A 60,948-nucleotide genomic window follows, 5' to 3' on the forward strand; every position below is an offset into this window, starting at 1 on the left:
AAGCCCAACACGTGGGTTCCCACAGAGAGGGGAAGCATCAGAAGAGACACCAAAAGTTTCTTATTCTGACTCAGTGCCAGAGAATGAATCCCCTCAAGAAGAGAGACATGGAGGTGGAGCCAGAGCTCCTAGACTCCCCAAAATAGTCACTGTCTCTTGGAGAGGGGCTTTGTTTTCACCATGAGATAATATGCAACAGTGCCCCCCACATGAATATACAGCTGTAATTGCAGCTAGCAGGAGCAATCTGCTCTGAGAGTTCTGATGTCCCCTGACCCCCAGGAAAGATTTACAGCCCCTGTTACAGGAGAGGGAATGTGCTGTATAAAAACTGAGCATGAAATACTCATCACAGATAAATCTGCAGTTACACTTTGTAACCAGCAGGTAAATGCAGATGGGAGAAAAACATTTTCTCGAATTCCTTATGAGAAACATTTAAAGATTTGACGCAGAGAGTGACGGAGGAGCAGTGACCAGAACAGAGGAGGGAGGGAAGCAGTAGTGAAGGGCGGGTGGGCTATTAACTTGTAAGAAGTTGCTCCTTGCTGTCTCCTACCTTGTGCAGCTGTATACATATTTCACAGCAGCAGATCTCTGCAGGGCTGCATGCTACCTTGGTTATGGAGCCTGATCTGCACATTGAGCTATGCCCCCCACTCCCACTACCCACCCCCAGCTGGGACTCCTGCCCCTGCTTCAGCTATGCTTCCCCTGCCAGACCCCAGTTCACCTCCCTCCAAGCTGCCTCCCTCAGACCCATGCAATAGTCACGTGTACCACACTAATCATTTCCTGGATTTCAGAGGTGGAACATTCAAAGTGGAGAAGCTTCACCAGGAGACAGTGAGAGCATTCCAGCCCAGAATAGTTCATCACCTGGCTTACTGCCCTCACCTGTAGGGCAGGGATGAATTATCAGAGTTCAGGTCCCTGCTCCTGAGTGGGAATTTAACCCAGGGTCTCCCATATCCCAGGCAAGTGCCCTAATCACTGGGCTAAAGATTATAAGGGGGAGCACACACACAGTTCCTGCATAACCCCAAATGGACTTCTCGGATTTCCTGATGTGTTCCAAACAGTTTCAGGGCTGAATCAAATATTTTTTGGTTTGTTCCCTAAAATAAAACATTGATTACTGGCCTAGCTGTAGCTAGGAGTGGTGAAATGATAGCAATGGAAGAGTGGTGAGGATGGGTGTGGAGGTGGATAGGGTGGGTGGGTGTCACATTCACAGCATCCCAATGCCAGAGGGCAAAGGACTCACTGGTATCAGGTAATGAATTTCAGCTGGCCTGATCAGTTCAATGAACCCCAATTCATTGATTTCATAATCTGATAAGTGGTATGTAAAATATTGGAAAACTAATAACTCACTGATTATTAATATTCTTGCACTGTACATGCACTAAGTGGTTATAAGGAGATATGACTGAAATAATGACTAATGTATTTACACTAGGCATGTTGCAGTAAGTTGGTAAACAGGTCTGCCCTAGACAAAGGCATGTGTTTGCTTCTCTGACCAGCCAGTCCTCAGGTAGAGATAAGGAAGGTCTATTTACAGGTTAGGTAAACCAAGCTATCAAGACAACAAATCGGAGAGGAGACAGCGTGATTGTATACACCCAGCAGGAGAGAGAAGCTTGGTCTGGGTTTTACTTTTCAAAAAATACATTTCAAAGGTTTACTGGACTATAAAGACAGAGGAGCTGAACCTCAAGAGATAAGCAATTAAATCAACTGATCGTATACAATATTACTGTATCAAGAAAGTGTATTCAGTGAGATCTTTTATGAAAGCCTATATTATTATTATCATTATTATAATAATTTATTGTCTGTATTAACACTATTTAAGCAATTATGGATCCTCACTGATATTATGGTTTAAAGTGTTTGTCCAAACAAACGGAGAAACAGCTCCCTTCCAGACAGGAGGGGAGGCAGCTATCTATCTGTCCCCACTTAAATTAAGCAAGGTGTAACCAAAACAATGGAAGCTCCATTTACATGGAAATCAGCAGGGGGGTTGAAAATGCACAGGAAGGGAAGAACAGTATGAGGTCCTCCTGTCTCTGGAAACAAGGTCATTGAACCTTGGAAGATATAAGCAAGGATGGAAGCCATCTTTGCCACCCATCACTAGAGAGACACAAGAGGCCAGAGCTCTTGCAATCTGAGAAAGATGCGTCCTTCAACCAAGGGAGCAGGGTTGAAGTCTCTGGGCTTAGGTGGCAAGTTATATGGGTCCATGGTGCCCATGCACCCTCAATATTTAGGAACGTGGGCCCAGCCCTACCAATGTTTGGGCTTACTTTGGGGGGCCCCACACTTCAGGGGGAATGTGGGGTCCAGGGCGGCCTGGGGGGTTAGCGAGAAGCCCGGTTCCTGCAGCAGCGAGCGACCTGGTCCCAGACCACCCCACTCTGCTCCACCCCACTGGCTCCCAGCATTGCTATGGGGAAGGGGCAGAAGCCGGAAAAAGGCAGGGTGGGAGCATGAGGGAAGGGATGGAATGGAATGTGTTATGTCCTTGGGGCAGCCGGTGTAGGAAGCAATCACTTGAGGCCAGAGAGCAGACAGCTAACCAAAACCTCCATTTCATTTACAGAGACAGAGAGCTCACCCAGCCGGTTGAAACCGGCTGAGCTAACCCATAATAATCTAACTCAGTTGCCATAGCAACAAAAACCATGACAACCAAATACACAACATATTCCTCCCCCACCAATAAGAACATCCCCTAAATAAAACACACACTAGACTAGAGAAGGAGGGTAGACTGCCTCCATTCCCGGCTAAACCCTGGGGATTATTTTGCCCCATAACCGTGGGTTCGCCCTAGCTAAAGATCCAGCCGATGAGGAGGCCTTCTGTCTCTAGGTGGATTACGGCGAACTTCTGGTGTTATTGCACCCGAAAGCACTAGGGGCTCAGGGTCCGCAGCACGAACAGGTGAGGAGGTGGTATCAGCTCGTGCTGGGCAAAGGGGTATCTCAGCCGCTGGCAGTAATGGAGGAGAACAGTCAGAAACAGGTGACTCGTGATTCGGTCCCTCACCAGAAGAGGTGAAGTCAGACCCCTCAACTGCAGATGGGTCCTGAGGACTGGCATGACCTGGCAACAGCTGATCTACATGTCGCCGCCAGGTAAGATTCTCTGCAGTCCGGACTGTGTAGGAAACAGGTCCTGTTTGAGTGATGACTGTGGCCGGAACCCATTTAGCTCTGGAAGTATAATTCCGAGCCAAAACTGGCTGTCCCGGGCTAAAGGTTCGGTCTTTTGCTCTGGGTGCCCGTCTGAGGACTTGATATTGCTGCTGATGTTGCACAATTTGTCGGGGTTCAGAAGGTTTCAGCAGATCAAAGCAAGTGCGCAGCTGTCGTCCCATCATTAGAAAGGCCGGAGATGCGTGGGTCGTAGCATGAGGTGTGTTTCTGTAGGAAAGTAAAAAGGTATCCAGATGCTTTTGAATGGAGTGTTGTCCCCTTGCTGATTTCAAAGCATTTTTCATTGTCTGCACAAATCTCTCAGCTAATCCGTTGGTGGACGGATGATATGGTGCTGACGTGATGTGGTGTATCCCATTTGCCTTCATAAAATTTTGAAACTCCTGAGAAACGAACTGCGGTCCGTTGTCGCTCACAAGTTGTTCTGGCAGACCAAAACGACTAAAGAGTCCTCGTAGTTTTTGGATAGTACTCTCTGCAGAAGTGGACTGCATTATAGAGACTTCTGGCCATTTAGAATGGGCATCTATTGCCACCAAGAACATGCTTCCTTCAAGGGGGCCAGCAAAGTCAACGTGAATACGTTGCCACGGGTTTTCAGGCCAGTCCCATGGGTGTAGGGGTGCCCACTGGGGTGCATTCCTCACACCCTGACATGACATACAAGCTTTTGCCTTCTCTTCAATAGCGCTGTCCAGTCCAGGCCACCAAAAATAGCTTCGTGCAATTTCCTTCATGCGCACTATTCCACAGTGACCGGAATGTAGCTGTTCTAACATCTGTGATCTCAGTGGTGGAGGAATAATGACACGTCTCCCCCACAACAAACAACCAGATTGGACCGATAACTCCGTCCGCTTGGACATGTAGGGAACAAGGTCGGATGAGACCAGAGAGGTTTGTCGAGATTTTCCATGCATCACCAGGTCCATAACGTGAGACAATACTGGGTCAACGCGAGTTGCCTTCTTTATCTGAGTAGCAGTGATGGGTGTATTCTCTACCTGTTCAAAGTGAAGATTTCCTTTTGGGCACTATCTTGGTGTTTGACCGGCAAAGGCAACCTTGAGAGGCCATCTGCATTGCCGTGCAGAGTGGATTTCCGATATTTGATTTCATATGTGTGTGCTGAAAGTAACAATGCCCAACGTTGCATACGACTAGCAGCTAATGGGGGAATGCCTGTGTAGGGTCCAAAAATTGATGTCAGAGGTCGATGGTCTGTGAGAAGAGTAAATTTTCGCCCAAACAGGTACTGATGAAACTTCCGAATTCCAAAAACAATTCCTAATGCCTCACGTTCGATTTGGGCGTAGTTAGTTTCTGCTTTGCTTAGAGTGCGTGAAGCAAAAGCAATAGGTCTCTCTTCTCCTGAAGGCATAATATGTGACACGACTGCTCCCACTCCATAAGGGGAAGCATCGCAGGCCAATTGCAGGGGTAAGGATGGATCAAAGTGCGTTAGAACTTCAGAATTTAGCAATGCATCCTTAGCTTTGTTAAACGCAACATCACAGGCTTCAGTCCACTTCCAGGCCTTGTTCTGCCCAAGGAGCTCATGAAGTGGTTTTAGCAGTGTGGCTAACTGTGAGATGAACTTCCCATAATAGTTCAGAAGTCCTAGAAACGAGCGCAGCTGGCTTACATTTCGAGGTGGGGGAGCCTCCACAATAGCTTTAACTTTTGCAGGGGCCTTATGAAGACCTGCAGAATCAATGATGTGTTCCAAATATTCAACAGAGGGCTTGAAGAATTCACACTTGTCTTTGCGAACTCGTAGGCCATACTCTTCCAGTCTTTGTAGGGTAGCCTCTAAATTCTTTAAGTGATCCTCTTCATTTCTTCCAGTGACCGGGATATCATCCAGATAGCACTGAACTCCTGACAAGCCACACAAGATCTGGTCTATAGCCCTCTGGAACAGGGCGGGAGCAGATGTTATTCCGAAGGGTAGGCGACAGTATCGATAAAGCCCCTTATGAGTCACAATAGTCAACAGCTCTTGGGAATTTTCATTGACGTGCATCTGTAAATATGCTTGACTCAGATCAATCTTACTGAACTTTTGTCCCCCAGCCAGGCCTGCGAAGAGGTCATCGATGCGGGGAAGCGGGTATTGCTCTGCACACAACACTGGGTTGACAGTGACTTTAAAATCACCGCAAATCCGGAGAGAGCCATCTTTCTTCACGATTGGAACGATAGGAGTGGCCCATGAGCTATGGGTAACTGGTATTAGGACTCCATTGATGACCAGGTGCTCCAGGTCTGCTTCAACTTTTGGCCTGATGGCATATGGCACAGTTCGGGCTTTCAGATATTTTGGTGGACTGTCAGGTTTAATGTTCAATGTCACAGTGATTCCCTTCATACTTCCCAAATCATCTCCAAAAACAGCAGCATGTTTCCTTAGTATAGGGGTTAGACTGGTTTCTTCTTTAGTCATCCGGTGCACTTCTGCCCAGTTCAGCTGAATCTTCCCAAGCCAAGACCTACCCATTAAGGCTGGGTAGTTACCTCTCACCACAAACAGTGGCAATTTAGCCGCCTGTCCATTGAGCTCCACCTTAACATCAATAGTGCCCAACATGGGCACAGCTTCTCCCGTATACGTCTTCAGAACAGTTTTTGTTGCCTTAAGCGGAAGATGCTGTAGCTTTTCCTTATACACAGTCTCAGGAACCAGCGAGACAGCTGCACCGGTGTCTAGTTCCATGCGTATAGGTTTGCCCTCCAATAAGGGGGTTACCCAGTAGTCATGTGAGCCCGCTGCCAAAGACAAAACATGCAGTGGCACTTCCTCTTGTGATGAGGTGTCTCCTTGATCATCCTGGGTCTGCTCTAGAGTATGCAAGGTTCCTCTTTTTGTCGGCCAGACCACAGGCCTCTTTTTCTTTTGTTTACAGGCATACTCAATGTGTCCCTTTTTGCCACAGTGTCGACACACCAGGTCCTTACACCAGCATTCTGATGCCTGGTGTCCTGGCTTACCACAGCGGTAACATTCTTGACTCTGCACAGTTTTGCGGGTCGGTTCTTGTGACACTTTTTGCACCCTAGGGGGTGCACCGATGTATTGTGCCTCCCTTGTAGCCAGTTCCATGGAGACAGCAATATCAACAGCCTTCTGTAATGTAAGCTGAGCCTCTGTCAGTAGGCACTTCCGTATAGCTTCACTGTACAGGCCACACACTAACCTGTCACGCAGGGCATCATTTAACATTTCTTTAAATTCACAGTGTTCTGCTAGCTTTTTTAGAATGGCTACAAATTGTACAACTGTTTCATCTTCCTTTTGGTCTCTTTTGTGGAACCTATATCTTTCGGCAATTACCAGTGGTTTTGGGGAGAAATGAGACCCCAGGATTTCCACAATGTCACTGTAAGATTTAGTCTCAGGCTTAACAGGGTGTAGTAAGCTGCGTAGCAGAGAGTAGGTTTTAGCCCCTACAACAGTTAAGAATATTGGCACCTTCTTCGCTTCTGTAATGTCATTTGCAATACCAAAAAGCTCAAAACGCTCAGTATACACATGCCACTGCTCTGTATTCTCATCAAAAGGCTCCAGGGGCCTGGTCAGAGTAGCCATGATTTTAGTTTCACTTTCACAGTCAGTGCAAACAAGCAGCTTTTTTTGTTTGTTTGTTCTTTACCTTAACTTCTACTTCCTTCTGTTACTGGAGCAGCACCGGAATCCCATCCTCGTCGCCAGTGTTATTTCCTTGGGGCAGCCGGTGTAGGAAGCAATCACTTGAGGCCAGAGAGCAGACAGCTAACCAAAACCTGCATTTTATTTTCAGAGACAGAGAGCTCACCCAGCCGGTTGAAACCGGCTGAGCTAACCCATAATAATCTAACTCAGTTGCCATAGCAACAAAAACCATGACAACCAAATACACAACAGAATGGGGACAGGGAGGGGGAGGAGCAGGGGTGGGCTGGGGCTGGGTCACTTGCTGCTGCTGGTGCCAGGTCCCCTACCAGGCCCCTCAGGCCACCCTGGACCCAAAGCCGCCCTGTCCATAGGATGGATTGGGGCAACCGCCCCAGGCCCCACTCTTTGGGGAGCACTGCGCTTCATGAGGATGCAGGGTCCAGGGCAGCCTGGGGGCTTAGCGGGGGCCTGGTGCCAGCAGCACCAAGCAACCTGGCCCCAAACCACCCCACTCCACTCCTTCCCTGCCCCCATTCAATCCCTTCCCCCAGACTCCCGCCCCACTTCTTTCTGGTTTCTGCCCCCTCCCCTGAGTGAAGCCAGAAGCCAGTGGGGCAGGATGGACTGGGGCCAGGTCACTCAATGCTACTGGCACCAGGCCCCCGGCTAGCCCCCAGGCCACCCTGAACTCTGCGTCCCCCTGAATCTCAGGGCCCCCCAAAATGTGGGGCCTAGGGCAGTTGCCCCGGTCTGTCCTATGGACATTTGGCACCACCAAAAATTATACAAACCTGGTGATCGTGTCTCTGGGAACTGACAAAGCCTGTACCTTGCTAGATTAAGTTTTAGACTTTTAAATGTGTGTTTTCACTTTTATTTGTTTGCAACCCTTGCTAACTTTATTCTTTTTACTTGGCATCACTTAAGTTATGTCGTAGTGTTAATAAATTTGTTTTATTTTTGGTATAGACAGCCTCAGTGCTGTGTTTCACTTGAAGTGACTACTAATTACAGTTTAAGTGTTAAGCTGTTGGCTCTTTACAGGAGCAACGAACCTTTATATATCTCTGAATGTTCCAGGGGAGGGTTGTACATTTCAGGGCAGACAGCTTTGTGGAAATTTGAGCCTGGGAGCATGTTGGAGTCACTTTGCTGGTTGTAACCAATCCTGGTGGAAGCCAAAGTGGGGCAGTGGGGTTGTACACAGGCTGCTGGGGTCAGAGCTGCTGAACCAGGACTGTCAAGTACACAAACACTCAGGGTGTGGCCTGTATGCTTGTGGACTGGCTGTGAGAGTCCCAGGTTGGGACCTACAGCAGTAAAGCATTTTAAGGCACCCAGCGTTGCAGAGAAAGTTTGACATAACCTCTCACTGGCTTGGATTGCACTCCCAGAACACAGTGGGGATGAAGGGAGGGCCAGTGTTGGGCCAAATGTCATCAGAAGTGACAACTATTATTGTGTCTAGTTTGTTCTAGACTAACTTTAATCACAGTGACTCAGTCAATTCCTGTTGTGTCTATCCCACTCTCTACTCCTTCCACTGCTGGGGAATTATTTCTTCTCTCTTCCTGTTGCTTTTTCTGTTTAAACTCTCAGCCATTATTTCAGTATTTTCAGATAATATGAATAAGCACCTCCCCTCCTGAATCTCATCCCTGTGGAGGCACCTGCCCTTGCTGTCCCTTGCCCTTTATTCTCCTTTATTCTCCAGTCTCATGTCTAAACCTCCAGGCCTCATCACTGAATAGTTTCCTTTCTTTGAACTTTCTCCAGATTTTCAATATCCTTCCTATAATAAAAGAACAGAAATACAACATTCCAGCTGAGGATGTACTAAGACCATGTAAACGTTCATCAGTCCCATCCAGTCCCACCTGCAGACACAGTCACACACTCTGCTTTGTGTCTACCTGTTCACACCTGAGAATTATGTAGTTGGCTACACCCATGCTCCAGCAATGTCATACTTTGCCCTCTTATTCAAACTCTCTCTCATCACTGGAACACAGGAACTGGCATATGGGGTAAAAGGCTGCTGCTTATTTAACAATGTTGTTGCTCTGGGGTGGAGAGATAACAGCGTAACCAACAGTCTCTGATGAATGTATTGACTCTCTAGGTCGCATTGAGGTCCGGCTGGTTGGAGGGGACACTGCCTGCTCGGGACGTCTTGAAGTCAAACATGGAAGTACATGGGAGACAGTCTGTGATTCACACTTGGATTTCAACACTTCCTCTGTTATCTGCAATGAATTAGGGTGTGGACAGGCTGTAGCCACCTTGGGAGCAGCTTACTTTGGAGAAGGACATGATCTGATCTGGAAGGAAGAGTTCCAGTGTGTGGGGAATGAGTCTCTCCTTCAGAAATGTCCCAGGATGTCCCATCCTAATGACACATGCTCCCACGCTAATGATGTCGGCATATTGTGCTCAGGTAAGAATTCAAACTGATGAACCACTAACATGGGTCCTATGGCTGGGCCCTTCAGTCTCTTTTCTGTCACATCCATGTATTCCACCTGTGAACCCACATCCCAGAAGACTTTACATGTTTCCATGTTACCCCAAAGGATTCCTGTCAGTTAGAAAGGGTGGCTCCACTCTCCCTCCATCCACGGGGAACCAAGAGGGGATCCAAGAATGGATGGAAACCCCATTATCTCTCTCACATTCCTAACTCCATTTTTAGTGTCTCCAATAATGGGGACAGTTCTATTAAATTTTTCTCCCGCTACAAGGATAGGGTCCCAACAGAGCTCTGATCCCCCTTATCCTCCACTAATAATAATGACTGTCACTCATATTCGAGTATGACTGTGACTTGAAGTCTGTTCCCATAAGTAGGGATCAGGAAACATGCCACGGCAAGTTGGTGTCTAGTAGGTTCCCTCCTACTGTTGGGCAAAGTGGTGCAATGATATTTTGTTGTGCATTCTGCTTCCCTTGTAGCAGAGTGCCAAGCTCGCCTGTCATGGGTCGTACTCTCCCAGGTCATTGAGTCCAGCAGATTTTGTCAGACCATTTGAATCCCATTATGCTGCGTAAGTGGCATTGTTGCAGACAGTTAAGTGTTTGGATTTGGCAACAATAAAGGGTCAGGTCTCTAACGAGTATAGAAGACAAGGGAGCACAACAGCTCTGTAAACTTGGCATTTTGTGGACACATGGACCCCCTCACCTTGTCCAAAGTCTTTTTTATAGACTTTTTTATGAAAGTGGAGGCAGCTGACTTTAAGGTGCTGAAAGTTGTTTATCAATGCTGGTGTCATCGGTAACTGTACTACTTAGGTAGCAGAAGGACTTGATGTTGTTTAATTGGCAGACATTCAATTTTATTTCAGGTTGTGATGGAGGTAATGGCTGCATGTTCTCCACTGCTGAGCACACTCTTCCCTACTCAGATACATCTGTAAAGGGAAAGTGTAGGGTCTAGTGGTCAGAGAACAGAACTAGAAATCTCAAGACCTGGGTTTTCTTTCCAGATCTGCTGCTGTATTTATTAATGCTCCATGCTTGAATTTGCCCATCTGTGAAATAGAGATAACAATTAATTACTTACCTCAGCGAGTGGCTGTGCGGCTTAACTTCATTAGTGTAAAGTGCTTTCAAGACTTAAATGCATAATGCTATGTAGGGCCAGGTGTTGTTATATTAAAACTTAATAGGAAGAATTGGCGTGGTTGTGGCCAGTTTTACATTATTTCCCTGAAATGGGGGTTGACTTTGTGCCACTCATTAATAGGGATCTGATTACTAGAGATTAACTGAAAGCCTGTGCTATTGCATGGGTGTAATTTGTAGTTTCACATGGGTGTAATTTATAAAGTCATGTGAAGAAACAGTGCCTGCTGGGAGCAAATATTAAGCAAAAAACATAGAATATGAATGCAAAACATGTACATTGTCAAACTGAAATGTACACCTGTCTAACAGCTTTGGCTCATATCACCTAATTCATATACACACCTCCCTCCCAGTTGTTTGGTAAATTACTTGACCATGAAGCTTACTTATTACCAAGGTGCATTTCACCAATCTAAGTATCCCATTGTACCAATACTGTATTTGTTGCTAAAGCATGTTTTCACCACAGTTTGTTAATGGACTTTTTAACTGCCCTCTATTCCCCTGCCAGTTTTAGGTTGAAATGTCAACCTTGTAATGGACACAAAAAGCAGCTCTCTCCCTGGCTGCTCAGCTGGAGACTGCACTTGCTCTCTCCTCACCCCTGAGATGGGGCACTGCCCTTCATTCCCTATTACTATCTTCATCATAGCAACCCCTCTCTTGCCTCCTGCTTTCCTGGGACTTCTCTGCCTGGGACTCCGCTAAACCACAACTTTCACAACTTCACTCTCCCCTGCCTCTTGCTGCCCTAGGACCCTCATGCTCTAGGGACATACATGAAGCCAGGGCTCAGTGGCAGGACAGATCTGTGTCTTCAGTCCAGAAGGTCTCACACACAGCTTGGCCCAGCCGTGAAAACTGGAGGATGAGAGGAGCTTCTCGCATCTTCACACCAGCTCCTCCTGTAGGAACTGAAATCCTGTGACTTGTGACGGGCTTGCAACAACTGGAAACACTGCAACACTGCCTTCCCCTGGCTGCTTGGAGGGAACCCCATTTCCTACCACCAACCCCAGGCTGGAGAGCTGCCATCTGATCTCCTTCATCTCTCACCCCATTGCTGTCCTCTGCAGCCCCCGCTACCTTCTTCATGCCCCCACATCCCCCTTCAGCCACATCGTCCTGCCCCTCACAGCCTGTTTTCTGCCCTCACATCCTCCAACATCCTGAAACCCCTAGATCTGCCTACCCTCCTTTCACAGGATCTCTGGGGCCACTTACACTCCCAGCGGGGCTGCGGGGTTGGGGGACTTCGGCCGGGGGAGCGGGACCACGGGGTTGCGGGGATCCGGCCGGGAGAGCGGGGCTGAGTGTTGAAGGGCTCCAGCCGGGGTAGCGGGGCCGCGGGACTTGCCGCGCTGCGACCGGGGGAGCTGGACCGCGGCGACCGGGAGAGCGGGGCTGCAGGGTTGCGGGGCTCCAGCCGGAAGAGCGGGGCTGCGGGGTTGCGAGGCTCTGGCCGGGGGAGCGGGATCGGGGGACTTGCCGCGCTGTGACCGGCGGAGCGGGACCGCGGCGTTGCAGAGATCCCGCCGGGAGAGCGGGGCTGCGGGGTTGCGGGGCTCCGTTCGGGAGAGCGGGGCTGCAGGGGTTTGACCGGGATAGCGGAGCCGCGGGACTTGCCGTGCTCGGCCGGGGGAACAGGGCCGCACTGTTGCGGGTCGCCGGCAGGGGGAGCCGGGCCAAAAGGCAAAAGCTGACATTAATGTTGTTTCCGTCTGTGTGTTACTTATCATCGTGTATTCAGTGTCACCATAGAAGGAAAGGGCTCTGCATAGATGGAAATTTGCCTGGGCATCAGTAGAAAATGTTAAGTAAAATTTGCTTTAAAAATTAAACCTGGTGCTTTGTCATCGTGTCATCATTTTTATTTCTTTCAGCTATTTAAGTGAACTCTCAAACGTTCATACTGTTTACTATCTGACATTGTATCTCTTTAATCTCCTTCAAAACCATCATTGACTTTTTTCCATTTTAATACTATCCCATAGTATCAGAAACAGTGAGAAAAATAGCAAATAAAGGTACATGACTCTATCTCTATAGAGAATGATAGATATACATGCATCTGTCTCACATAGAGAGATGTGATGTATTATAGCTTAGTGCCTTTCCCAACATCACTGCTAATGGCAGAGCCTGGAAAGGAGCTGCACTGCCCACTTGCCTGCTTATGGAACACACCACTGGCCGAAAGCCCAGTCCACAGCAGCTAGCCAGTTAGCCTGTCACTGTGTCAATGAGGATCCCTGGCTGGCCATGGTCATACTGCCAGGTTGAGTATTAGGATGTGCAGGGGGAAATGAAAAAAGAGGGATATTTGTCCTGAAAGATGAAGTCCTGGAGACAGGAAGCCAGGACTGGAGAGCGGGCATACTTCTGTGTAAAGTGGGGTTGCCACCACCAAGGCACAGTAAAACTGGCAATACAGGGCAGGCCCAGGGCCCAGGGCTGGAAGAGAGAGGGAAGGTTCCAGGGCTGGGGGCAACCATTGGGAGGGGCCCAGGTCTTGAAAATGTATGGGAGGCTTGGCGGGATTTGGGGCTGGGAGAAGGGCACTGCTCTCCCATTCACTGGTGTCTGCCCTGGCACACTGCACACATGCAGAGCAGGATGAGGGTGCCAGCTGGGAGGCCCTTGAATGCTCACAGTCATGACATCTGCAACTAGAGTTCCGAGATCATTTCATGCCCAGGTGCATTTATGCACAGTTTAGAAATCCTGGCAACACCAACCTCTCCCCCGCCCCCAGCCAACACCACCTTTGGACCAGCAACTGGCAAGGCTGTAGAAAAACTAGCCAGGCCACTCAAAAAACAGCCAGGTAGTATAAGGCTGTTGATGGGGAGAGAGAGAGACCTCAGCCTCGCGGTGCTCATTCCTACACATTTCTTGATGTGCGCTTCTAGTGATAACAAAATGTTTATCTGGTCTTCCCTCCTTTTTCTCTTCATTGGTGTGTTTGACTCTCTTTGGGCCTGATCCAGCAGTGGCAGCTGAGGGTGCTCAGCCCCTCACAGGATCCTCTCAGCGCCTTGTGGGATTGTACCCTATACTTGGGGGACCCTCCTTTGCTGAACTCAATGTTCTGGAATGTCCAAGGCTAACCGCAGGCAACCTTGACTCTGCATTAATGAAGTTTTTTTACCATTTAATTATACTAAAAATCTGCTCTGAATCCCCAATTCTACCCACAATCTCAGAACAGTGCTACAACTTGGGGCAGGGAGATAGTCACCAGTGTTTGCTTTTTAATTGTCATCAGAAAGCTGGGGATTGATCACAGTTGGATTGACAGAGGCAGTTCACAGCTCTTAAAGCTACTGTTCCACTGATGTCAATGGAAGCCCCAAGCAGCTCTTCACCATGGGAAATGATCCACCTGGAGGTGGCAATAACCACTAGGGCTTATCTGCTCTCTAGCTTCGCTCACTGCATTAGGTGTAGCTGTATTGAATGGTGGAGAAATACATGGGGCAGCTCGGGAGAACTGTGGTTGTAATATGAGGAGATTTGGGAATTAGTTTGAGGAGCATTAGAGAGCTGAGAATGTGATATGAGGAGATCTGGGCCTAAGCACCCCAATGTTTGTTATCAAAGGAAAGATGTGCATATGGACCATGAGGTTCCAGTTGGCATCATTTGTGTAGGCTGTGTCAGGAGCAGGGCACTGGGTTCATCTTGGCATGGGTATTGTCAGTAGTGAGTTGGGCACAGGGCTGGCTCCAGGCACCAGCGAAGGAAGCAGGTGCCTGGGGCAGCACTCCATCTGTTATTGAGGTGGCACGTCCGGGTCTTCAGCGGCAATTCGGTGACGGGTCCTTCACTGCGTCTCTTCCTCTTCAGTGGAACTTCAGCAGCAGCTCAATTTTTTTTTCCTTTGCCGCTTTGGGCAGCAAAAACCTGGTTGAGACATGAGAGCTGTGTGTGGATTTAATGATGGGTAGGGGAAGTATGTTTAGGTGATATCTTGTGTGGATGAGTTATGGGGCTGTGAAAGAGTATGAAGTGGTTGTTGAATTTGCAAGTGTGGTATGCTCTCATGGGGTAGGCTCAGTGTTTGAGCACAGGGAAAGTGCAGATAGTGCCTGTGCATAACAGTGAACAGGCAGAGTGGGAGTGTGTATGTTATGGGTGTTGTGAGGCATTGCTTGAAGAGGGAGAAGTTAGCACTGCATGAGTGTTTATCTTAACTCTGAATTTCCTGGCTTTCAGAAGTTTGAGTTTTCCTGAACTCGGAGTTCTGAAGGGCACAAACCATAAACGGGCAAGTTTAACTCTGCATTAAGAAAGATTTTTGCCATTTAATTTCCTAGTATTTTAAACAGAAAGGAATGTATGCTGATAGGATTAATGGTTATTTAAACAGTTGTAGTTCTCACCTAGGCTTGCAGCTGATATGCTACTGTCAAGGTTCCCTCTCCACTCTGAACTCTGGGGTACAGATGAGGGGACCCACATGAAAGACCCCATAAGCTTATATTCTACCAGTTTAGGTTAAAACTTCCCCAAGGTACAATTCCTTCCCTTGTCCTTGGACGGTATTGCTGCCACCACCAAGTGATTTACACAAACATTCAGGAAAAGAGTCATGTGGAGTCCCTGTTCCCCCAAAATATTCTCCCAAGCCCGTTCACCCCCTTTCCTGAGGAGGCTTGAGAAAAATGTGAGTACCGACCAGACCCTTTGTCTCTAGGACACTGAAAATTAAACAGGTTCCTAAAGGAATGAAGTGTAGACAAATGTTGTCCATTCTGTTCATAAAAAACACCCAATTATGTGGATTCCACAACCTCCCTTGGCAGTCTAGTCCAGAACTTATCCATCTGTATAGATAGAATGTTTTCCCTAATATGTAACCTAAATCTCCCTTGCTGCGGATTAAGCCGTTTACTTCTTGCCTAACTTCAATGAACAGGAAGAACAGTTCATCCTGGTCCTCTTTATTAACAGTCCTTAACATATTTGAAGATTGTTATCACATCCACTCTCAGTCTTCTTTTCTCAAGATTAAACATGGCCTGTTTTTTTCTAACCTTTCCTCATAGGTCATTTATCATTTTTTGTTGCTCTCCTCTGGACCATCTCCAAATTTGTCTACATTTTTTCTAAAGTGTGGCACCCAATATTGGACATAGTACTCAAGCTGAGGCCTCATAAATGCCAAGTAGAGTGGGACAGTTACCTCTCATGTCTTATATATGACACGCCTGTTAATTCACCCAAGAATTTTAGCCTTTCTCACAATTGCATCAGTCATAAACATACAGCTAACAGTAGCATAAAATCCCTCCTTACTTGTGAAGGGTTAAGAAACTCAGATAACCTGGTTGGCACCTGACCAAAAGAACCAATAAGGGGAGAAGATACTTTCAAATCTATGGGAGGAAGGAGGGGTTTTTTTGTGTGTGTTTTTTTGTTCTCTCCGGGTCAGCAAGGAACCAGGGCAGGGAAAATGCATCTCCCTAAGCCATATCTGAACTAAGCATCTAATATTACAGAAATAGTAAGTAATAGAAAGGAAATGCATTAGATTATCTTTTGTTGTAGCTTATGAATTTTCCCTGTGCTAAGAGGGAGGTTTATCCTTGTTTTTGTAACTTTAAAATTTTGCCTAGAGGGGAAATCCTCTGTGTTTTTTTAATCTTTTGTTATTCTCTAAAGTATTTACCATCCTGATTTTACAGAGGTGATTCTTTTATCTTTTCTTTAAATAAAATTCTTTTTTTAAGAACTTGATTGATTTTTCATTGTTCTTGGGACTGTGTTCACCTGTACCAATTGGTGAGGATATTATTCTTAAGCCTTCCCCAGGAAAGGGGGTGTAGGGCTTGGGGCAATATTTCAGGGAAATAGGACTCCAAGTGTCCCTTTCCCTGATTCTTTGTCTAAATCACTTGGTGGTGGCAGCATACTGTTCAAGGACAAGGTTGAAGGACATAAATCCACACCGTGTAGAGGCCAAGCATAGGAGTTTATTACACACAGCGCTGGCGGAGTGTCATCTTGCTTATTAGGCTCAGAGACACTGTCAATCAATTGATTACAATAGAATATATAGATTTTCCATGGGCGGGGGAAAGTGATAGGGTAGGCAGTTCCACACCCCGGGATAGGTTTTGCAGCAAGACAAGATAGCAAATTAGCCAATGGTTAAAAGGTTACATAATGTCTCCGCCCATGGTCTCAAGTTAGCAAGTTAACATTTAATTAATACTTTGATGAAATGTTATTAGTATAAAATATATATGTTGAATTCTGATTTGGGGTCCATAGGAATGGAGCAACTCCTTTGATTGTCCACCAGGTACATTCCTAGGGGTTAAAGCAAAGAAACAGTAAAAGTATATGACAATAAAGATTGTCCCCTTCATATCTTAAGGCAGGCACTGGTCCCTGGGAAGAGAGGTGGAAGGATGCCATATCTTATACTGACATATGCCAATTTTCATAAACTCAAGGTTGGATCTGTGGGAAGAACATTCCCTACAGAGGAGACTGACACAATAGGAACAGGGATCCTTTGTTCAATTTGCAACTCTGAATAAAACACAATTATTTAATTCTTAGCTCCAACACCTGGCAATTTGCTGACCAGGCCTATTTTAGCAAAACAAGATTATCTTTTTACCCCAGCATTCTATTAGCTAATCACTATTTGCTAGGCCTCTGGTCTCTTGACCAAACTCTGGACTTTGGGTCTGGAAAAGAGCTGGCACAATCCATATACCAGGTTGTTATATAAAATGCACATGGATTTTAACCCTTCAAAGTAGAATTTGTGCCTTGGGAAAGTTCTTAATCTAAAATGGTAAAAATAAGCTTAGGGGGTCTTTCATGCAGGCCCCCACATCTGTACCCCAGAGTTCAGATTGCGGAAGGAGCCCTGACAGAATCACACTGTTGGCTCATATTCAATCTGTGATCTACTGTTACCCCAGATCCCTTTTAGCAGTACTACCACTAAGCCATATTCCCCATATTGTAGTTGTGCATTTGATTTTTCCTTCTGAATTGTACTTTGCAATTGTCTTTACTGAATTCCATCATGTTTCAAACCAGTTCTCCAACTTGGCAAATCATATTGAATTCTAATTCTGTCTTCCAAAGTGCTTGCAACCCCTCCCAGCTAGTACCAGACCCAGGTTTGACCCCTGTGAGACTCCACTAGATATACATTTTCAGTTTGTCAGTGAACCATTGATAACTACTCTTAGAGTACAATCCTTCAACCTATTGGGCACTCACCTTATATTCATTTCATCTAGACTTAATTTCCTTAGTTTGCTTATGAGACTCATGTGGAACTGTATCAAATGCCTAACTAAAATCAAGACAGATCATATCTATTTCTTCCCATCCACTAGGCCAGTAACACTGTCAAAGAAGGATATTAGGTTGGTATGGCATAATTTCTATTTGACAAATCTACTCTGGCTCTTTCTTATAGCCCTATTATCCCCTAGGTGATTACAAATTCATTGTTTAATAATTTATTTTTCCATGTATTGAAGCTAAGCTGACTGTGTCCTTTTTATTCCCCTCTTTAAAGATAGGCACTATGTTTGCCCTGCTCCAGTCCTCTGGGACCTCACCCGTCCTCCATGAGTTCTCAAAGATAATTGGGAATTGTTCTGAGATTGCTTCAGCTAGTTTGTTAAGTACCTCAGTGTGACAATCAGGGTCTAGACACCCCAGGGGTAACAGGGGTCTGAAACCCAAAGAATAAGCAGTTGAAACAATACATTATTGTATATAACAGTGTTTGGAGTAAGATATCGTATAAAAACTGGTGACATGTTGGTTATGGATATTGTTGTGCAAGGAATATATATATTGTGAGTAAAGAGTTATGCATGTGTGATGGAAATATGTTCCTAAAATATGTTTTGGGAACAGACTTCATAAACAATTTTTTTCCTGGGGAAAACATGTTATTTTGCCTGTTTGCCTGTGTCTCCAATGTAAACTGGGCATGGTGATGCCAGAGACAGTGGAAGTTTCATTACATATGATTTACCAGGGGGATGGGAAGTCAACAGGCAGCATCAAACAGCAAGGGAGAATAAGTTTATCTGGGAATGCACTTTAGACAAGCATGTTTCAAAAGTTTACTGAACTATAAAAACGAGGACGGAGAACGCCTTAATTATCTATCATTTAAGGGGTAAAGAGGATTCTGTGAATGTTGGATCCTCCGACTAGAAGAGCTGGAGATGCTGGTAGCTTAATGTAAGTGAGAAAGCTGTTGAAACAAAGATTGTAGCTTGCTAAAGTTAAGTTTTAGACACTAGAAAGTGTGCAATATTTTGTTTTGTTTGTAAGCATTTTCTGCTTCTGTTGTCTCCGCTTAGTATGATCTATGTTCTTTATTAATAAACTTATTTTTACTCAGCTCAGTGCTGTTTGTTAAGGTAAAAAGCGTGTCCTAAGCTGGGCAAACAGGCTACTGTGTGTGTGTACTGTCGCTTTGGAGACAGTGGAGTTAATAATTTCTGTGAGTGACCAGTGAGAGGGACTAGAAATTACAGGGAGACATCTCAGGGAAACTTGGGATCTGGTTTCATTGAATGTTACTTACAAGGCAAGGTGTAGAAAGGCATAATTTCGAGGAGTTTGCTGGTGAGGCAAACAGATTGGTGGGGCAGGGAGCTGACACATAGTTTAAGCTCCAGCAAAACTCACACTTGCTGAGGCAGTGGAGTAACACAGAGGCTTCTGGTACTGGATGCTCTGAGAAAGCATCACCCTTCAAATGAATTTCATTAAGACCTGGGACTCAAATACATCTAACTTATGTAAATATTCTTTAACATGTTCTTCCCCGGTTTTGGCTTGTGTTCCTTCCTCCGTGTTGTTACTATTAATTGTGTTGAGTATCTGCTCACCATTAACCTATTGAGTGACGACTAAAGCAAAATAGGCATTAAACACCTCAGTTTTCTTGATATCATCCTTTATTAGCTCTCCTTTACAGTAAGCAGAGGACCTGCACTTCCCTTTGTCTTTCTCTTGCTCCCTAAAGTATTTATAAGACTTCTTCTTATTCCCTTTTATGTCCTTTGCTGAGTGTAACTCATATTGTGCCTTAGCCTCACTGATTTAGTCCTTACATACTAATGTTAACGTTTTGTAATCATCCTTAGCAAGTGGTTCCCATTTCCACTTTCTATAGGATTCATTTTTGATTTTCAGGTCGTTAAAGAGCTCCTGATGGAGCCATATTAGTCTCTTACTATTCTTTTCGTCTTTCTTTTGCATCAGCATAGTTTGCAGTTGCGTCTTTAACATTGTCTCTTTGAGGAACTTCCAGGTCTTCTGACCTCATTTTTTCCCAAGATTTTCTTCCCTTGGCACAGTTCCTGTGTTTGTTAAAGTCTGCTTTTTCTGAAGTTCATTGTCCTTATTCTTCTGCTCTCACTCCTTTTCTCTGATTATCTGAAAGACAAAAAAACAGAGGTCTACCCTTCTGGGCAGTCAATCATCGCTTAAAACAATCCCTTGTTGATTTCAGGCAAAACAGAGGAATTACCCCATATTTTCTTGTATTTGTTTCATAGGCGGCCCAGGTTTCAGTGGCTCCTAGCTTATCAGTTAGATAATTTGCATTAATACAGATGCTTTCAGGTTTGCTTCTGGATTCAAAGCTATCCACAGCTTAAAGATTCTTACTTAAAAGGGACACAATTGTTTTTACCAGAATTTTGATTGCCTTTTACTTTTAACTCCTGCTTTCAAACATTGAAAGAAAACATCACTACTTATAGTGGCCCCTTAGAGCCTAATAGAGTTTCAATTACATAGCACTGTATACATTTCTTTAGCTACTTTGACTAAAATGTTCATAGCCAAATAATTGCAATCTAATCATTTCTTTGCCTGAATTTATTTACAAACATTTCAAAGACACAAAGAACTTTCCTCTTTAACATTTTTACAAAGTTCAACTGCTGTTCCCTCCAGCAACTACAGAGTTAACTTCTCACTCTTTCCTTAAATCACTTGCTTGTCTCCCAACAGCCACTTTTATCAACTCAAATCACCATGTCAAGTATTGTCCTGGGTATTTGAAATCCCCATGCTTACACTTACTTACTCCTTACTTCCACTATGGCTTCAAAATTTTCCAATCTGTTTTCCAGTCGCTCAATCTGTTGCCTGTCCGCTTGGGCCCGATCTTGCTTTCCTCGCTGAACCGTCCCTTCCATGGGCACTGGCTTTGTTCCAATACCAGTTTAGCTAGGACGGTGGGCTTCTCACTTACCCCCATCATTCCTGGTCTCTTCTCTTAAACATTTTTACTCACAAGGCTATCCGAGTCCTCCCTCATGAGGCTTGCCACCTGGGCAAAAACGCATAGCCCATTGGGGTTTAACTATTCAATTTCCTCTTGTGGAAAACACACTGCTGTTACGGCATATGCTGAGCACAATGGTTAAATTTTAACAAGTCCCTGAAGGACCGGTACTTTCTTAGCCAGTGCTTCCTTTTCTACCTGGAAGTCCTGTCTCAAGGCCTGCAACTTGCCCTGGGTGTAGGTTTGAGTTGCTGCCTGGTTCATGATCTGTGCTCTTAATTGCTCAATTCTAGTTATCAAGTACACATCTCATAGACTCATAGACTTTAAAGTCAGAAGGGACCATTATGATCATCTAGTCTGACCTCCTGCACAACGCAGGCCACAGAATCTCACCCATCCACTCCTGTAACAAACCCCTAACCTATGTCTGAGTTACTGAAGTCCTCAAATTGTGGTTTGAAGACCTCAAGCTGCAGAGAATCCTCCAGCAAGTGACCCATGCCCCATGCTGCAGAGGAAGGTGAAAAACCTCCAGGGCCTCTGCCAATCTGCCCTGGAGGAAAATTCCTTCCCGACCCTAAATATGGCGATCAGTTAAACCCTGAGCATGTGGGCAAGACTCACCAGCCAGCACTCAGGAAAGAATTCTCTGTAGTAACTCAAATCCCACCCCATCTAACATCCCATCACAGACCACTGGGCGTACTTACCTGCTGATAATCAAAGGTCAATTGCCAAATTAATTGCCAAAATTAGGCTATCCTATCATACCATCCCTTCCATAAACTTATCAAGCTTAGTCTTAAAGCCAGATATGTCTTTTGCCCCCACTACTCCCCTTGGAAGGCTGTTCCAGAACTTCACTCCTCTAATGGTTAGAAACCTTTAACTTCCTAGTGTCCAATTTATATCCATTTGTTCTTGTGTCCACATTGGTACTAAGCTTAAATAATTCCTCTCCCTCCCTAATATTAACCCCTAAACAAGCCAAGCTCTTTGAGTCTCCTTTCATAAGACAGGATTTCCATTCTTCAGATCATCCTAGTAGCCCATCTCTGAACTGGAACACAGTTTGAATTCATCCTTCTTAAACATGAGAGACCAGAACTGCACACAGTATTCCAGATGAGGTCTCACCAGTGCCTTATATAACGGTACTAACACCTCCTTATCTTTGCTGGAAATACCTCACCTGATGCATCCTAAAACCATATTAACAGCCATATCACATTGGTGGCTCATAGTCATCCTGTGATCAACCAATACTCTGAGGTCCTTCTCTTCCTCTGTTACTTCCAACTAATGTGTCCCCAATTTATAACTATAATTCTTGTTATTAATCCCTAAATGCATGAACTTGCACTTTTCACTATTAAATTTCATCCTATTACTAATACTCCAGTTTACAAGGTCATCCAGATCTTCCTGTATGATAACCCAGTTCTTCTCTGTGTTAGCAATACCTCCCAGCTTTGTGTCATCCGCAAACTTTATTAGCACATTCCCACTTTTTGTGCCAAGGTCATTAATAAAATGATTAAATAAGATTGGTCCCAAAACCAATCCCTGAGGAACTCCACTAGTAACCTCCTTCCAGCCTGACAGTTCACCTTTCAGTATGAACCGTTGTAGTCTCCCCTTTAACCAGTTCCTTATCCACCTTTCAATTTTCATATTGATCCCCATCTTTTCGAATTTACCTAATAATTCCCCATGTGGAACCGTATCAAATTCCTTACTGAAATCGAGGTAAATTAGATCCACTGCATTTTCTTTGTCTAAAAAATCTGTTACCTTCTCATAGAAGGAGATCAGGTTGGTTTGGCATGATCTACCTTTTGTAAAACCATGTTTTATTTTGTCCCAATTACCATTGACCTCAATGTCCTTAATTACTTTCTCCTTCAAAAAATTTTCCAAGACCTTACATACTACAGATGTCAAACTAACAGGCCTATAGTTACTCGGATCACCTTTTTTCCCTTTATTAAAAATAGGAACTATGTTAGCAATTCTCCAGTCATATGGTACAACCCCTGAGTTTACTGATTCATTAAAAATTCTTGCTAGTGGGCTTGCAATTTCCTGTGCCAGTTCCTTTAATATTCTTGGATGAAGATGATCTGGGCCCTCCGATTTAGTCCCATTAAGCTGTACGAGTTTGGCTTCTACCTCAGATGTGGTAATATCTACCTCTATATCCTCATTCCCATTTGCCATCCTTGCATTATCCTCTCGCACTGCACATGCTCAGTGTAGTACATCAGGTGTAGGCGCACAAGCCTTCACAAGCACCTAACCTGAGAAGCAGGCTCTTTTTGAAATAACATTCTTCATTTGGGGTAACCCTCGAGTGTCTGAGAACCTGGTGCAATGATCATAGCACTGGTTTGATCTCTATCTGTGAGCAAAAATAAATTGCCAGCATCTGTCAACTTTAAGGCAATCTGTTGTGGGGTTTTTTCTGGGAGCTGTATCTCGGAAACCCCTTGGTGAAAAAACCCCAAATTTCAATTACAACCCTGTGCTCCTATGTGACATGCCAAATTTCAAGGCAATCCAATCAACTATGGAACAGTTCAGCTTTGAAGGAAAACTGGTCTCAAGCTTAACTGTTTCAGAGCTGTCATTGTGCTATAATCAGGGTTTAAATTATCATACAGTATTTCCCAGACCCCCCAATTCCCCCGATTTGGGGCTCCAGGGTGGGGGTGGAGTCTTGGGGCTTCAGCCTCATGGGATGTTCCTGGGCTTGGGGCTTCAGTCCCGCAGGGAGCACCGTAGCTTGGAGCGTCTACCCTGCAGCACACTCCCTTCAGGTTTGAAAATATTTACCAGAACAGACCTTTGGGCAGCTCTGGCTAAATTTAAGTGCTGGATTTAATATCACCACTCTGTAGTTTTTTTCCCAGTCACATCCCTCAGTGCTACTATTCTGATTCAGTAAAATCCTAATAACCTAGGACACAACAACCATAATGTGTAAGAACCCGCTTCTTCACATGACAGCCCCTGCAGTCTCCTTTGGAACCACCAGAGAGAAGATTGCCCCCACCCCTTGATAATCCATCCCAGGCATGACACTGACCCCAGAGCGGTACATGCTGAGGCGGAGTTTGGTGGGTGCTGTGTGACCCCACACACAGGGCAGACATGAGCAATAGCGCTTGTACTATAAAAGCCTGATCATCATGTCTGAATATCCTGATTAAACAAAGTACCCAGTAAACTGGGAAATAATTATTAATTAATTATCCTATGTCACTGGGGCTCCTTCATCACAACTTGGATATAATTGTGTAAAAGAAATGTCCCTCTGATCTCCCTTCTCCTTGTTCTCAGGGTACGGCAGGTACAGGCTGGCAAACGGCAGCACAGGGTGTTCGGGGAGAGTGGAGCTTCGCCACGGAGGCACCTGGGGAACCCTCTGTGACTCCCACTGGGATTTACAGGCTGCCCACACCCTCTGCCAGCAGCTTGACTGTGGATTGGCCCTGTCGATGCCAGCAGGGCAGCTCTTTGGCACAGGAGACGGGCCTGTCTGGAACGGCACATTTGGCTGTGAGAGGAACGAATCTCGCCTGAGGGACTGTCCTGTTACTGCGCTGGGCACAACTGAGTGTCCCCTTGGGAGCGAAGCCAGCGTGGTGTGTTCAGGTGAGCAGCTGCAGTGGGAAAGAAAAGAATTGGGGATTGGGGAATATCCTCAGCCAGATCTTCACAATGTGTCAATCGGCCAAGCTCCATTGGGCACAGTGAGGCTATGCTGATTTACACCAGGTGGGGACCGGGCCCAACCCAGCCTGCTCCCCACGAGACACGGCCGGGGTTATTTGCTCAGGTAAGTTTAATACAGACGTGTATATGTTAGTTACAGAGCAGTGTACTGCCCAGTTTAGGATCATCATGAGTAGTCCCATTGACTACTGTACTCAAGATAAGTAGGGGTATCGAAATGTGTAGCTGGACATGCTGGTCACTTCTGGGAGCCGCCCGAGGGAAGCGCCGCCCAGGCAGAGCCCGCACCCCTCCCCACACCCCAACTCCTCTGCCCCAGCCCCTCACCCCCTCCAACACTCTGAACCATTTGCCCCAGCCTGGAGCCCCCTCCTGCACCCCAAAATCCTCATCCCCAGCCCCATCTCAGAGCCTGCACCACCAGCCAGAGCCCTCAGCCCCTCCCACACCCCAACCCCCTGCCTCAGCCTGGTGAAAGTGAATGAGGGTGGGGGAGAGCTAGAGAAAGAAGAAGGGGGAATGGAGTGAGTGGTGGTGGGGCCTCAGAGAAGGGGTGGGGCAGGGCCGTGGCCTCGGGGAAAAGGTAAGGCAGAGGGTGGGGAAAGGGTGTTCGGTTTTGTGTGATTAGAAAGTTGGCAACCCTATATGTCTGTGTGTGGGCTGCAGCCAGTCAGCCACCTGGCTCTCACCAGCATTGGGTATATTTCAGGGTGACTCCAACATACCTCCAGTTTGGGATCTTCCCCCGGAAATGTATGTCCGGTACTGCTTAGCCCTCTCCTGAACAATACAAACTGATATAAAGTCCATTTTATTAATAGAAATGATATGCACAAATCTTGTTCTCCCAAATGAAGTTTCCCAAACAAACTTCCATTCACATAATAAAACAAGTTTATTAACTACAAAGAGATAGATTTTAAGAAAATACAAGTAATGAGGCATAACAGTCAGAAATGGTTACAAGACAAAGATAAAACACAACTGGTTCCCAACTTAACAAACTATGGTAAATTCAAAGCCAAGTTTTTCTCATCACAGGCTCTAACAGTCTTACTGGCCAAACTTCTTAGGCCAGGACCCTTTCTTCTGTTAAATGGCTGTTTCCTTTGTTCCTTCTGGTTCAGTGAATAAAAGCAGAGGGAATAAGACAGGAGGAGCGGGGGGCAAAGAGTGCTTGTCCCTCATTTTTATAGTATCAGTCCCCTTCTTGGAAAACATTTCCAGCTGAGATTCAGGAAACAGAAAGTCTCCAGGAAAGGATGTTTCCTGCTATTTTTCCTCATCTATTTGAGGTTTCTTTGTTCACCCTTCCTGCTTGATGACTCTGTTTATTGCTTAAATGCAAATTAGGTAGAGCACATATTCCTTTGTTTAAAACGGATGTTTGCCAACCTCAGTTTGGAACATGTGTTAAGATCAACGTACAGTGGAATCTTATAACTTCACATACAATGTTGACACACACATTTTACCAGGAAATTTGACCAGCAAATTATGAATTTTCAGATGATACCTTACAAGACATATTTTGTACAGAGATTATAACAACAGTGTGTAAGGTGTGGACACACGGGTACATTCTGCCACACCTGCCTACATCTGAGCTCATAAAATAAGATCCTCTGCCTCTGAGTCAATGCTATAAGAGAGCTCACACTTTCCCACATCAATCATGGGCTCTTTTACTTAGGAGTTTCTTTATTTTCTTCCTTTCTGCAAGTTTTAGCATGGTGTCCCAATATAATTTGTTTATACTATATGTACATTTAACACTCCTTTTCCCACATTTATCTTGTGAATGCATAGACTGGCCACAAATACCACTCTCATTTACTGTGCATTTTATACATATGTTGAAGATTTATTTTATTTATTAAAACAACTGTTAGCTGTGAGCCTGCGCTGTGTAAACGCTCTGATCTGCAGACACAGCAGAAAGAATTCTAAATTCTGCCTGCAGTGACTCAGACAGTCCTGCCATTGACGCTACCATTTTCCATATTTAAACTCAACTGTTGCTAGAATTTTTCCTGTAATGTTTTGAGAGCACTTCCCAGTGACTTGATCTCTAATTACATCTGATTCAAATATGTCAAAAATGACAAGACTCAGCTAATTCCCTCAATACATTTACATAGGGGTAGATGGATTTGACAGCCATTTGCATTCTCTGTCTGAAATTGCACAGTTAATATACTATGTTTTATATGGAATAGCAAAACCATCTAAAGGCACCTTTGCATTTTCAAATATACTTTTCCCTCCGAGTAAGTCTCTCTCTCTAAGCAGAAGTTTGGCCCTTCAATATCTCTCTCCTCCTTCTGAGTGCTAGGACCAAATTCAACAGTTACTCCCAGGCTTTACTTGATTGGAATTCAGCCTGGCTCTGACTTCTCTTCCTGCCTTAGCAGGTATGACAATGCGGTTCTGGCGGGACCCAACTGAGAGTGCCAATTCTGGACCAATTGCTCAAACAGGGCAGTCACAGCCCTAGGCTGGGGTTTTTCCACCTCTAAGGCAAACCAAACCAGCCAGACAAAGAGGACTTTGGTTTCACCCCACTGGCTACCCACAAGTCACACAAGCAATTCCCTTAGACACTCCAGTCTCCCAGTATCACCACCAGTGCACTCGTCCTGGGGATGAATAGTTATGAAAACCAACACCCCAGTAAAAGAAAAAGGTTCCCTCGATTCCAAAGAATCAAGCCCCAGACCCAGGTCAATATACACATCAAGTCTTACCCACAAATCACGCTGTTGCCAATCCTTTAGAATCTAAAATCTAAAGGTTTATTCATAAAGGGAAAAAGGTAGAGATGAGAGCTAGAATTGGTTAAATGAAAACAATTACATAATGTTTTCATTTGTAATGGCAGAGTTCTTAGTTCAGCCTTGTAGCAGTGATGGAATAAACTGCAGGTTCAAATCAAGTCTCTGGAGTACATCCCCCACTGGGATGGGTCCTCAGTCCCTTGTGTAGAGCTTCAGCATGTAGCAAAGTCCCTCCAGAGGTAAGAAGCAGGATTGAAGACAAGATGGAGATGAGGCATCAGCCTTATATAGGCTCTTCCAGGTGCAAGAACCTCTTTGTCCTTACTGTGGAAAATTACAGCAAAATGGAATCTGGAGTCACATGGGCCAGTCCCTGTATACTTTGCTGAGTCACAAGGCATGTCTGCCTTCTCTCCATGGGTCAATTGTGTAGCCGATGGTCCTTAATGGGCCATCAAGCAGGCTAGGCAGAGCTAACACCAACTTGTCTGGGATATCACCCAGAAGCAGATCACCAACTTGAAATACAGACAGTATAGAGCCAATATACATAACTTCAACTAAAAATGATACATGCACACAGACAGCATAATCATAACCAGCAACCCATAACCTGGTCTTAGACACCTTATATGACCCCCTTTACATAAGATTTGGTGCCACTACAGGACCTTGGTTGCAACCCATGTTCTATATGGTCCCAATTTATATCAATAACGTCACAGCAGGCTACTCCCAATCCTCTTAGCCAGGTAACTCCCCTGATCTCAGGCTCTTCCCTGCAGGATTCTTTTTACTGGGGAATCAGCCGCCTTCCATCAGGCCCCATCAAGGCTGTTAAGGCAGCATGAGTGGCTCCCTCACTAATCAGGACTGGCTGGCCCCAGACCGCCAGCCCTTAAAGGGCAAGCCACCCTGTTTCAAGGAATCTCTTAATCCGGTTCATGCTGTTATTTTGTTAATATAATGGTTAAATGAAAGGCCTGAAGCCTTAGACTTGTTGCTTGTTTGATAATACCATTGTGCAGTCAAGAGAAAAGGATTTGTGAAAGTATTTGGGTAAATTGGGGCTTCCCATCTCTCCACCACTCTTGTCTTCCAACTGATCTGTGTGCAGAGAATAAGACACAGATGGATTCCTTCTTCTCCTGGGAGATTGCTAATGGACTACATTAAGCAGATCATATGGTGAATGAGGGTTGGGGCCTGCAGGGCCAAACTCCTGCTTGAATCGGGAAGCTGAGACACTTTCCCAGCTTTGGGGAAAAGGGCTGGGAGCTCCCTACCTAAGTGGTGAGAGAGACTGAACTGGGGTTGAGTCCCAGAGGGCTAGTATGTAAAGACTCCAGAAGGAAAATGTTTTTATTACCTTTGGACTGAGTGAGTTATTAAGGGACTCTGAAGAGGGGAACAGAGGCACGATACAGCAGACTGACCTCTGGCCACTAGGGGGCACTCAGGATGCAGCCAATCCTTGTTATAGTCCCTAAATTATTTATGTTTTTGTGCCTGTCCCAGCCACTTCCCCTCCTCTTACCATCTCTTGAATTTCCTATTAGCCACATTCAGTGTGGCATAGCCATCTCCTGCCTGGATCACCTCTGCTGGATAAGGGGATTCCCATCCTCACTGCGGGCAGTCTGACTTCCATCCCATTGGGAACAGCCTTGTGTCTACATGCAGAGATGATAGGGAAGTGGCAGTCACCTTGGCTGAGATCAGCTGGTGGCTTCTGTTCTGCTGAGGAAAATAGGAGATAGTGGCCATTTTTTCATAAAAGCAAAAACCATGAGAGGTCCCTAGATTTTCCTGGAAACATGGCAGCTTTAAAAAAAATAAATTAAAAAAGCACATAGGTTTGCGAGACTCAAGATAATATTGTGTGATTGGGCTACTTTGAGACTGTCCAGTCGTTGCTCTCAATGCAGATCCTCTGCTGCTGGGCACTGACTCTCCTGGTAGTAGCAATGGGCATGGAGCTCAGTGCTCTTTGTAATTCTGTTCTGTCTCTCATTGTAGGTGCTGATGAGCTGAGGCTGGTGAATGGAAGCAGCCCCTGTGCTGGGAGAGTGGAGGTTAAACACCAGGATCAGTGGGGGACGGTGTGTGATGATGGCTGGGACATGGCAGTTGCTGGGGTTGTCTGTAAGCAGTTGGGATGTGGAGTTGCTCTCAGTGCCCATCTTTTTGCTCATTTTGGAGAAGGATCTGGACAGATATGGCTGGATAACACTGTCTGTCGTGGTACCGAGTCTGCTGTCTGGGCATGTGAACACAACAGTTGGGGTGATCATAACTGCAACCATAAAGCGGATGCTGGAGTGACCTGTTCAGGTAAGGAATTGGCCAATTCAGTCCTAAAAACAAATCCTTCGAGAGAAAAAGGTTTGAATCCAGAGGCATCATGGGCCTGTGACCTTAATGAGAAATGAATAAAAACTAGAGTAAGTTCAGTAATTATTATCCATCTTGCTGGATAGTATAAAACCCTTGGGTGAGTCCTATCAAATGAGAATTCCTGTCTCTGAAGGGTTTTCATTATCCCAGTCTTCATAGTTTCAATGCCATGTCTTTCATTTTCCTTTTAATGGTGGCAGAGGGGTGTTTAGCCCAGGCTGCAGGAGGCTGAACCATGGACCTGGGGGTCCTCACAGGTCTGTCTGCAAACTTCTCTGCTCTGCAGGGCTGAACATATTTGTGGTGCAGTTTACTTAGCCAAGTCCAGTGCTGCCTGCTGTACAGGGCACTGTAGCTGATTCCTAGAAACAGAGAGCAGAGACAGGGTGAAAGGCAACCACATGATTGTGGGGAGAAGTGGAAAGGGCAGCTAATGGCCCTCTCCCTACCCACACACATTTGTAGCTGCAGGATCAGATTTCCCCCATTTCCCATTAAACTCCTTTGATGGAAACTGGAGGAAGATTATAAGAAAGTAGGACTTCCCTCTATCCCCTTAATAGTGTGCCCCCCTCTCCCTTCCCCTTTTATTCTCCCTCCCATTGGAATCCTCATCCATACCTTCTTCAACAGATGTCCACCTGGTACTATAAATGGCTATTAGCCAGGATGGGTAAGAATGGTGTCCCTAGCATCTGTTCGTCAGAGGATGGAGATGGATGGCAGGAGAGAGATCACTTGATCATTGCCTGTTAGGTTCACTCCCTCAGGGGCACCTGGCATTGGCCACTGTCGGTAGACAGATACTGGGCTAGATGGACCTTTGGTCTGACCCGGTACGGCCTTTCTTATGTTCTTATGTTATACTTCCCCTCCCTGCTCTCCTTCCTTAAACATGTCAAAACCTGGAATTCCTATTGCAAGGGAAATTACAAAAGTAATAACAATAATAAATAATAAATAATTCTGATTTGGAACAACAATTTAGAATTTCAAATTGTCTGTGTAATGGGAATGCTGAAACTTAATTTCAACCTTATGGAAACATTTTTGTTTCAACTTTATCTGCTCAACTATTATGTATTATACATAAAATAAAAAGTTTAAGTAAATGTTTTGACCTTATCAAATCTTTTTGATAACTTTTCATCTAAAATGTTGACAAAATGAGTCTGTTTCTGAAGAAAGTTTTGATGTTGTCAAAACCAGCTTTTTCAGATGGAAATCTGTCCCATCATAAACATTTTGAGCAGCTCTTTCCCCTAGGTGTTCTCATTTGTGCCTCCCTATTCTGTTCTCCCTCTTCTCCTCTTCCTGTGTATGGGAAGTCCCTTCAAGTCCCTCCCTCTCCCTGCCCTAGAGGTATCATTTTCTCTCTCCCCACCCCACACATGGTCTTCATCTCTCTTCAGAGCACAGAGCAATAGAGATGAGGACTCCTTTGTAGAAATTATAATATCAAACTATTCCCTGCCCCAAGGAGTGAGATTGATGGACACATCAGGAAGGAAGGATGAAAGAGGAGGGTATCAAGGGAAAGGGAGAGTGGAAGACAGATGAAACAGTAGAAAGTGGAGGAAAAGTAGAAATGCAGGGAAAGAAGAATGGAGTCGTATCATTCTCCTTTATCTGAATCAGCTTTTTAGTCCTGCATTCCCATTTGATTGGCTGAAGTTTAAGCCACTTGGCTCATATTGGGCATATACAGGTAAAACAGTCCATTTGCAGGTTCCATAGGAGACTTGGACCCTGGAGAGCTCAGTGTTCCTCTGTCAGTGTGAGCAAGTAACTGAACACTTCCTCAGAGTTGGTTCTCTGAGGTGTAACTAGCAAGAAAGAGCTCAGCTGCGGCTCACACAGGCAGATAGGAAGCACTGAGCAATTGCCCTTTGCTGCCCTGCTGTTCCCCTCAGGGGTTCCCTCCTTGCTAGGGCTGGATTAACCTAATACAGGAGCCTAGACTCACCTGCCTCTGAAGCAGTACCACTCTCTGTGTGTGGTGGTAGTAGAAAAAGCCAAGTATGCAAGAACTTTCTGAAGAGATAGTGGGCTCCTGCCATTGCCACTGGGGCATCAGACTGGCCAGAATCTCCCTCATTTCTGACTCCCTCTCTTCAGGTAGGCTGGGGTCTGGTCCACAGGGCCCTCTGCTTCAATAAGTGGAGAAACAATGGCAGGCTGGAGGCCCCCTCTATTCTAACCCCTGCCCCTCCCCAAAGAGCTTTAGGGCAGCAGCATCAGAGGCAATGGGCTTGACCCGGTTGAAGAGTAAGCATGACAGCGCTAACTCACAACTGCTGCAGGGGGGTAGCATAAGTGATCTCTGTGGAGAAGTGAGGTCCCTTGGTCCCTTATGGTCCAACCACAGAGGACCCTTGAAAAGAAAGAATTTGTTTAACATGGTTTGCTTGAATAAATTTCTGTAAATGGAGCAAGGATTCCTTCAGAGCCCTGCCTCATTCTAAATGCATCAGTACATTGGATTAAATGGAGTGTTAAAAAAATTATTAGTACAGTTCCATGTTGTTACATATGCAGATACAGTGATGATAAAATATTGGAGATCATTATTAAAAACATCTTTATCATTATTAACATATTAGTACACATGAGCAAAATACATTTCCATGGCTTTACAACTCAGCGAAATCAGAGTGGATCATCATCCTTTATAACAACTATCTTCTCTCCAAATTTCAAGTTTTTGTCGGATTTCACTGAGATGCTAGAACTGTTCAACAAGCTCAAAAGTGAGCTTATTTCACTGCTGTCTTTCTCAAAAGTGGTTTAAATACCTTGCTTCATCTTTTTAAAAGATTCACATTTGACAGAGGAGAGACCTGGAAAATTTCAGGCCAAAAGGTGGTAGTCAGGGGCGGCTCTAGTAATTTCGCCACCCCAAGCAGGGCGGCGCGCCATGGGGGGCGCTCTGGCGGTCGCCGGTCCCGCGGCTCCAGTGGACGTCCCGCAGATGTGCCTGCAGAGGGTCCGCTGGTCCCGTGGCTCCAGTGGACCTCCCGCAGGCATGCCTGCTGATGCTCCACCGAAGCCGCGGGACCAGCGGCCCCTCCGCAGGCATGCCTGCGGGAGGTCCGCCGGAGCTGCCTGCCACCCTCCCTGCGGGACACCGCCCCAAGCTTGGCGCGCTGGGGTCTGGAGTCGGCCCTGGTGGTAGTTTAACAATGCTATAAGCAGCAGAAAAAGTGCTTTAGGATGCAAAATGCTTCGACAACATTGGGTATAACTAGAGGCACAAGTTATACACACTGCTAAGAATGCTAATGGCTGCTACCCCAGCAGTGAATTCTACTCACTTACACAGCTGTACCTTCACAGAAAAGCAGGAAATGCCATAACAGATAAAAGGTCTCCTGCCTGCTTGAAAGTATCTTAGTGCTGATACAAGAAAGTAAACTTAATTTTAGTCAAGTGTGAGGGAGATTATGGGATGTCAATATAACTAACCCTGATGGATTTACTGACTGTTTAGGACGCTTTGAGCCCCAGCTGATTGGAGGGAACACTGCCTGCTCAGGACGTGTTGAAATAAGACACGGAGACACATGGACCACAGTCTGTGATTCACACTTGGACCTCCAAGCTGCCAGTGTTATCTGTAATGAATTAGACTGTGGAACAGTTGTATCCACCCCAGGAGGAGCGCACTTCAGTGAAGGATATGGGTCAATCTGGTCTGAGAAGATCCATTGCATGGGGAATGAAACACGCCTTGTGTACTGTCCCAGAGCACTGCATCCTAATGAGACATGTTCACACGCGAGTGATGCCAGCATTGTATGCTCGGGTAAGGGTTCAAAGTGATTACTTTAAAATATCTATAATGTGTCCTACAGCTGGGGTGCTCAGCATCTCTCTAAACAGATCACCATATTCATCCATATTTTTCCCCTGAGAACCCACAAGCCTTTGCACCACTGGTTACAGTGATACTTCAACAGATTCCTGACTGCTAGGAGGGATGACTCCACTCTCTCTTCTTCTCCCAGTGCTCTAGTTGCCAGGAGAGGATCAAGAAGATCATTATTGTCTCTATCCCTTGTCCTTCTGTTGAAGTGGAACAGTTCTGCTCTCCTTTCCCCACTGAGTGTGGTGTTCCAGCAGCGCTCTCACTCACACGCTGTCTCTTCCTGTCCCCTCACTTCTGCCACAAGGCACATGTTATTCAGGGCTTCTTGGATGTAAGCATGCCCTACTCTGCCATGTTTATAAAGGGAGTGACATCGTGTAAAGGTCAAAACAGAAAACCAAGAAATGAGAGACTTGATTTATTTCCTGCTCCGACACGGACTCTGTCACTCAATCTTTGTGGCAGTTTACTCATGTAAAATGGGGATAATAACAGTTCCCCCTCTCCATCCTATTGTGAGGTTTAATCCATTAATTTTTATAAAGAGCTTTGAAATCCTTGGACGTAAGGTGCCAGAGAAGCACAAAGTATTATTAAATTAAAAACTTGCACGATAGAGTTGCTAGTTGCAGTCACCTTTGGTTGCTACTGCCCGGTAACTGTCTGTACTACCCATTGATACCGATGTCAATGTTATGAATAATTGTGTACAAAAAGTCTACCAAAAATTAAGATTTTGCATCCAAAATTGCAGGAAATGCTAACAGTAAGGCTGCTCATGCAATCTCAACTCTTCCCCCTTATGCTTTATCATATAATCTTTAATTACATGATCACATGCTATTATTTCCCATGCTATCTTGCCTCATCTCTTGTGCATGTTGTCCCTTTCTCTCACACCTTTGTGCTTTATAAACTCGCCTGTCCCCTATAACAGTCTTATATTATTTTTGTTATTTAACAGTTATGTTCAGGGCCCTACCAAATTCACGGCCATGAAAAACACGTAACGGACCATGAAATCTGGTCTCCCACAGTGAAATCTGGTCTTTTGTGTGCTTTTACTCTATACTATACAGATTTCGTGGGGGAGGACAGTGTTTCTCAAATTGGGGGTCTTGACCCAAAGCCGAGTTGCAGGGAGGTTGCAATGTTATTTTAGGAAGGTCATGGTATTGCCACCCTTACTTCTGCGCTGCCTTCACAGCCGGACGACCAGAGAGCAGTGGCTGTTTGCCAGGCACTCAGCTCTGAAGTCAGCACCCCACCAGCAGTAGCACAGAAGTAAGGGTGGCAACACTATACTATGCCACCCTTACTTCTGCGCTGCTGCCTTCAGAGCTGGACTGAAGCTGCGGGACCAGCGGACCCTCCGCAGGCAATTTGCCAAAGGCAGCCTGCCTGCCACCCTTGCGGAGACCAGCAGAGCGCCCCCACACAGCTTGCCGCCCCAAGCACGCGCTTGGCGTGCTGGGGCCTGGAGCTGCCCCTGGTAGCAGGTTGCAATGCCGTTCACTCACATTAGGAGGGTGTGAGTATAGGGGCTCATGGGCCAGTCTGCTGGTAGGTGAGGGGCACCAGAAAGGGGAAGAGAAGGGTCAGGAGCGGGAGGGGGCTAATCTGTGTTTCCTGCACACACACTTTAATGGCACTCTGCAGCCCGTATTACAGGACAGTAATGACAACTCACCAGCTGCCTTACCATTGTCAGGTTGCATGTTGTTCTATGAATTATGGAAAAGGTGAGTTTTGAGGAGGGACTTGAAGGAGGATTAGATGATGGTGTTATGGATTTTGACAGGGAGTTTTTCTTACTCAAGGGAGGAACATGCAGAGATGTTTAAGGGAGAAGCAAGCGATGAAGGCTGCCTTCATTGGCAGAGCAACAGTGGGAGTTGACAGCTTGATAAGTAGAGTTAAGCAGATAATTGACTTTTTTCAGTTCAGTGACCAAAAATAAACACCTGAAAACTAAACAAAATCAAATTTAAAAAAAAATGTTTGGTCAGATGAAATGTTTTGTTCATCCCAAAATAATTTTATTTCAGTTTTTGGTTTAGTTTCATTTTTTCACCCTTTTGTGGGTTTTTAAAACAAATATAGCTAAATTTCTAAGCAAAATGTCATTTTGAAATGAGAAGTAAAAATTTTTCGTTTCAAAATGGATGAAATGAACCATTTGGACTCCCGAAACTATTCACCAAATGCAAATCAGCAATTTCCTGTGCAGACGGGACTATAAGGCTTTGAGCAGTGAGTCAAAGATGGTGAAAAGGTTTCCGGGATTGCAGGTGGAGAAGGAGAGTTGCTTGGCTAAGAAAATGGCTGATTTGAAGGAGCGGAGTATGAATGTGTAGTGGAGGTAGTCAGCCTGGCTATAGGATTTTCACCAGAGATGCTCTGCTGCAGGAGAGTAGGCCTGCTGGGGCTGAGGCCGGGCTGGGGGTTGGCAGACTGGACCTTGCAGTGGGAGAGTGGGCCTAAAGAGTCTAAGGTGCAGGAAGCAACCACCATGTCGCTGGGGGAAAGAAAAGAGAGGAGAGGCTAAGCAGGTCATTGAGATTGATGGACTGGAAGTCAAGGAAGGACCAGACAATGTGGCAAGAAGGAGGAGACTGATAGGCAATGCTGGAAGTGACCAGGGGATGGCCGGAGTGGGGGAACTCAGCAACAGCAATATGCAAAAGAGAGCTATGCTTGTTGAAGACCAGGTTGAGTGAACTTCCCTTTAGGGAAGGGGGAGAGCTAATCCCGGGCTGTAGGTCAGTGCAGAGGGGAGGGCAAGGAGACAGGCAGCTAAGAGGTTAGAAATTGAGCTTGTTTCAATTTTTTTTAACAAATCCTTCTTTCACTGGAAAATAGTAATTTGTCAAAACTCAAACCGAGGGAAAGGTTGGTTTTGGCAAAAAAAAATTTAAAAACAATTTTGAAAAAAGTTTCAAAATTGTTGAAATGTCCCATTCTGATATTTTTGAAATGGAAAATTCAAGTTTTGGAGTCAAAATGACTTTTTGTTTTGAAAGCAACTGACCTTTTTACATTTCAATGTGCAAATCATAACTAAACATTTAGACATTATGAAAACTGATCTAAAAATGTTTCAATTTGCCTGATCCAAAAATATTATGGATCTTCAGTTTGTGAAAATTTTTGAAATTTCAGCGTTTCATTCCAATTTAGTCTGGGAAAATTTATAAATATCTCAAACATTTATGAACAAAAAGGAAAATTGTTTCCCTTCAAGCTGTAGTCAGACGGGCCATTAACATGGGTGATAAAGTCTTCAGGGATGAATGTGGAAGATTGTGATAAGAGGAAGAGAGAGATCCAGGAGCTGCCTGAAATCACAGAGAAAGGCTGATGAGGAGGAGCTGGGTAGGCAGTAGCTGACAGTAACATAGAGGGGGGGAGAGGAGAGAAGAATAGCTTGGAGTGCTGCTCAAAGGAGAAGAAAATGTGAGAGCACAGAAGTCCAACACACTCAGCTTGTTTCTTTAGGGATGATTCAGGGCCAGGATTGTGAGAGGAGGAGAGGCCTCAAAAACAGCAGCTGCAGAGGCAATGTCAGATGGAGGGATGCAGGTCTCTGTAAGAGACAGGAGCTGGAGTGAGTGAGTGAGTGATGAAAAGGTTGTGGATGTTTGTGATGTTTTTAGGGATGCAGTGGCCATTCTAGAGACAGCAAGAGGAGGAGGGAAGGAAGGGGGCTGGACATGAGTTTAGGAATGGTGGCATGAGAAGGGGTGATGAGGATGGGTGTGGAAAGTGGAGATGGTGGGAATGAAAGGGGACCATGATTGGAGAAGTTGTAACCAGAAACCAAGAGGAGGAGGCAGAAGAGGATGTGGGATCTGGATGGGAAGGGGCTAGAGATCAGGATGGAAGAGAAGCTCTTAGAGTTGGTGGGATCTGTGGAGGGGTGAAGGTAATAGAGGGGAAATGGAGCCAGTGGGGGGGAGTTTAGGGTTGGGGGAGGAAGAGGGCAGATCTGTGATGCACAAGAAGGTGTGATAAGAGCCATGGGCCAGTGACAGATGAACATGGTTAGTAAACAAGTGAACAGTGAAAAAATAAATGGAATCCAATTAAATCAGTAGCAGTGAATCAATAAGCAATGAGATGAGATGTGAGGTGAGTTAGTTAACAGTGAGTTAGTTATTCCTAGAGGTGGCCAGAAATTTTCCATTAGAATTTTTCTTTAACTGAAAATGCTGTTTCCTCAAAATCAAAACTTTCCCTGGGAAACTTTCAATTTTGCTAATTTTTTTCAATGTTGTGTTGGGAAAATAGAAATGAAATGTTTCATTTGGGGTGTGTTCAATCCCGGTGGGAATATTTCAGATTGTAGAACTGACCCAAAATGTTACATTTCCAGTCAGTTCAACATTAATCTTCATTTCCCTGTTGCGGCACATTGCCTCATGGGAGTTCAGGCTCCAGTTCTCTCCTATGGGCTGGGCTCCATGGCCAGACTAAATCTCCCCTTATACAGTGCAGTCTTCCCTCTAACTGGTGGCACAGTTGCTGCATAGTAGCCAGATGACTGCAGGTGCATGATGGGAGCTTTACTCTGGTCAGGGAACCTGGCCTATAAGGCAAAACAGAGGCATCAGAGGGAAATGAAGTTTAATGTTGACCTGGCTCAAAACAAAACATGTGGGGTCAGTTTGACAAACTGAAAGAAAACATTTCAATTTGGGAGAGTGGAAATTGTTTATTTAGATTAAAGGTGCCAAAATGAAAAGTTTTGTCACTTTTCAGAACTTTTTGTCCCATGAAAATTTTCAGTATTTCCATATTTTGTCCTGATGCAGGATGAAAACAAATGTGTAGCTATCAGAGCTTCCTGGGGGACAGAGATTTCAATTTTCACTCAGCTCTAGTTATTTCTCTGGACAATCGCATGATGGGTGAAGATTCAGTGAACAGTCAGGTGAGAGGGACAGTAGCAGCAAGTGCACAGTTGGAGCAGTTGCCCTGAGAAGCTCATGTGGCTGTTAAGCAGGAGCTGGATGATCTTGGAAGTCACAGAAGGTGTTGAAGGATTTAGCTGCAGGAGTCAGGGGAAGATGGCAGCAGCTCTGCAGGGCTTTGGAACAGCAAGAGAAGGGGTGAAGTGAGGAGGGTGAGTTCAGTTACTGGGCCAGGATAGGTAGCCCAGGCTGTGAGCTCAGTCAGGTGACCCAGGAGAAGGGGCAGCGAATGGGAGAGAAGGAAAGTTAGATAGTGCATATCTGGAGAAAAAAACAAAAGTGAAGTGATACCAGCTAGAGAGTTAGATTGGGCAGTGAAGATTCATTTTCAAACCTTGTGCAGCCAGGATGTGTTGCCTTCCCCTGGGAGGGAGGAGGAAGATGGTGATCAGGCTGGACTTCTTGATCCACATTTATTTTTTTAACCCTTGTTGGTGTCCTGTATATTCTATTTACATACAGTCTTTCCCCCAAAACACACTGTGTTAAAAGAAAGTAACTGAGGTTACAAGTTGAGCACTTGGAAGCTAGGAAATGCCAGAGTCAATGTGGCCTGGGCAATCCCTATGTGTGTGTAGATTACGATACAGTCTTTAACTTTGTGATCACTTAACTATTATTTCCACAGGAAAACACTCTGTCCTCTGATCTCCCTTCTCCTTGTTCTCAGGGTACGGCGGGTACCGGCTGGCAAACGGCAGCACAGGGTGTTCGGGGAGAGTGGAGCTTCGCCACGGAGGCACCTGGGGAACCCTCTGTGACTCCCACTGGGATTTACAGGCTGCCCACACCCTCTGCCAGCAGTTTGACTGTGGATTCGCCATGTCAGTGCCAGCAGGGCAGCTCTTTGGCACAGGAGATGGGCCTGTCTGGAACGGCACATTTGGCTGTGAGAGGAACGAATCTCGCCTGAGGGACTGTTTTGTTACTGCGCTGGGCACAACTGAGTGTCCCCCTGGGAGCGAAGCCAACGTGGTGTGTTCAGGTGAGCAGCTGCAGTGGGAAAGGAAAGAATTGGGGATTGGGGAACATCTTCAGCTAGATCCTCACAGTGTGTCAATCGGCCAAGCTCCACTGGGCTCAGTGAGGCTATGCTGATTTACACCAGGTGGGGACCGGGCCCATAAATTGGCGCCCTGTCCCTGCACCAGCCAAGTCTGCTGGAACTGATCCCTCTGTGAAATGTTTGTGGTGCCTTGAGTATGGAAAGTACCAAGGAAACCAAATTCTGGTTCCTGGTCCTCCCTTCGTGCTAACTGATGTGGATCGAGTATCAGTTTGTGAATGTGCTGGTGTGGAATAGCCCCATAGTCCCCACAGAGTAACTGCTATTATTGAACACGAGTAACAATCCCTTCCTGTTCCCCACTCCCCTCCCTGCCGTTGCCATTAACACTGGTCACTGCGCCACCTCGACACTCACTTTCCCTCGTGCTTAGGGTGCCCGGGCGGCAGGTTAGTGAACGGCACCGAGTGCTCCGGGAGAGTGGAGATCCGACATGGACTCACATGGGGAAGCCTCTGTGCGTCCTACTGGGATTTGCAAGATGCCAGCGTCCTCTGCCATCAGCTGAACTGTGGATATGCCAAGTCAATCCAGGGAGGAGCCCATTTTGGGGAAGGGAGCGGAACCGTATGGAGAGACACTTTTCATTGTGAAGGGACTGAATCCTGCCTGTGGGATTGTTCTCGCATGGCCCTGGGCAACCCAGCCTGCTCCCCCAGAGACACAGCCAGGGTTATTTGCTCAGGTAAGTTTATTATAGACATGTATATGTTAGTTATAGAGCAGTGTACTGCCCAGTTTAGGATCATCATGAGCAGTCCCATTGACTACTGTACTCAAGGTAAGTAGGGGTATTGGAATGTTGCTCTCTTTGCTTAAGTTTCCCAGATCAGAGACTCCTCTGGGTGCAGTGAGGGATGGTAAGATGGATCCTAGCACTATGACAGAGTGAACCAGAGAGAATGGCTCTGTGCTATAAAACTGGGGTTTGTGATTCACAGATTCCCTCAGTCCTAGCAGGTCTGACTCAGCACTTCGTCAGGTTGAAGTTGGTGTTGCAGAAGCAACCTATACACAGAAATCTCATCCAAGCTGTGGGGCCTTTAGAATCCCATTTCACTCTGGAAAATTAGGTGTTTGCCCTGGTGTTCCTGTCCAAAATGCCCCCACTTGCCATCCCAGTTGTGTGCTGGTGGGCTGCAGCCCTCAGCTGCAGAGCTTGCTCAGTGGGTGTGTAGGTTGATAGATCATTAATTCCCCACAACACTTCAGGAAAATAGTCATTTCTTTGCAAAAGATCCCGTTTTCAGGAAACTTCAGATGGCTCCAGAGCTTGGCGCCTGAGCTAGCTGGGAACTTTCAGAAAGATCCTGCTCTTAGTGAGAGCAGCTGGTGCTTTGACGAAGATCCTCCTCTACAATGCAACACAAATACTGCAGGGGTCCTTTTTCCTGCAGGCTTCTCCAAAGATTTTCCCTCATCCAACTTCAAAAACTGCCTCATGCCACATTGGAGAACAACAGTGGCTGGTAGATGGCAAGTTATCTGAGAGCTACCCATAGTGGCATAGGCCCAAATTTTTAAAGGTATTTAGGCATTTCTGCCCTGATTTAGGAGCCTAACTCATTTTCTAAAAGGATTTAGGCACTGACCAGCCTTAATCAATTGGATCCATAGGCTTCACATCCCTGAGCATTGTAGCTGTGCCAACCTAACCCCCAGTGTAGACAACAATAGAAGAATTCTTCCATTGACCTAGCTAACACCACTCAGAGAGGTGGATTACCTACAGCAATAGTAAAGCCCCTTCTGTCACTCCAAGAAGCATCTACAGTACAGTGATACAGTGTCATAGGTGGAATGCTGTAGCTGTGTCACTGTAGCACCTGTAGTACAGACATCACCTTAGTAAAACAAACATTTAATGCACACCGAAAACATTGTAAATAGTATTTGGAATACCATGAATAACTTTTAAAAAAATCTATTAGACAGTAAATCTACTGGTTTTCCTTACACAGCCTTTCCCCCTTTTGTTGTTACAAACATTCAAATATAAGGTTTCAACTTAACATGTTCTGTACTTCAGCACACACATCAAAACACATTCCCCACTGATCTTCTCTCGGAGATGATTTCTCAGTCTTTCCAGTGCTGTCATAACATGTAGTGTGTGTCACCTGGATTCTTTTGAGTTTGATAAATGGCAGTACCTCAGTCATTTCAAACACTTCAGAACTTGGTCAGCAACCAACCAGTCTGGGGATCTCGGCAGCTAGCAGCGCTCCAGCCCTTGAGCTAAGAGCTCATTGGCTCTCAGTTGCTGGTGAAACAGAAATCTGTAGCCTGTATTCAATGTGGTACGGGGATTGGAAGAAGCCCTCACAGCAGACAGATCTCTCAGTCCTTCATCTATCAGCCGCTGAGTCCACAGGGCTACATTTGATATAAAAAAATTAGGTTGACCAAGCTACATCGCTCAGGGGTATGAAAAATCCACTCCTCTGAGTGATATAGGTAAGCCGACCTAACCCTCGGTATAGAGAGCACTAGGTTGAAAAAAGAATTCTTCCATAAACCTAGCTACTGCCTCTTGGGAAAGTGGATTAACACCAGCGATGGAAGAACCCCTGCCGTTGGCCTAGGTAGTGTCTACACTGAAGGACTACAAGGGTGTAGTTGCAGCACTGCAGGTGTGCTACTGTAGCCTTTCAAGTGCGGACAAGCCCTTTAATTCCACTATTTTAACCCTTCTCCTATTGCACTCTATTGCCTCTGCCCTCAGAGGGTGACTAGGGTGTGACCTGCCAGGTTGGTTGCCCACAATGTAACAGAGGCCCGGAGTATCCAGCTACAATCCATGTCCCCTCCCCACTGCATATTTCCCTTCCTGTCAGAGAAACAAAGTCAAATGCTGCAGTGCGAAGCACGTGGGTCACATTGAGCCAGAGATTCTGTGCTGTAAGTGAGGGGAGAGTACACTGGGTCTGATTCTCACTAACCCCAGCTACTCAGTGTAAAGGAGCCTTAGTGGGAGAATCAGACCATACGTAACTTAGTCTGCAGAAGAGAAGAGTGAGGTGGGATTTGATAGCAGCCTTCAATTACCCAAACGGGGGTTCCAAAGTGAACAGAGCTCGGCTGATTTCAGTGCTGGCAGATGACAGAACAAGGAGTAGTGGTTTCAAGTTGCAGTGGGGGAGGTCTAGGTGGGATATTAGGAAACACTTTTTCACTCAGAGGGTGGTGAAGCACTGGAATGGGTTCCCTAGGGAGGTGGTGGAATCTCCTTCCTTAGAGGTTTTTAAGGTCAGGCTTGACAAAGCCCTGGCTGGGATGATTTAGTTGGGGTTGGTCCTACTTTGAGCAGGGGGTGGGACTAGATGACCTCCTGAGGTCCCTTCTAACCCTGATATTCTATGATTCTATGTAACTTTAATAGAAAAGAGTAGTTGACTCCCTGTCTTATGTGCACCGTTAAGCCCATCCTGCCTCTATGAATCACTACCGACCTGTCTATGTATATTTATTTAGGAAGTTTTAACTGGTTTACAAATCATGTTTTGGGAGCACATTGGCTCCTTTGAAATGCAAGGTGCTGTATACACTGTATAAAAAAATCTCCAATGGCAGTAAACACATGAAAGGGTTTTTGCTTCTCCCACAAGGAACTTCAACAACTTTATATGCTCACGGTGGACAAACTTTTAAAATGAAATATATATCTATACATATATGTTTAAGAAAAAATGGCTCCATCTTCCTCATTGACCAGAGGTCACGCACCCCTCCAAGCATCATCTCCAGCCAAGCCAATAGCTAGAGTTCATGGAAAAGGAAACTCAAGTGTTCAGAGTTGCAGACCTGGCCTGGAAAAACCCTGCTGAATGCAGAAAAGCCTTTTTTATATTAGCTCCTTATGAGTTTGGAGCTGAGGCGGTGATCACAGGTCACCCATGTGCATTGAACAGTGAAAACAGGGCAGGGTTTTCTTTAAAGGAGCCACATGTCCTGGCAGTCTGGATCTGGGAATTGTAGCAGTGAAGCAGGCCAATACCCAGACTCCTGTTGTAAATCACAGCTATCTGACAGTGCTGCCAATATCAGTGCATTGTGTGAGCACGGAGGCCTTTTGCACTGGGCACTTTGGTAACCAGGGACCTGATCTGCCAGGTGTTCCTGAGCACCTTCCATTCACATTAACTCCAGAGAGAAGTAAGAGCACTCGTACAGGAGGGGCCCAGCTCCACACAGGATCTGGCCTCAGAGCTGGGGAAGCCTTCCCCACCATCACCCCCTGCATTTCTGAGTAGAGAGATAAATGGAGCCCTTGAAATAGGTTGTTCCCTGTATCACTGCACAGCAGTGAGGATTACCTTTCACTTGCCACAGAACCTGTGTTTCACATCACACCTGTGCATTATTATTTCTAATGCAGTACCAGTGGGGAGTTTTATTCAGTGTATTTCCTGTCTCTCTGAGCCCAGGTCGTTCTGAGTCGCTCAGGCTGTTGAATGGAGAGAGCCAGTGTGATGGCAGAGTCGAGATTTCCCTCCATGGTGTATGGAGCAGGGTGTTGGATGATCAGTGGGACATGAACGATGCCAGTGTGGTGTGTAGGCAGCTCCAGTGCGGAGTCGCTGAGAAAGCTTATAACCCTCCTAAGTCTGAGCGAGGAACGGGCCCTGTGGGGCTGAGAAGGGTCCAGTGTGCAGGAAATGAGACTCGTCTGACTCTCTGTGACAACTCCATGTCTGAGACAGCCCAGGCAGGAATTGCTGAGGACGTCGGTGTCGTTTGTTCAGGTGACTTAGTGTGAAAATCTTATAAATCTCCTGTCCTTGTTCAATGGGAACATGACCCACCCAGGGCCTGCCTCCACCCCACCTTGTGCTGAGATCTCAGCAGTCCTTGAAATGATGTGGATCTGAGGTTCAAACTGTGACCCATTTATAGTAAAAATATCACACTATATACAGAAAAAGCATAGCCACATTATAGGGTTAATAAAATGCAGCAACCTCCCCCCGTCCTGTCTCTCTCTCTCTCATCTATTTTTATGTATTGGAGCTGATAAAAAAAATGTTGATGAAAAATCTTCACAATAAGATAACTGATTTGCACAGAATGTCTGTTTCTATTGAAAATGTTCAGATTTTTGTTGAAGAATCCAAATTTAGTTGCAGAAGAGAAAAAAAATATTCATGGTCATCTAAATATTTTGTGGGAAATAAGAATGAATTTCCCGAGCAGTTCTAGTGTATATAGTGGCTTATTTATGTTAAAGTCTTAACAATTGTGCTGTCTTGGATCAGAAAACATTAGTAAGAAAAGGAAGTCACATGTAACCTGTTTTGACCAAGAGTGCCATGGATAATGGTTCTTGGCTAGATACCCGAAGGGACTTGGGTGTTGCAAGGCCTGACTCCTAGGTGTCTTGCCACCCAATGAGATCCTCAGCTCTGAGTCACACGCCCAGCTCCCTGTACAATGCGTGGGGAGAGTTAGACACCTCAGAAGCCTGCAAGCTGAAGAGGGAACCACCTAAACTTTCCAGCAGTGAAATGCCAAGGAAGGGAGCAGGACGTAGATACACAAAGTTATTTAGATGCCTAACTGCCATTGATCTAAGCCTCAGGCCCCTGACACACAGGTCAGAGGTAGTCACCTGTCTCTGCTCAGGACTCTCAGCCACAAACTCACTCCTGGAGCTAGGCATGTAAGCCAGGTCAGCTCTCTCATCTCCCCATTTTATCCATAACCCAGTGGTTAAAGCACTGAGCTGGGATGCGGGAAATCCATGTTCAGTCCCTGCTCTGCCTGATTTGGAGCAGGGATGTGAACTCAGATGAGTGCTCTAGTTACTATAGATTATAGGGTATGCTGGGGTGGGTCTCTCCTGCTGGAAATGTTCCACTTTCTACAAATAATTGGTCACTGAATCAGAGAAAAAGTAAGAGAGTGACTCTAGCCTGGTGGCCACAGCACGTGTCTGGAATGGGGGAAGGTCAATTCCCTGTTTCAATAAATATGTAACGATTTATATATTATGTATTTATAAAGAGGCAGGTAGGTATCTAAGTACCTTTGTGGCTCTAACCCTCTGTTACTTAGGAAATACATCAAAGTTGCTGTTTTAATGTGACATTGTTAAGTCCTAATCTTATAACTCTGCAATTTTCCTTCGTTTAAAAGGAGGGAAAAGAATCTGTGATGGGATTTTTTCATTGTTCTTGCTTGTAGATGACTATTGTACAAGATAATTCTATTATTCTTTTTGATGGTATATTATTTATTTTAAGACTCCACAGTAAAAGTAAACATAGGACCATAACACTGGTGTCCATGGTATCCTTCAAGTAACATATCCCTATATCATGCACTCTGTGTTACTGCACTGAAATCATTTTTCATGCCCATTGCAACTGCAGGGTAACTAAGGCACATTAAGGGTCCATTCCTGCTCCAATTGTGTCAGTGGGAGCTTCACAGTTGATTTCAGCAGGGTAGAATTGGGCCCTAAGTGTCTGGGACTTTATTGTAGACACATGGATCCAATTGCCTTTCTTTCCCTATATTTCTGAAATAAATTGCTACCATGTCTGCTTTCTCTAATCCTCTGGTGTCTACCCAGTTCTATAACAATTTAAGACTATTTGTTTTTTGTTAAATTTATTGTCTAATAATTCCTTGAACAACTTGATGCTTATCCTTTAAGAACAGTTTGAAAATATTCAGACTTTCCAGTAAGGGGCAATTCTGCATACCCTTAGTCTCACTAGTTCCTCTTACCCATAAGATGGGCCCTACCAAAGTCACGGCTATGAAAAATATGTTATGGCCTGTGAAATCTGATCTCCTCCTGTAAAATCTGGTTTTTTGGGTGTGTTTACCCAATACTATACAGCTTTCATGGGGGAGACCAGCGTTTTTCAAATTGGGGGTCCTGAACCAAAAAGGAGTTGCGGGTGGGGGGGGTGTCACAAGGTTATTTTTTTTTGAGGGGGTATCACCACCCTTATTTCTGTGCTGCCTTCAGAGCTGAGCAGCCACAGAGTGGCAGCTGTTGGCCGTTTGCCCAGATCTGAAGGCAGTCCTCCGCCAGTAGCAGTGCAGAAGTAAGGGTGGCAATACCATACCACCATTACTTCTGTGCTGCTGCCTTCAAAGCTGGGTGGCTGGAGAGTGGTGGCTGCTGACTGAGGGCTCAGCTCTGCAGGCAGCAGTGCAGAAGTAAGGGTGACAATACTGTACCATAACATCCTTACTTCTGTGCTGCTGCTCGCAGTGGCTCTGCCTTCAAAGTTGGACTCCCAGCCAGCAGCAGTGCAAAAGTAAGAGTAGCAGTATCGCAACCGCCCCCCCCCGACCCTCCCCTCCCCTACAATAATCTTGCAACCCCCCCAACTCCTTTTTGGGTCAGGATCCCTGTAATTACAACACTGTGAAATTCAGATTTAAATAGCTGAAATAATGAATTGTATGATTTTTAAAATCCTATGACCATGGAATTGACCAAAATGGAACCTGAATTTGGTAAGTCCCTACCCACAAGGGTTACTCAGATGAGTAAGGAGTTCAGAATTAGGCCTTTACACTCACTTGGTGTTTATCAAAGCTGCTCTCTAAAAATCTTCCTCATTTCCTTACATTACAGCCTTCTTTTCTTTTCTGTGTTTCTTGCAAAGACAGATTTTTAAAAGTATTTCAGTATCTCAGCCATTGCATCATTAATTTGCCTGGAAGCTGTTTAGCTATTATTATACTGCATATTAACAATTGGGATTCATCCCTGCAGGGAGCAGGCGGATCAGACTGGTGAATGGGACAGGTCGCTGCGCCGGGAGAGTGGAGATTTATTACCATGGCAGCTGGGGGACAGTCTGTGATGATTTCTGGGATCTATCAGACTCCAATGTCGTTTGCAAACAACTGGGATGTGGACATGCCATCAATGCTACTGTCTCTGCTCATTATGGGCAAGGATCAGGGCAGTTCTGGCTGGATGATGTGAACTGCTCTGGGAAAGAATCTGATCTCTGGTCGTGTCCTTCCAGGGGCTGGGGCCAGCACAACTGCAGACACAAAGAGGATGCGGGAGTTCTCTGCTCAGGTCTGGTCTGTGAATGCTCTTGTGAACCTAGTTACCAGGCTATTTAATGAAGAGGGAAGATATTTGAGGAGAAAGCTGAGAAAGATTTAGACTCTCTCTTGCTGTCTCTCCTACCTACCTACAGGGATCATGATTAAAAAGTCACCATTTCCCATCAGTTCCCACCCAGGAGTATTGGAGATATTGAAGCATTTCCCTAGTGTTGAGAGGGCAGTCACTGCTGTATTGCAGGTATCGGTGTGTGTAACTACTGGGAACCGGTGACTTTTCAGAGGTGACTATTGTATTTCTAATGGGCCTGTGGTGTCCAGAAGAGTCTCTGATTCTTGGAGTGATTGTCTCTGGCACTTGTGTCTGCAAAATAATGCACAGGATTGTTAGCAATCTCTGGGATTTCACTCTTTACACCTGTAACAAGTCAGACTCACCCCTGCGGCGCCTCCTGCTGGTTGCTCTGGGGAATTAGCTCTCTCCAGCATCCAAAGCACCCTCTGCAGGCCAGTGATCCAACTGTTTACTATTGGCCCCGAGTGCCTCCCTGGACCCCGGTGCCCTCTTACATGGGGTGCTGCCCTCAGCAATAACCCCTTTCTCTTAGGGTCTCCCCTCCTTGGGGAACCCCCACCCCACTATCCCCACCTCACCTCAGTAGTGGCTACTGCCCAGTCTCTATCTAGCCCCCATTCGCTGGGGCAGACTGCAGTATCCAGTACTCATCATCGGTAAAGGGGGTTTGGACCTGCTGCCTTGCCTGTCCCCAGGTTGCCCCCTGCAACCCCCAGTACCTCTTAGCCCTCTACTAGGCCGCAGCCTGGGGCTTTCCAGGCCAGAGCTCCCCAGCTCCTTAGCCTGTCCCCAGCCCTGCTTCACCCTAGGTACCTTGTCTCGGCTCCTAAGCAGCCAGGCCCATCTCTTTCTATAGCCAGAGAGAGACTGTCTGGCTCCTGGCTTTCCTGCCTTCTTATAAGGCCCTGTTTCTCAGTTTGGGGCGTGGCCCCCAGCTGCAGCCACTTCCCTAATCAGCTAAGCCTTGAGAGCCACCGCTCTCAAGCCCTGTCAGGCCACTTTTTAAACCCCTTCTCAGCAGGAGCAGGATCCACTCTGCTACAACACCCCAGTTCATTTCAGAATCAGACGATTTAAATTCCCTTTTTGTGCATTTCCTTCTAGAGTTCACAGATCTGAGGCTGGTGAGCGACAGTGACTGTGCTGGGCGGCTGGAGGTTTTCTACAATGGGACGTGGGGCAGTATTTGCTCCAATCAGATGTCTCGAGTCACCGCAGCAATTGTCTGCAAACAGCTGAACTGTGGGGATGGAGGGCAGATTGCAAGCGACTTTGAATATGGAGCAGGTTCTGGTCCCACGTGGCTGGACCATGTTGCATGCAGTGAGCAGCACAACTCCCTCTGGCAATGCCCATCAGGGCAGTGGAAACAGCAGTCCTGTAATAACCGTGCAGAAGAGACCCATATTTCTTGCAATGGTAATTCTGAAACTGTCTGTGCACATCCATGCACCTTCTACGTGTTTAACTCATTGAAAGGAAGTTATAGAAATTTTGCATGTATTTACTTTTCAGAATAGACAGTTTTACATTCTCAGCAGTGACACAGACATATTTTCATTGTCCAGTCTAGGAATGAGAATGAGGCCCATGGAAAACAACAGGGGAATTAGTTCTTTATACAAGCTGTGTTACACAGTGCCCACAAATGCCTCCCATTAGCTAGCATCATTTGGGAATCTCTGTGGTTATCCTTTTGGGCTAAACAATCAGAGATGGGCCCAATGTCAGTGAGCAGGACATAGGCAGTTGTGGTGAGTGATTGGAGCAGGAGTCAGGTACAGTGGGTAAAGCAGGAGCTGGTATTCAGAACTCAGAGCCAGGGGTCAGAGCCAAAGTCAGAAGTCAGGAATCAGAGGCAAGAGTCAGGATCGGGTTACCTGGAGCAAGGCAAGGGCGGGATAAGTCTGGGGTCAAAGCAAGAGCAAGGCTGGGAACAAGGCAGGAGCACGAGGTATTGCAGCTGTGGGAAATGCTTTGAGCAGTCGCTGAGTGGCTGCTGTGGCCACTGGACTCAAGAGCACTGCAGACCTTTCCCACAAATCAGGCAGCCTACTACAGGCCAGCTGCACTTGTTAGGTTGCCTGGAGACTGCTCTGCTGCAGGTGCTGATTCCTGAAACCCTACCTGTGAAATCTGGGTCAGGATCAGAATTCCCCAAAAGTATGTCTGTGTGTAGGTATGATGGGGGTGCTCTAGTCACCGCAGTATGGAGCCTCCTCCTGGTTGTTCTGGGGACTAGCTCGCCAGGTCAATGCCTCTCCCCATGGTTGCAAACCATCCCTCTATCTCTGTCTTTCTGTCTGCAGCTGCTCTCTTGATCCAGGAGCCGCTGTGGTCTCTTCGTGACTCAACCCTCCAGCTAGGTCACTATTGTGGTTTGCACTTCTGGGCGGGGGGAGTCTCTTCTCCCAAACAGGCTCAACCAGTCTTCCTATGGTGCCACTTCTCCAGTGGCTGGTTGGGGAAACCAGGCCCCCGCTCTACTCTGGGTTCTGGCTCAGGGACCCTCTAGTCAGCAGTCAAGGTTTGTTCCATCCCGTACTTTGCTGCATTTCCCTAAGCACTTGCCTAATCTTCTTGCTCTCTCTTTGTTCTCTGTGTCTATCAGTGTTCCCGCTACCTCCTCCTTGGAATTTAGATTTAAGCTTATGAAATTGCTGTAATTTAGAGGTTTAATATACCGATAACCCTACTTTCTCCTACATCCCACATGCTTCTCAGTCTATGTCATTAATTTTCAATCCATAGGAATAAAAGAAAAACCATCTCAGACCCTGTTTGCTGAATGCCCGAACTCTACAAGCTGCACAGGTATCTCTGCTTCTCACTGTCTCACTCTTGGTCCCTAAGGACTTTCCCAGCTGTTCCAGTAACATGTGAGGTTTCTGCATTTCCAGACCAGGAGAAGTTACGTGTCGTGGGAGGAGAGGACGGATGCTCAGGAAGAGTGGAGGTTTGGTACCGTGGCTCCTGGGGAACAGTTTGTGATGACTCTTGGGACATGGCAGATGCTAATGTTGTGTGTAAACAACTGGGCTGTGGATCTGCTGTATCTGCCCCGGGCAAGGCTGCATTTGGCGAGGGGACTGGTCCCATCTGGATGGAGATGTTGAACTGCAGAGGGACAGAGTCATCTCTCTGGGACTGCCCTGCCAAGCCCTGGGGTGATAATAACTGTGGCCATAAAGAAGATGCTGCTGTAAATTGCTCAGGTGAGTGACAGGAGATGTTTCTGCTACATGCTGTAATTTTCACAGAGGGGATGGATCCAACTGCCTCCTTGGTCCCAGACCAGACCTCCCAGCTCCTGTGTGAAGGAGCATCATGGATGCTGTTGGGTGGGACATTTGTGGGGTCAGGCTGGCTTAGGCATCAGCCCACACAGCCCCTGCATCCATCACAGACCCGTGTGCTGGTTTGTTACTAGTGTTCTCAGCACAGGGGACTTAAGTTTGGCCCAAAATCTCTAACATACAGATCCTATGCTGCTGTGCAGGAGTTTCTGGGAATCAGAACAGGTCACGGCTGGAGACCCCAAGGAGTCTCAGAGGGCCCCTTCTCCTGGTAACAAACATCCCCCCCCCACTCCAGGCTCCAACTCTCCTCCCTTTCCCTTTGCAGGTGTGACAGAGAAGACAGATTCACTGACTAGAACAGGTAAAACATCTGTCTCCTTCCATCAAGGGTTAAATTTCCCTGGTGCTGGTCACAGAGGAGGAGCTTCAAGCTGCAAGCTGCAGCCTGAGGGAAGGAGCTCCTTTCCATGGCCTGTGAAATCTGAGGGTGAATGACATCCGGGTGCTGAGCAGGACTCCAGTTGACAGGGCAGGGCCCATGATTCAAACAGCTGCCTGTGGTGCACAGACTGTGTCCCAGCCCATTACCCTGCGGTCTGGGCTGTGCAATGAGTGACTGGGGAGCTCCCTGCCCCCCCACCCCACCCCCCGACCCTCACAGGCTAATTTCTCTCTGTTGTATGTTCATTTCCATCCAGCTCCCCCGCGCCGCCCTCTGACTGACAGTGGGAGAGTCACGGTGCCCATGATCATCTGCATTATCCTGGGGGCCCTGCTCTGCCTGGTCTTAATCATCTTGGGGGTGCAGGTGCAAAGTGCCAGGGCACAACGCAGAGGTGGGTGCTGATTATTGTCACTGTGTGAAATGCCTCTGCAATAGCAAGAGAAGCGGTAGCTGAGGAGAGGGGCATTGGCAGTGTAATGGAAGACTAAACTGTATTATGCTGTTCGGCTACAAGGTGGTGCTGTGTGTCGCAATTTATTTAAACTAACCTCAGCCATGCGATGAAGAGCATTAAAGAGATCTTATAGAGAACACATCTGGTGTGAATCTATCTAGGAAGGAAGCTCTATAGCTGGTCCATCAGTGGTACGGAAGTCTGACCAGCTAATAGCAGCCCTGCCACCTATTTGTAAAAGGTGCACATGACATGGTGTCCAAAGTTCAGCAGTGCCAGAGGAGAACAAGAAGAGAAGGAAAACAGCAACAGAAGTTACATGGAGAAGGAACAGCAAAAAAAGTTGCAGAGAAAAACAAAACAAAACAGAGGTTGCAGGATCTCATCAAAATCCCTCTCTTCATTGCCCCAGAGAACTTCAGCTTAGATAAACCTTCACCATGGACAGACTAGAAGCAGCATTTTGCAAGATTTCAAATTGCTACAAAATTCTGTAAGGAAACTGATAATGTACAAGAATGCCCTTTAATTTATGCTATGAGGAAGCAGGCAGAGCATAACTTTAAATCCTATGATTTTAATCAAGATAGCCGTGAAAGGGTTCTGGATAAGTTGAATGCATACTTTATACCTCAGAGAAATGTGGTTTATGAAAGTGCATGTTTTCACAGAGAATTCAAGGACTAGGGGAAAATGTTGAATGGTTTATTAGAGCTCTGCATGCCTTGGCTGAAAACTGTGATTTTTGGAACAGCAAAATGCGAAAATATCAGAGATAGGCTAGTAGTGACAGGTTTCAGAGTAGCAGCCGTGTTACTCTGTATCCGCAAAAAGAACAGGAGTATGTGTGGCACTTTAGACACTAACAAATGTATTTGAGTAGCCCACGAAAGCTTATGCTCAAATAAATTTGTTAGTCTCTGAGGCTAATAGTGGTTATTCGGTTAACAGATAGAAATCTTTCAGAGCAGCTACAATTAAAAATAGATTTCACCCTATGCATTGCTGTTCAAAAAGAAAAGCAATCTGAGCTGATTAGACAGCAAAACCCAGAGCAACTTGCCAAACTTGAAAAACAAGAAACTAGCTTAGAAGCTGTTAATAAATGCAAGTAATTCCCATAAGACTGCTTAGGTAAGGAGATCGAACTCCCAGGCTAAGAAGGTTGAATTCCAAGCAATTACAAAAGTCTTACCGCCTAAATGCATTAGATGAGGACAAATTCATATCCCAAGAGATGGGGAATGTCCATCCAAAGGCTCAGCGTATAATAAATGCATAAAAAATTGACATTTTGCTGTTTGCTGCATCAAAGTAGTCAGGGAGTTGATTTATATTACAGACAATCAAGAGCCATTGTTTCTGAGATCTATAATATGTAGGGCCCTACCAGTTTCCCAGCTGTTAAAAATGTGTCACAGACCATGAAATAAACCCTTCCCCATGAAATCCGATCTCCCCCTTGCTGCTGAGCCATTACACAACTTGAGTCTATTTCCCCATGTTAAGTATCCTCACACCTTCTTGTCAAACTGTCTGAAATGGGCCATCTTGATTATCATTACAAAAGTTTTTTTTCCCCTGCTCATAATAGCTCATCTTAATTAATTAGCCTCTTAGTTGGAAGGGCAACTCCCACCTTTTCATGTTCTATCTATCTAATCTATCTATCTATCTCCTTACTATATGTTCCATTCTATGCATCAGATGAAGTGAGCTGTAGCCCATGAAAGCTTATAATCAAATAAATTTGTTAGTCTCTAATGTGCCACAACTATTCCTGTACTTAAAGGAATGCTTAACTGTATTATACTGTTCCGACACTAGGTGGCACTGTGTATAACAAGTTGTTTCAGCTAATATCAGCTATATCTGGCAGAGTATTAAAAGATCTTATGATGTACACAAGCAGCGAGCTTGAAGGGAAGCTCTGTAGCCAGGCAGTATCTACTACAGAAGCCTGACATGCTAGTAGGTGAAACCTAGGTGGCCTAACAATAGCAGTGAAAGCTAGCTTAGGTGTGTTTACTCATGCAATGCTGCAATCACCCCTCCAGACTGCAGTGTGGATGAACCTTCATGTAGATAGCGCTTTCCATTGTTAAAGCACTGCACAAATAGTAGCTAATTATTCCCCAGATAATCTCCAGGCAGAACATAAATATATATTTATATAAGTACTATTTTGCTCATAGGTGTAAGCACCAGCATGGAAGAGGTATGATTTTGTGTGGTACTAGGAGTTGCAGGACAAATTTATCAAGAGACCATAAAGGCTGAATATCAAGCTAAACTTAATGACAATGAAATAGCCAATAGAACAAACATCAAAGGGCCATAGTCCCTGTCACGTGGGACGTTCAAATCTAGGTTGGACAGAGCAGTGGGAATGTGCTGTAGGGACCAGTCCTGCACTGGGCCCAAGGGGAGGGGCTGGATGATTTCATAGGGTTTCACAGCCCTAGTTTCTGACTCTGTGCAAACTCTGCCCTTTGTTTTCAGGCTCCAGAAGATCCCTGGACCCTTTCTCTGAGGCCGTGTACGAGGAGATTGATTATAACCTGATAAGAAAGAAGCAGATGTTCGGTAGCTCAGGTCTGTGTGTCATTCCTAACAGGCAGCAAATCTCCAAAGCACTTCCCATCCTAATACTCTGACTCAGAGCTAAATCCCTGCAGCCTTCAGCCCTGTGCATCCTGGATGGCTACAGGGGCTGGGTCTGTGGACCTGCCAGTTACTGGACTCAAATGAATGAGTTTCCTCCCAAGCAGACTCTTCTATCCCCATTCTGAGGACAGTCGGTCCCATCTGTACATCCTGCAGCCTAGTTATGGGTCAGAAACCTGTCTGTTTACACCATTTTGATTCAATGTCAATCAACTGGGAAAATGCTGCTCTCAGTTTAGCACATTGTCAGACTCTCTGAGCATGGTCAGTGCATCTCCTTGAGGCTACTTCTGAGATCCATATTCTTCTATTTACTAATGGCGGGAGTAGATAACAGGCTTTGACCCTTGGAGGGACATGGCCTACTCTGGGAGCAAGGCAGGGGAGGGGAAATATCTTGCTTAACAAAGCGAGAGTCACGTCCATGGCTGGAGGTCATCTGGACCAGGCCATGAAGTAGCAACATTCAGGAGGAGGAGAAAAACATTCCTCTAAACAGATTCTTACAGCCTGAGTGTGAACGAAAACAGGCTCCCCAGTTAATGAGAAGGATTCAAATTAAACCTACAAGCAGCAGTCAAGGATCCCATGTTAAAGGGCTCACTCAGCCCTCCCTCACCTCATGAGGTCAATATGGCTGTTCCCAGCATCTTCCCAGTCTGATTTTATCCACCCCAAAGTCATATTTACCACAAAAAAATGGCTATTTCTCTTGGAAAGTCACCGTCAGTCGCTGTGAATTCAGCATCTTCTCTAGAAGAAGCAAAATACCAAGACCGTAAATCCCGCTCCAGGACCTGGATACATTGCCCATCAGCCAGTTTTGCTGTCACTGTGATAACATCCCATTTACCGTCTCTCCAGTCTCCTTTTCAGATGATTCAGTGGCGAAGCTGCAGTATTACACCGGGGATAGTGATGGGGAAAATGATCCTGCATCAGAACAAGGTAACAAGGAAGGAGGGTGAATACAAAGACAGACACCCTCATCTAGGTGGGGAATTTAATTTCCACATCAAAGATTTATGTCCAAACTCTTAATGGAAAGGTATGATCAAATCCTGACCCTTTCTCTGCTTGGTTCACGGTGCCCTCCCCCAGGGTAGAAACTGAAGAGAACAGGACGCAGAAACATTCACTGGACATGTAAGAATCTGAATTTAGAGCTGGCATCTATCACTAAACAGCCCTTGATCTGTGCCCCATGATCTTAGACCCCTGCCTCTCCAGCATGAGCATGTAGCCCAAGTCAGAATCTACCCCTTATAAAGTAAGAGACTTACTCCTGAGGAAATTCTGCACCAAAAAGTTAAAAATTCTGCATACAATATTTTAAAATTCTGCAAAATTCTACATATTTTGTCAAAATAACACAATATAATCACACCAGTATTTGCTGACAAGTATTTTGAAATAAATTACCAAAATAATTGAAAACGGTGTGACTATCTTGTTATTGTGTTACTGTGTTATTTTTAGAAATAAAATATGAACTTAGCACAATTAATTTTTTTTTTGTGTGTGCAGACTTCCCTCGAGAGTACCAAGTTTCTGTGTGGCGCAATCTGGGTGCAGGCAGCTTGGTGGGGTGTCTCAGTGTGATCTGGATGCACAGAGGCTCGGTGTGGGGTTATGAGTGTAGGTGAAATGGGACTCTGCAGGGGAGTCCCAATGAAGATGTTTAGGGCTCAGCGGAGTGGAGGTCTGGGTGATGGGGGAGTGGGGCTTGTTGGGGTGGGGGCTCCAGGTGCAACTGGTTGGGTCTCAGTGGGATGAGGGTCCAGGTGTGGGTAGGACAAGAAGCAATGAGCTCCCAGTGCAGGGGATGAGGCTTGAAGGGGGTGGGGATTTGGGTGCAGAGAGGGCTCAGTGGGGGATTCTGGGTGAGGTCTGTGTGAGGGGGACTCCTGATGCAGGGGGTGAGATTGGGGAAGGTGTGGAATTGGTTTTAGGGGCTTGGTTGGGGGGTTCTGGGTACAGGGGTTCCTGATGCAGGGGGGACTCTGGAGGGGGTTCTGGTTGCAGGGGGGAGGGGTCACTGTACAGGGAGCTGCTCCCCCTGTCCTCCCATCCCCCCATCTGCCCATCCCCCCCACTAAATCTCATCCCCACCCACCCAGAACCCCAACCCCAGCAAGCTTCATCTCCTGCATCTAGACCTTCCCTGCTCTCCAATCCCCACACCCACCACGGTACAGAGTTTTCTGCAGCCAGGGGATGTTTCCAGGGGTGGATCTGACCCAGCTCCGGCTGCTCCATGTAGGGGAGGGGGAGGTGGAACTCCATCTCTGTCCTCCTCCCGCCACCGCCCAGCTCAGACTAACATCCCTGGTCTGCTGTGGAATCCCCAGACACCCCCTACAACTTATTTACCTCTCTCTGGGCTCTGCTGGGGACAACTGGTGCAGTTTCTCATTGCTTCCCCACAGAAACCATTTTCTGCAGAAAGTAAAGAGAATCTGAGGGGGGCTATTTTTCTGCACTCTCGCAGGAGCACAGAATTCCCCCAGGAGTAGAGACTTTAAAGCATGCCTTTATAGAGTTCAGTTTTATTCACAACTGTTGTGTCTGGTGTGTCAGCTTTTATCTTCCAATATGTCCAGGGTTAGTGCCTCACCAGCACAGATCTTGATCCTATTGAAGGGCATGACAAAGTTGCTATTGGATACAGTGGGACAGGGCTGGGCCCTTGTTATTTATGAGGAACTAAAAGTTGCAAAATTCCTGTTTCATACACTGTCCATGACTGACCCTGGCTCACCCTGTTATTTCTCCTACAAACTCCATGATAAACAGCCCAAACTCCAAGGCAACAGGCCTTTAATGGGGAAACTAAAAACCTACTGGAGAAATAAGTATGTTCAGCAAATGCTGAGTGTGCTGTTTGTTGTTCCAGAAGGAGCTTTCCTTGGTGGTTCTCAGTTGGATTACAATAATGTGGAGGAACCTGCATCAAGCGACATCCCCCAGACTCCAGATGGTCAAGGTGAGCAGTGAATCCATCTCCTGAAAACATTACTCCATGGCTACTGCTGCTCCACCCCCCTTCATTTTCTAATCTGCCCTTTGATCCTGAGCTCAGGGCTGGGAAGAATTAACCAGACTAGCCTGGTTGGAGCCAGAGATGGGCATTCCACAATTAACAGTACCCCTCAAATAACACAAGTATGTAGGGGCAAAATTTGAAAGTCTGAGGCTCAAAACGAGATTAAACTAACTGGAGACATAAAGGGTAACAAGACAACATTATACAAATTTAACATAGTAAATGCCAGTGAAAATGAGGTAGGATGAGAGGCTAAAAATAGGGAACAAGTTAAAAGTTACTTAGACAAGTTAGATGTCTTCCAGTTGCCAGGGCCTGATGAAATAGTCCCTTGCACTCTAAACTCTATGCAGTCTGGCAGGATAATATCAAACAGGTAAACTGAGGTGTATATTACATTCATAATAAATAATATACATAAATCCCTCATTCTTCACACCTGACATATAGTTTATTTCTCTATTAAGAGGTCCCTGCCCGGTCTGGAGGTGCCCCATGGGATGGTTATGATGATGCCAGAGATGCCAGAGAAGTTTCTTACACTGAAGATGACCCTGCTTCTGGACCGAGTGCCCAGGAAGTCACTGTGGCCCATGGGGACAGCGACAGGAACAGAGATGATCAGACTGGTGAGTGAGGAAATGCAGTGTTGCCAATTGTCACAATTTTTTCATTAGTCCCATGATATTTGTTTTTCTAAAAGTTTCAGTTTCTGGACTTTAACCTAAAGCCTCAGAAACCACAAGACAAAACTGAGAAATGCACCAAAAAATTGTTTAAATCTCATTATTTGTAGGCCAAACTCAAGATATTTGAGGCCTGACCCCTCATTTCTGAACACTTGAGGTTGGAAATGCTGGAAAGGTCTGTGTTTCCCGGTGATTGATCCACAGGAACAGTCTCCAGTTGGGAATGTGGGTTATGCAGCAAGGAAGAGACCTTGGCCAAAGCAATGGCTGAAAGGAGTCTCCTTTCCCGGTCTTTGTGAGCCGACACGTTTGAGATTGGAATTCCAGATGGGATTGTTGGGCCTGTGTATTGGGACCTCTTTTGTTGGCAACTCACCTGGAAGAGCCTTTACTGGCCACTAGAGGTCACTGTCAGTGCACTGCAATACAGTTATTGGTAAACTGCTAGGTGCATGCCCACCCTAACCTTTACTAAGCAGAGTTAAATGGATTTAAACCAAGAAAGAGAAGATTTCCTAGATAAGATCCTTGATCCTACAAATACTAGATCCCATCTTTCACTACTCACGTGAATAGTCTCACTGACTTTAGTGGGACTGTCCAAATCAGCAAAGTTATATGTGACTATTGGCAGGATCAGGGCCAAAGTTTCTTTCCCCAAACCAGGTGTCAGTGCCCTGGATGGTAATGGGAAGAGCAGGGCCCTGCTGTGGGGTTGGTTACTGGCCCAGCTTCAGGTTTGAAATCACTCTCTTTTATATGTAAATGTCCCTTTTAGGATAGAATCAGACCTGGGGCCCAGAGATGAAATGTGCATTTCTTTGGTCTTGATGGCAAACAAGCATTGTGTGGGCAGGTGAGATCTAGGAGGTCCAGGCATGTCCCACAGGCTAGGGCCCCCACCCTACTCCAGCCACCAGGTCTCTGCTGACATGTGGTCCCTTAGGGACTATACCAGCGGTCAGGAGTTACAACAGCTCCCAGTGGCCTATCAGGGAGTTGTCTGCTCACTGCCATCCCCACACTTCTCCTGCACCAGGGAGGTCTCAACACAGAGAGAATCTGCTCCCACATGTTTTCTTTGAAGAACAGAAAGAGATAATGGATTAAACGTGTCAGAGGCCCACTCAGGGAAACTGTGGGCGGGGGCTGATTCACAGCCCATACTGTATGTTGCCCATCCATTATGTGAGTGCACATGGGTAGAGAATGGATACATTGACTGTAATGTGACCTCCTTGCTATTTTCAGGCTGGAGACTGCACTCACTAAGAAGTGAACGGGCCTCTGGGGCTGAGAGGGATGCTCTGTCCCCACCTCCTCCTGATGCGGGTTATGATGATGTTGATGATGGTGCCTCTGGGACATGAATATAAGAACGGCTGGGTTCAGATCAAATATCCTGTGAGGATGTAAATGCTGTATGGTTAGACTCTTCCTGTCCCAAATGTTCATTCACCTATGGGGGTATCAGAGAAAATCTCTGCCTGGGAACTACTTGAATCAGCTTTTTTTTATTGCAGTTTGTTTAGATGCAAGAAATGTAAGTATGATTGAGATGGGACTGTGATTGTCCCCTGTAACTTCCCATTGATCAGACAGTCTCGAACTTCCCTGCTTTTGTGTTCCTAACATTTCTTCATTGTGAATATTTGCTTTTTCTTATTAAACGCTTTTTGAAGATCTGTTCCAGGGTTGATGTTTTTCTCATGAGGTCTGTTGGGTGGCTCCATGGGGACCAACAGGGAGAGAGATGGAGACTGAATCACCAAAAAGTAATAATGTTAAAATGTCACTTCTCTGGTATCACCGGCTCCAGGATGGGGCACTGCACTGAGAGTGAATGTTCTATCAGGAATGTGGTAACAGTGAGAAACCCGAAAACAAAATATTCTTAACACCAGAGAGGGCCTTAACCACCAATCCAGACTCTCCTCTGAAATCCAGGAGGATAAATGGGAAGTTATTTACAGGTACCTTAATACGCGCATGCACATACATAATTAGTGAAAAGAGGCTCCTAACCTCTTCTCTGCCCTACAAATTCTTATACTACGCCCATCATTGTAGCACCAGAGCATCTTAAAGAGGTGCATTAAGTGACATGATTTTCTTCCATCACATGTGGTTCATTCTCCATCCTTCCCCCTGGGGAAAGAGCATATGAATTCTTATGGAGGGTTATTTGTGGTTTTATTGTAAGTTCATAGCAGGTCATAAATTAGTGAAGGCAGGTTTTAGAAGGTCATTTTCAAGTGAAACAGAAAGAGGGTACAGGTGATTTGTGATCCTGTGGGAGTTGGGTCTAGAGCAGAGGTCGGCAACCTTTTAGAAGTGGTGTGCCGAGTCTTGATTTAGTCACTCTAATTTAAGGTTTCATGTGCCAGTAATACATTTTAACGTTTTTAGAAGGCCTCTTTCTATAAGTCTATAATATATAACTAAACTATTCTTGTATGTAAAGTAAATAAGGTTTTAAAAATGTTTAAGATGCTTCATTTAAAATTAAATTAAAATGCAGAGCCCCCCGGACCGGTGGCCAGGACCTGGGCAGTGTGAGTGCCACTGAAAATCAGCTCGCGTGCCACCTTC

General features: G+C 45.8%; 1 protein-coding gene across 1 annotated transcript; it reads left to right on the forward strand.

The window, feature by feature from the left end:
- The first annotated feature begins 24,351 nt into the window (after positions 1-24,351).
- LOC123348647 (scavenger receptor cysteine-rich type 1 protein M130-like) lies at positions 24,352-60,672 on the forward strand. The gene is made up of 17 exons (XM_044986263.1): positions 24,352-24,475; positions 29,353-29,667; positions 33,221-33,535; positions 39,242-39,337; positions 40,104-40,322; positions 44,065-44,382; positions 47,376-47,699; positions 48,870-49,175; positions 50,508-50,570; positions 50,657-50,971; positions 51,381-51,416; positions 51,754-51,891; positions 54,457-54,549; positions 55,486-55,569; positions 57,518-57,607; positions 58,135-58,296; positions 59,608-60,672. Exons 2-17 carry the CDS (start codon positions 29,457-29,459, stop codon positions 59,724-59,726), a joined length of 2,889 nt encoding a protein of 962 aa, XP_044842198.1. The 5' UTR covers positions 24,352-24,475; positions 29,353-29,456; the 3' UTR covers positions 59,727-60,672.
- Positions 60,673-60,948: the final 276 nt, after the last annotated feature.

Source organism: Mauremys mutica, chromosome 1, assembly GCF_020497125.1.
Source record: "Mauremys mutica isolate MM-2020 ecotype Southern chromosome 1, ASM2049712v1, whole genome shotgun sequence".
In the NCBI taxonomy this organism is placed as follows: Eukaryota; Metazoa; Chordata; order Testudines; family Geoemydidae; genus Mauremys; species Mauremys mutica.

What these genes read in the sequence shown, in the direction of transcription:
- LOC123348647 (XM_044986263.1), top strand. Translation starts at nt 29,457, where the DNA reads ATGGCAGTTGCTGGGGTTGTCTGTAAGCAGTTGGGATGTGGAGTTGCT. An exon ending in GACCCATATTTCTTGCAATG is followed by an intron (nt 49,176 to 50,507) that starts GTAATTCTGAAA and finishes TTCAATCCATAG; the next exon opens with GAATAAAAGAAAAACCATCT. An exon ending in GCAGATGTTCGGTAGCTCAG is followed by an intron (nt 54,550 to 55,485) that starts GTCTGTGTGTCA and finishes CCGTCTCTCCAG; the next exon opens with TCTCCTTTTCAGATGATTCA.